The sequence below is a fragment of the Arachis hypogaea genome, chromosome 2 (assembly GCF_003086295.3).
Source record: "Arachis hypogaea cultivar Tifrunner chromosome 2, arahy.Tifrunner.gnm2.J5K5, whole genome shotgun sequence".
Lineage (NCBI taxonomy): Eukaryota > Viridiplantae > Streptophyta > Magnoliopsida > Fabales > Fabaceae > Arachis > Arachis hypogaea.
In genome coordinates this window covers 17,098,821-17,170,669 of record NC_092037.1, presented here as the reverse complement: position 1 = coordinate 17,170,669, position 71,849 = coordinate 17,098,821, and the positions used below count along the sequence as shown (strand labels likewise).

Genomic DNA, 71,849 nt, shown 5'->3' with positions numbered 1-71,849 from the left:
GTTATGCCATGGGCCGAAAGACCGTAATTGTTAATGAAATGGCTGGTTATGGATTTAACTGTGAGCCAGATGGCTGGTTATGGATTTAACCGTGAGCCGGATGGCTGGATTATTGCCGTGTTACGGCGAAGCCATGATTATGGCTAAGAATAAAGGCATATATATGCTGTTGAATGAGTTGTGAATGTTGCACTTCCATTATCGGAGATGAGAGTTTCCCTGGGAGAAAGCAGTGGCTAGCCACCATGTGCTCCAGGTTGAGACTTGAAGCTCTTTTGACCTTATGTCGTCAGGGTGGCCGGGCACTGTGAAAGCCCCGGATGAGCCCACCCCCATAAATATTCACCAGTGAGGGTGATGGATATGGATCATGATTATGATCAAGTTATATTGAGTATAACTTGAGTTGGGGAGACACGACAGAGGGACAGTCCAATGGTTAGCTACCAGGACTTGTCAGGTTGACTCTATAACCGACAGATGATATCATCAGCCACTAGGGACAGGCATTCATCATATGCATACTATATGAATTGTTTGAGATTGCCTATTTGACTGCATATTACTTGCTAATTGTCTAAATGCCTTATTTGTTCCTATTTGTATATTTCTTGTTTGATATAACTGTGTTTGCTACATTATACTCCTACTGGTGCTTGGGAGGTGTGAAGGAAATGGAAAGGGAAGTATTAGTTAGACTGAAGAATCTTTAGTCAGTTGCCACATACGGTTTAGCTTGTTTATAAGCTTTGATATTATCTGGAGGAAGTTCTAGAATTGCCTTTGGCTTTCCTCTATTATTATGTATTATATATGTGGAAGCTGTTACCATGCTGGGGACCTCTGGTTCTCACCCATGTGGATTTTGTGGTTTTCAGATGCAGGACGTGAGGTTTCCCGCTGAGGCATGCTAGAGACTTCTAGATTTGCGAAGATCCTTTGTTCTCCAGACTATGTTTTGGTTTATATGTTTTGCTTAGATACTTTTATCTCCATTAAATAATACAAACTGTGATGACTCCTCTTATAAGAGATTTTGGAGAATAGGTTTCTGTATTTGTGTCACTTTGGGTTTCCTTTGGGGTTTTCTTTATTTTATCATATGTATATATTGCTATGCTCGGACCGGTTATCTTCGCAGCCGGATTTTGAGTCTTGATATTCCTATTTTTGACACTCCTTTGTATATATATAATCTCGCGTTGGTTTATCCTTGTTCGTTACGTTATCGATCGGAGTGTTGCGCTTTTGAGTTGCAATTTTTGTTTACCCCTTTTTCTATAAAGGCTCCTAGTTATAATCAATCATTCATACTGCTATACGTACTAAATTTTTATTTTAGAGGTCGTAATACCTTGCCATTTCTGAATTATGACTTAAGCATAAGACTCTGTATGGTAGGGTGTTACATTCCTTCCGTTTGGATGCTAGGCACACCTACACAACAAGCTCAAGTGACCTTAGGTATCCAAATTTTCTTGGATCCTTTCACGTTAAACCATCTCTTATGTCCTAGTCCATTATAATCAAAAACAACTTTGCAAACTTTATCACCAATAATCCTTTCACCAAAGAAACATTGAATGGGAAAGTGGCCATTTCGGTTGCATAGTCTACAAAACCTTGGAGTTGCTATTTTGTTAAAGTAGGTTGGGTTTTGAAACCTTGTGTCATTAGAAGATGAAGCAATATTTCCAAAACAAGGTTTTTCAACAGATTTGAAAGTCTTTTGAAACCCCAAGCCAGCTTTATCAAAGAGTGGTTTTTGACTAGCCAAAATTTGATTTAAATTTTCAGAACTTTGAGTGAACTTGGCTAGGTCATTTTCAAGATTTTTTATCTTTTTCAGCAACTCTTCATTCTCTTTAAAACAGTTTACATATGCAACAACAGAATGGTTACTTTCACAGCTTTTAAGTTGAGCTTTTAACTGCTTATTTTCTTCAACAAGTTCAGTAGCAGTTTCGGCCTCCCTTAGCTATTCCTTGAGAAAATCATTTTCACCTTTAAGGATGGTGATTTGTTTTTCAAGATCTTGGTTATCAAGCAAAAAACATCTTATTTTTTCAGAAAGGTGGTTTATCATAAGATGAAGATCTTCAGTATTAGGGTTATGAAAGACTACCTGTTCAATGTTATCTGCCATGAGACATGGTTGTGACTTGGTCTCGGATTCTTCATCACTGTCTGCGTCATTTTCCAAGTCCTCCCATGATGCCATCAGCCCCTTTTTCTTTCTTCCTTTTGGCTTCTCTTCTTTCTTCAACTTAGGGCAATCTGACTTGAAATGCTCGCTTTCTTTATAGTTGTAGCATGTAACCTTGCTGAGATCCTTTCTTTGTTTCCTAAAGCTGCTTCCTTTGCCTTTCTCCGTGGACTTCATCATTTTCCTAAATTTTTTGGCAAATAACACAAACTCATTTTCAGAAGAATTATCACTGGATTCATCATCCAGGGGGTTAGTCACAGATGTAAAATCAATTCCTTTCTTTTTTGAATATTTTCTCAAATAAGTATTTTCAAAAGCAAGTAAGTTTCCTCTCAGATCATCATATGTCATGGAATCTAAACTACTGCTCTCAGAAATGATTAAGGCTTTTGTTTCCCACTCTTTAGTGAGGCATCTCAACACTCTTCTCACAAGCACAGAATCAGAATGTGTTATTCCCATAGCATCCAAGCCAACAATGATGGTGTTGAACCGTTCGAACAATTCATCAATAGATTCTCCTTCCTTTATTTCAAACATTTCATATTCTCTGTTCAACATATCTGTCCGAGTCTTCTTCACAATGGTGGTTCCTTCATGAGTGATTTGCAGTTTGTCCCAAATTTCCTTTGCCGTTGTGCATCATGATACCCGTCGGTATTCCTCGAAGTTGATAGCACAGTTGAGTAGATTTACAGCCTTGGCATTTAACTCTACTTTCTTTCTATCTTCTTCGGTCCAGGGTGCTTTAGGTTTGAGAGAAACTACTCCTTCTGCACTTGTGGTGATTGGAAATTGAGGACCTTCCAGGATAATCTTCCATAGTCTGTAGTCTACTGCTTGCACAAAGATCTCCATTCTCTCCTTCCAATAGCTGTAGTTTTTCCCATTGAAAAGAGGTGGTCTGTTGCTTGACTGTCCTTCTGTTAGGTTGTAGGACACCAAAATTGAGTCACTGCTTTCTGCCATCTGGATCTTTTCTCCAAGCTGCAAAGCTTGATCTCTTTGAGACCAAGCTCTGATACCAATTGATGGTTTTCAGTGGCTAAGAGAAGGGAGGGTTGAATCTTAGCCCCTTTTTCCTTAGTAACACTTGCTGGTCTTTGAAGCAACTTCTGGAGAATTTTTTATTTTTGTCTCATTTCTAGCCACGAGACTTTTATTTTTGTCTCGTCGCTTAGCACGAGATATTTTTCAGTTTTAGCTCTTGTGCAGTAGAAAACAGAAATGGAGTATAAGAGAGAGAAAATTACACCCAGATATATCCTGGTTCAGTTGCTAAGTGCAGTGCAGCCTACATCCAGTCTCCATCACAACAATGATAGAATTTCACTATAATCTTTTTTATTACAGATTGTAAAGTGCTAACCCAACTTACAAGGGGATTCCCACAAAATCATGATACACAACACAGATGTACAAAGGAACTCTAAGGACATCTATGGCTTTTTCTTTTAATTTTGCACTCTCTGCCTTTTTTCGCTCTATGGCTTTTTCATACAAATCTCACTGTTTGCCTTTTTCCATGAGACTCAAGACATGACAAAATTAAACAAAAAAATACAAAACATAATACATTGAAGGAGAAGAAAATTTGTTAGCTCAGGTAGCTCTGAGAACCCTATGCCTTGCACTCTAACTTCTTTCTCCTTACTTCAAGCCGTGGCTGTTCTCCCTTTTTATAGAAGGGGAAGCCTCCACAGTTGAAGCCAAAATACCAAGCCAACTTCTTCTTCTCCATGCAAACCGGTTCGGCCAAAGAGAGAAAAGAGATAACTCATGCAAAACCCAACATGCAATTACCTCTAGTCCTTCCTTGGTCATCAATCTTCATCAATCCGAGCGCTCCATCCTTGGCTTGCTCTCCAAGATGAATTTCTGGCCCTTGATGCTTCATGATGATGATAGCTTCATCTGCTCTAATCTCTGTCTCTTCCATCACGTAGCCACTCTAGCTACTTCCTGTGGTGGTTGAGTAGAATCAGAGACAAGCCATCCCTCCAAGGATCTTCACCTTACTGGCCGAATCTTCTTCAGCCATTTTTGGTATGAAAAAGCCAAGATCTTATCACCATATCTTACCATAAGTGATAAGAATCTCAGCCACTACATTTTTTATGTTTTCTTGCCATCATTGTGATGGTCTTTTTGCGTGCTTCTTCCTCTCTTCGGTGTCTAGTCATGGCTTCCATGGTTTGCTGGGTAATGACCGAAAGAGAAGAAAGAAAAAATGAGAGAGAAAAAATAATTGGAAGAGAAGCAATTAAATGAATTAAACAAATTAAAGAAGTTGCTTTTCGTTCCCTGAGTAGCGTGTAGCGTTAATGCCATCAATCATATCAATGACAATCTCTCTCATGTTTCCAATGCATGTATTAACTTTACTTTAATGAAATTTGAATTCCACTAGAAATGGATTCCGTCGGAAGCTAGAAGCAATACATTTGCTTTCTTTTAAGTTTGGTTTCGGACCAAGCATTGAATTATGTAGGAACAATTATCAATTTGGGCTTGTAGCAATAATAGTTCAATTTTGGCCCAATAACAAGAATAATAATTCAGCCATACTTCATTGGATATCTTTGAATCAATGCTGAATAAATTCACACTTGGGCTTGCATCATTTCATTTAATTTTCGGCCCAAATGATCATAAATTGCTTCAGCCACTTGATATAGGAAACATTCAACAAGGCTGAATGCTTATAAGCATATTGGGCTTGCAATAATTTTTCTTTTCTGTTCGGCCCAATATAAACCTGCATTGCAAAATTATTTCAATCAACATTTAATCCAAACTTAATTTTGCAATTAATTATATTAATAATGTTTGATCATCACTTAATTAAAAATGGAGTTTTCCAAACTCATCAATAAGAATTAAGATGAAATATAAATCAAAAGACAGGAATATATTTTTTTCTGTATCCAACATTTGAAAATTTCTTCGGATGTATTAACAAATAGATGAATTAAATTTATTGTTTTTTTCCCACCTTCTGCTGAGATTTCATGATTCAAAATATCATCGCATATATAGGAAAACTCTCTACAAAAAGGGAAGAGTAGACCAGCAAGCAAATCAGAGAAAGAGAATCAGATTCTTCATCGTTTAGTCTTGTCTCGATACAACTGCAAAGTTTTTCTCTTTTTCACTTGTGTCACTTTGTTTATCATTCTCTTTCTGCAATTCTTTTAAACAAAGAGTGATTTATCCTAGGCTAGGTAAAAAGACTTGTTCTGTTGTTCTTAGGTTGTGCTGTTTAAGAAGTTTGTGTTTCTGTGAGAAATTGTTTGTAATAAACATTGATATAATGAAACATCTCTCTTTGGTTGTGGATTGGATGTAGACTCATTGTTGGAGTTGAACCAGTATAAATTTGTTGTGCCTCTTTTTTCTAACTCTCTCTTTGCATATTTTGATCATCTTGCATTAATAGATTCTGCTGTATACTTAAGATACTTAACTATATTCATATTGCACAGTCATTTGTGATATTATTTAAAGAGACTGGCAATTATGATTTTATTGAGCAAGAAAGTTTTTTAATGGTATTTGATTCAATCCCCTTCTCAATACTATCAATTGCTTTCTATGTTGGAATATCCGTAAGCTAATGAAGTCCTTTAATGAATAAATAATAAGGAATGGATTAACAAATTTTGCATTATGGAGGACCAAATAATTTTTACACATTTAATATGTCAAAAGCTATACATTTGCATCTCTTCTATAATTTATCTTGGAGCATCTTTCAAAGAGAAATTATATTAACTGTTTGTTATTTGTGTTGAATAAATATTTTAACTTCCAACTCTTCATAAAAATAAATAGACATTATGGTATTTCTTAGAAGGTATGTGTTTGTTATCAGAAATTGTAAAGAAAGTGAAACTGCGCATAATAACTATTTAGTTGCTTAGTTGATACTCCTAACTTGTAAGAGAAAGACATAACAAGACCAGATATCCTTAGCAGATAGCAACATAAGTAATTAATAACAGAAAAAAGTAAGGAATCCGAACTCGAAATTATATAACATTGCAGAACTTTGACAAGTGAGAACACAATCAATTAAGTGGTATGGGGAAAATTTATTAACTAATAAACAAGATAATATTATACATGATAAAGTAGAAGTTATTTATTATTGACGAATAGACTAACATGAATATTCTTTTGTTAATTGTCATTATGCAAAGAAATTATGAGAACTACAAACTACAAAGCCTACAAAGTAAAAACATCTTTGTAAACGACTATCAGTGATTGATGGCTTATTTATTTCTTCCTTTTCTTGTTTCTACATGAAGATACGAAGGTGGCTACCATGCTTGTGGATTCTGGTGGATTGCCAAGCTTACCAGCACTGCTTTGAATATCATGTGATTTCTTAAACTTCACACCTATTCTCATGATTTAGAAAGCAAAAATAAAAAAACAAAACAAACACTACATAAGAAGACTAATAAAAATACAAAAATTATTACCATAGATAAGCTAGCTATCAACATGTGAAGGTGTGAAAGCCAATGTCTATTGCCAACAAATTATAACCTTATATTATTACCATAATACCATGATCCATGTGCAGCTTCATGCTCCTTAGTTTTATATAATTTCCACAAAGACTAGTGTCCGTTGATCATAGTGAAACCACACCACTAATATTTTTGCTATTTAACAATGTGTTGCTTCTTTCAAACAAGAATTAACAAATGGAGTTAGTGCAGAGCCAGATAAGCACTCCCCTGATACCGAATTTTTTATAGTTACCATGGAAACCGATACCACATGATATCATGTAGGATAACTTCTTTGAAGAAAACCCCTCTATTGAGTTGACTACACCCTGCAACCATTGTTCTCTTACCTTTCTCTGCAAATCCATTCATTTTCTGTTGTTGAGATCATAACATGGCTGGTGCACTTGTTGGTGGAGCTTTCCTCTCTGGCTTCATTAACGTTGTCTTTGACAGGCTCCTTACAACTGATGCTGTCAACTTGGTCTTGAGCAAGAAACTTGGTCCTGACTTGGTTGAAAGGCTGAAGACTGCTCTGTTGGGTGCTGAAGGACTTGTTGCTGATGCTGAGATGAAGCAGTTCAGTAATCCATCTGTGAGGAAGTGGCTCGATAGTCTCCGCGATGTTGTTTACTGTGCTGAGGACTTGCTGGATGCTGTCCTCCTCAAAGCCACCACTCAAAAAAATGCAAGTTCTTCCTGGTCCCTTAGCTTCTTCAGCAACCGAGATAGAGATGACATAGTAGACAAGATGGAATGGGTGGTTAGAAGAATTGAGAATCTTAGAAAACAAAAAGATTTCCTTGGTCTTGAAAAGATTCCCACTGGTAGCTCATCATGGAGGACTCCAACCAATTCTCTTGTGAGAGGGAATGTGTATGGCAGGGAGGATGACAAGAAGGCCTTAATCAAGATGCTGAATGACAACAATGAGCATCACCTGTCTGTGATAGCTATTGTTGGCATAGGTGGGGTTGGTAAAACAACTTTAGCCCAATGGCTGTACAACAATCAGGAGGAGTTCATGAAGGGATTTGATCTGAAAGCATGGGTTTACGTTTCAGACAAGTTTGAAGTTGTTGAGACTACAAGGAATGTCATAAAGCAGCTCCATGGAGGTACTTGTAGTATCGATGATTTCAATTCACTTCAAAATGCTTTGAAAGATGAATTGTCCAAGAAGAAGTTCTTTCTTGTTCATGATGATGTTTGGAGTGATGATGGTGACAAATGGAGTAATTTTATGACCCCTTTCCAATATGGGAAGAAAGGTAGTATTGTTCTTCTGACTACTCGCGGGAAAAATGTTGCTCTAGCAGTTCAGAACTGTCGCCCTTATTTTCTGAAAGGGTTGTCAGAAGACTATTGTTGGTCAGTGTTTGCTAACAATGCATCTTTTTCAGAATCAAATGGGAGTGTAGCACTTGAAGAAATAGGCAGAAAGATTGTCAAGAAGTGTGATGGCTTGCCATTAGCTGCAGAAACACTTGGTTGCTTGTTACGTACAAAGCATGATGTTGAGGAATATTCCCTTTTTGCCCGAAATTCCTCCTCCTTTAATCATTGAAATCTTGTTCTCAATAGTTTCATTAGTCAAATCAACCTTAAAATACTCAAATATACATGTGAGAAACATGTCATAAGGAAGATTAGCCTTTTTGGTACTTTTCACTGCTTCCCACATATGACGTATCATAACATAAGCAAATGAAATTTGGGAAGAAGTAAGAAGTGCAAATAAAATGACAGAATCAGAAACTGTTACTCTGTGATGAGAACCGCCTTGAGGAGTGAGAATGTGAGTGATGATACGGTGCAACAGAGAGTTTTCAGGGCCGAGTGCTCGATGAGTTGGAATTAGTCCATCCAAACCAGAGAGATTTGCACAAATGTGTTGTAAAACAGTTTGTTGTGCAATGCCTACTTGATCATCCCACTTATCAACCATGTAAACTTTTGGCCCTTCTTCTTCATATCCAAGAGTAGCGCCTATTGTTTGAGGATTGAGGGTCATGTAAACACGTTTGACATAAGAGTGAATTGAGCCATCAATCAAACGCATGTTTGCATAAAATTCCCGGACCAGCCCCGGGTACACAAGTTTCTGAATGTGAAGCAGTGGAGTCCACTTCAGAGCATCAAACATGGAAGAAAAGTTGATTCCTTTGGTTGCCAGTTTCTCAAGATTTACTAGGTATGACAGACAGAGAGGGCGTTTCAGCAAAACCTCTTTATGAAATTCATAGAAAGCACATGAGTAAAACTGTGAGGGATCAAAATGGGAGTGAGTTTTGTGAAATTTGTTCTTGAAGTCGAGAGACTCCAAATTTTCCGATTCCCTTGTTTCATGCAGAATAAAGCTTTTCGGCCTTTTCTGAGAGCTTTTTGTGGTTGAAGTAGGTCTTTTCGGCGGTGATGGTGGTGGAGAAGTATGTGATTCCTCTTCTTCTTCTTGAACGCTAGGCTCCTTGTTTTTTCCTCTCCCTGAAGATTTGTGAGCAATGACTTTGCGACGCATGGTTTCGGTCCTTTTGGAAGGAGGTGATGGAGTAGAAGAGGAGGTAGAATGAAGATGGATATGTGTATGAGTTTGAGGTGATGAGAACGGTGGGATTTTTGGAATGGGGGTTTGGCCACTTCTCTTTTGTGCCATTTTCTTTTTCATGTTAGGAGGAATGGAGGAGTTGAATATGAAAGGGTGGGAGTGCCGAATGAGATTGAGGAGAGAGGAGGTTAGTGGTGCAATTAATGAGGATTGGAGAGAGATGAAGGGGAAGTTAATAACCATAATGATGCGGTTATTAACCAAGGGGTTTTGAAAAGGTGGTTTCCTTGTTTTAAGGGATTAGATGGAGAGAGGAATTTGATTTGACAATAACCACTTCCAATGAGATTTGAAATGACACTCAAAAGATTTGATCATCATAAAATGAGAAACCAGTAAAAGTTCAATGAGGGGTCAGACTTGATTATGTGGGGCCCATTAGAAGCAAAGTCTGCGCAGCCTCCCCCTTAATCATAGCTCCTCCAGCATGCCTTGTTTTTGTCTCGTCCATTCCTACGAGATAAAACCGGACAGAATAAGAAATTCACAAATTTTCAACATGATTTAAATCAATCATTCCCAAACTTTTCCTTAACAAACAGAATCTATCTTCACAGAGGGGTTTTGTAAAAATATCAACAAGTTGTTCTTCAGATTTTACAAATTGAATATCAATAGTACCCTTTTGCACATGTTCTCTAATAAAATGATATTTAATTTCAATGTGCTTTGTTCTAGAGTGCAGAACAGGATTTTTGGAAATATTTATTGCACTCATGTTATCACAAAATAAGGGTATGCTATTGATTTTTAATTTGTAATCTTCCAATTGAGTTTTTAACCAAATTAATTGTGAACAACAAGCAGATGCGGATATATATTCTGCTTCAGCTGTGGATAGAGCCACTGTGGCTTGTTTCTTGCTTGACCACATGTTGAGTGAGCTTCCAAGGAAGCAACACATGCCCGAGGTGCTCCTTCTATCCACTCGATCTCCCGCATAATCTGCATCACAAAACCCTACTGCACAAAAATCATCAGATTTTGGATACCACAAGCCATAATCGCATGTTCCCTTAATATACCTAATGATGCGTTTAACAGCCGTTAAATGGGATTCTTTTGGGTGAGATTGAAATCTTGAACATACACCCACACTTTGAACAATATCCGGTCTAGAGGATGTAAGATACATTAGTGAACCAATCATTCCTCTATACCGTGTCTCATCCACATCTAGGCCATCATCATCCTTTTCAAGTTTAGTGTTAGGATGCATTGGTGTTCCCATTGGTTTGGAATTTTCTAAGCCAAATTTCTTTATCAATTCTTTTGCATACTTGCCTTGGTGAATAAAAGTACCACTAGGAGTTTGCTTAATTTGGAGGCCAAGAAAGAAAGTTAGCTCTCCCATTAAACTTATTTCAAACTCACTAGTCATGAGTTTTCCAAACTCTTCACACAAGGACTCATTGGCCGATCCAAACACAATATCATCCACATAAACTTGAACAAGAAGGATGTCATCATTAGAAACTTTAATGAACAAAGTAGTGTCGGTGGTTCCCCTTTGAAAATGATTTTCCAATAGGAAGGCACTAAGCCTTTCATACCAAGCTCTAGGAGCTTGTCTAAGGCCATAAAGAGCCTTTGAAAGTTTAAAAACATGATTAGGAAAATCTTTATGTTCAAAACCGGGGGGTTGAGCCGCATACACTTCTCTATCAATAAAGCCATTAAGGAAAGCACATTTAACATCCATTTGAAACATTTTGAAACCTTTATGGGCAGCATAGGCAAGAAGTAACCTAATTGCTTCCATTCTAGCTACCGGAGCAAAAGACTCATCAAAATCAATTCCCTCTTCTTGATCGTAACCTTGGGCCATGATGAGTGGATAATTTGTACGCTTTTTGGCATTGTTTTTAGCATGTTTTTAGTATGATCTAGTTAGTTTTTAGTATATTTTTATTAGTTTTTAGTTAAAATTCACTTTTCTGGACTTTACTATGAGTTTGTGTGTTTTTCTGTGATTTCAGGTATTTTCTGGCTGAAATTGAGGGACCTGAGCAAAAATCTGATTCAGAGACTGAAAAGGACTGCAGATGCTGTTGGATTCTGACCTCTCTTCACTCGAAGTGAATTTTCTAGAGCTACAGAAGCCCAATTGGCGCGCTCTCAACGGCATTGGAAAGTAGACATCTTGGGCTTTCCAGAAATATATGATAGTCCATACTTTGCCCAAGAATTGATGGCCCAAACTGGCGTTCAAAGTCACCTTCTGAAATTCTAGCGTTAAACGCCGGAACTGGCACAAGAATGGGAGTTAAACGCCCAAACTGGCACCAAAGCTGGCGTTTAACTCCAAGAGGAGTCTCTACATGAAAAATGCTTCATTGCTCAGCCCAAGCACACTCCAAGTGGGCCCGGAAGTGGATTTTTATGTCATTTACTCATCTCTGTAAACCTTAGGCTACTAGTTCTCTATAAGTAGGACCTTTTACTATTGTATTTTCATCTTTTGATCTTTTGATCTTTTGATCTTGGGACATCTAGTTCTTAGATCATTGGGAGGTTGGCCTCACGGCCATGCCTAGACCTTGTTCTTATGTATTTTCAACGGTGGAGTTTCTACACACCATAGATTAAGGTGTGGAGCTCTGCTGTACCTCGAGTATTAATGCAATTACTATTGTTCTTCCATTCAATTCCGCTTGTTCTTGTTCTAAGATATCACTTGTTCTTCAACTTGATGAATGTGATGATCCGTGACACTCATCATCATTCTCACCTATGAACGTGTGCCTGACAACCACCTCCGTTCTACCTTAGATTGGGTGAATATCTCTTGGATTCCTGATTGCACGATGCATGGTTGATCGCCTGACAACCGAGTGCTCGCCTGACAAACGAGCCAGCCATTCCGTGAGATCAGAGTCTTCGTGGTATAGGCCAGAACTGATGGCGGCATTCAAGAGAATCCGGAAGGTCTAACCTTGTCTGTGGTATTCTGAGTAGGATTCAATGATTGAATGACTGTGACGTGCTTCAAACTCCTGAAGGCGGGGCGTTAGTGACAGACGCAAAAGAATCACTGGATTCTATTCCGGCCTGATCGAGAACCGACAGATGGATAGCCGTGCCGTGACAGGGTGCGTTGAACATTTCCACTGAGAGGATGGGAGGTAGCCACTGACAACGGTGAAACCCTTGCTTAAGCTTGCCATGGAAAGGAGTAAGAAGGATTGGATGAAGGCAGTAGGAAAGCAGAGAGACGGAAGGGAAGGCATCTTCATACGCTTATCTGAAATTCCTACCAATGAATTACATAAGTATCTCTATCTTTATCTTCATGTTTTATGCGTTTATCACCATGCCTATTTGAGTTTGCCTGACTAAGATTTACAAGATGACCATAGCTTGCTTCATACCAACAATCTCCGCGGGATCGACCCTTACTCGCGTAAGGTTTATTACTTGGACGACCCAGTGCACTTGCTGGTTAGTTGTGCGAAGTTGTGTTAATGCCATGGTATGGAACACCAAGTTTTTGGGGTTCATTACCGGGGATTATGAGAGTTGTGAAAAGTATTGTTCACAATTTCGCGCACCAAGTTTTTGGCGCCGTTGCCGGGGATTGTTCGAGTTTTGAGCAAGCTTTTGGTCCGGTGACATCAGTGCCAAAATTCGGCAACAGCACCAAGTTTTTGGCGCTGTTGCCGGGGATTGTTTGAGTTTGGACAACTGACGGTTCATCTTGTTGCTTAGATTAGGTATTTTTTTTCGGAATTCTTGAAGATGAATTCTAGAGTTTCATGATGATTTGTTGAAGTCTGGCTGGCTGTGAAGCCATGTCTAATTTCATTGGACCGAGGTTTCAACTTATCATCACAAGAGTTTGTTGATTTCTATCAATCTTGCTTTTGGAGCAGTGATCTGCTAAGGCTTGGCTGGCCTTTGGCCATGTCTAGTGTTTTGGACCGAAGCTTTCTTTGAATGCTTGGCTGGCTATGAAGCCATGTCTAATTCCTGGACCGGAGTCTTAGACTAGCATTGCACTGATTCCTGGAATTCTCATTAAGAATTTTGATACCTTTATTTTCTTTTCCACTTAATTTTCAAAAATCCAAAAAAATTACAAAATCATAAAAACCAAAAATATTGCATGTTTCTTGTTTGAGTCTAGTGTCTCATCTTAAGTTTAGTGTCAATTGCATGCATTCATTCATGTGTCTTAAGGATCTTCAAGTAATTCTTGATGATTTCTTACTCTGATCTTTGAATTCTCTTGACTTGAGTGTTTATGTGTCTCATATGCATTCTCAGTAGTGTCAGTAGTATACAAACTGCTAAGTTTGGTGTCTTGCATGCATTGTTATTTGATTTTAGTTGCATCTTGATTATTCTTTATTATAAAAAAATCCAAAAATATTTTTAATTTGTGTCTTCTCAAGTCAATAATACAGAGAATTGAAGATTCAGAACATTCAGCAGAGGAATTGCACAGAAAAGGCTGGGCGTTCAAAACGCCCAGTGAAGAAGGATAGACTGGCGTTTAAACGCCAGCCAGGGTACCTGGTTGGGCGTTTAACGCCCAAAAGGGTATAGTTTTGGGCGTTAAACGCCAGAATGTGCACCATTCTAGGCGTTTAACGCCAGGATGGCACTAGAGGGAAGATTTTGTTTTCAAATCAGATTTTTTTTTCAGTTTTCAAAGTTTTTCAAAATCAAATCTTTTTCAAATCATATCTTTTCAATCAAATCTCTTTCAAAATCAATTTCTTTCTATTTTTAAAAATACTTGCTAATTAATTAATGATTTGATTCAACATTTCAAGTATGTTGCCTTTTCTATTGAGAAAGGTTTAATGTCTGAATCATATCTTTTCTTGATAGCCAAGTCATTAATTCTAAAATCAAATCTTTTTAAAAATGTTTTTCAAATCATATCTTCTCAATCACATTTTCTTAAAATCAATCATATCTTCTTAACCACATCTTTTTCAAAATAGTTTTCAATCAAATCCTTTTGATTTCTAATTTCAAAATCTTTTTCAAAAATCACTTGATTTCTTTTCTATTCATGGTTTTCGAAAATCAATTAGTGTTTTTTAAAATGTTTTCAAAATGTTTTACTTAATTTTCGAAAATTACTTCCCTTCTTCTCACATCCTTCTATTTATGGACTAACACTATTCCTTAATGCAAAATTCGAACTCCATCTTCTTTGATAAGTTCGAATTTTCTACCTCTGCCTTCTATTTTTCTTTTTCTCTGACACCTCAAGGAATCTCTATACTGTGACATAGAGGATTCCATATTTCCTTGTTTTCTTCTCCTTCATATGAGCAGGAGCAAAGACAAAAGCATTCTTGTTGAGGCTGATCCTGAACCTGAAAGGACCTTGAAGCGAAAGCTAAGAGAAGCCAAGGCACAATTCTCTGTAGAGGACCTAATAGAAATCTTCAAGGAAGAAGAACCCATGGCAGCCGAAAATAACAACAATGCCAACAATGCAAGGAAGGTGCTGGGTGACTTTACTGCACCTACTCCCGACTTCTATGGGAGAAGCATCTCTATCCCTGCCATTGGAGCAAACAACTTTGAGCTTAAGCCTCAATTAGTTTCTCTAATGCAACAGAATTGCAAGTTTCATGGACTTCCATTGGAAGATCCTCATCAGTTTTTAGCTGAATTCTTGCAAATCTGTGACACTGTCAAGACTAATGGGGTTGACCCTGAGGTCTACAGACTCATGCTATTCCCTTTTGCTGTAAGAGACAGAGCTAGGACATGGTTGGATTCTCAACCTAAAGAAAGCCTGGACTCTTGGGAAAAGCTAGTCAATGCCTTCTTGGCAAAGTTCTTTCCACCTCAAAAATTGAGTAAGCTTAGAGTGGAAGTCCAAACCTTCAGACAGAAGGAAGGAGAATCCCTCTATGAAGCTTGGGAAAGATACAAACAATTAATCAGAAAGTGCCCTTCTGATATGCTTTCTGAATGGAGCATCATAGGTATTTTCTATGATGGTCTCTCTGAACTATCCAAAATGTCTTTGGATAGCTCTGTTGGAGGATCTCTTCATCTGAAGAAGACGCCCACAGAAGCTCAAGAGCTGATTGAAATGGTTGCAAATAACCAATTCATGTACACTTCCGAAAGAAATCCTGTGAACAATGGGACTAGTCAGAAGAAAGGAGTTCTTGAGATTGACACTCTGAATGCCATATTGGCTCAGAACAAAATATCGACCCAACAAGTCAATATAATTTCTCAAAGTCTGTCTGGAATGCAAAATGCACCAAGCAGTACTAAGGAAGCTTCATCTGAGGAAGAAGCTTATGATCTTGAGAACCCTTCAATGGAAGAGGTGAATTACATGGGAGAACCCTATGGAAACACCTATAATCCTTCATGGAGAAATCATCCAAATCTCTCATGGAAGGATCAATAGAGACCTCAACAAGGTTTCAACAATAATAATGGTGGAAGAAACAGGTTTAGCAATGGCAAGCCTTTTCCATCATCTTCTCAACAACAGACAGAGAGTTCTAAGCAGAATACCTCTGACTTAGCAACCATGGTCTCTGATCTAATCAAAACCACTCAAAGTTTCATGACTGAAACAAGGTCCTCCATTAGAAATTTGGAGGCACAAGTGGGTTAGCTGAGCAAGAAAATTACTGAACTCCCTCCTAGTACTCTTCCAAGCAATACAGAAGAAAATCCAAAAGGAGAGTGCAAGGCCATCAACATGGCCGAATTTTGGGAGGAAGGAGAGGCAGTGAACGCCACTGAGGAAGACCTCAATGGACGTCCACTGGCCTCCAATGAGTTCCCCAATGAGGAACCATGGGAATCTGAGGCTCAAAATGAGACCATAGAGATTCCATTGGACTTACTTCTGCCATTCATGAGCTCTGATGAGTATTCTTCCTCTGAAGAGGATGAGTATGTCACTGAAGAGCAAGTTGCTAAATACCTTGGAGCAATCATGAAGCTAAATGACAAGTTATTTGGAAATGAGACTTCGGAGGATGAACCCCCTCTGCTCACCAAAGAACTGAATGACTTGTCTAGGCAGAAATTACCTCAAAAGAGACAGGATCCTGGGAAGTTCTCAATACCTTGTACCATAGGCACCATGACCTTCAAGAAGGCCTTGTGTGACTTAGGGTCAAGTGTGAACCTCATGCCTCTCTCTGTAATGGAGAAGCTAGGGATCTTTGAGGTGCAAGCTGCAAAAATCTCACTAGAGATGGCAGACAATTCAAGAAAACAAGCTTATGGACTTGTAGAGGATGTTCTGGTAAAAGTTGAAGACCATTACATCCCTACTGATTTCATAGTCCTAGAGACTGGAAAATGCATGGATGAATCCATCATCCTTGGCAGACCCTTCCTAGCCACAGCAAAGGCTGTGATTGATGTTGCTAGAGGAGAGTTGATCATTCAAGTGAATGAAGAATCCTTGGTGTTTAAGGCTCAAGGATATCCCTCTGTCATCATGGAGAGGAAGCATGAAGAGCTCCTCTCAAAACAAAGCCAAACAGAGCCCCCACAGTCAAACTCTAAGTTTGGTGTTGGGAGGCCACAACCAAACTCTAAGTTTGGTGTTGAACCCCCACATTCAAACTCTAAGTTTGGTGTTGGGAGGTTCCAACATGGCTCTGAGTATCTGTGAGGCTCCATGAGAGCCCTCTGTCAAGCTACTGACATTAAAGAAGCGCTTGTTGGGAGGCAACCCAATGTTATATTTTATCTATTTTCTTTTGTTATTTTATCTTTTTTGTAGGATGATGATCATGAGAAGTCACAAAATCAATGAAAAAAGCAAAAACAGAATGAAAAACAGGAAGAAAAATAGCACACCCTGGAGGAGAGCGTGCTGGCGTTTAAACGCCAGTGAGGCTAGCTGTTTGGCGTTTAACGCCCAGTCTGGCACCATTCTGGGCGTTTAACACCAGAAAGGGGCACCAGACTGGCGTTAAACGCCAGAAAAGGGCAAGAAGCTGGCGTTAAACGCCAGAAATGGGCACCAGCCCGGCATTTAACGCCAGAAATGGCTAAAAACGCATTTTTGCATGCCATTTGGTGCAGGGATGACTTTTCCTTGACACCTCAGGATCTGTGGACCCCACAGGATCCCCACCTACCCCACCACTCTCTCTCTTCTTCACCCATTCACCAATCACCTCAACACCTCTTCCCCAAAAACCCTTCACCTATCAAATCCCATCTTTCTCTTCACCACTCACATCCATCCTTCATAAAACCCCACCTACCTCACTATTCAAATTCAAACCATTTTCCCACCCAAACCCATCCTCACTTGACCGAACCCTACCCTTCCCCCCTCCTATATAAACCCTTTTTCGCTCCATCATTTTCACACAACCTAAACACTACTTCTTCCCCCTTTTTGGCCGATCACAAAAGCCATTCCCTTCTTCCTCATTTCTTCTTCTTCTACTCTCTTCTTTTTTCTTTTGCTCGAGGACGAGCAAACCTTTTAAGTTTGGTGTGGTAAAAGCATTGTTTTTTGTTTTTCCATAACCATTTATGGCATCCAAGGCCGGAGAAACCTCTAGAAAGAGGAAAGGGAAGGCAAAAGCTTCCACCTCCGAGTCATGGGAGATGGAAAGATTCATCTCAAGGGTGCATCAAGACCACTTCTATGAAGTTGTGGCCTTGAAGAAGGTGATCCCCGAGGTCCCTTTTTCACTCAAAAAGGGTGAATATCCGGAGATCCGACATGAGATCCGAAGAAGAGGTTGGAAAGTTCTTACCAACCCCATTCAACAAGTCGGAATCTTAATGGTTCAAGAGTTCTATGCCAATGCATGGATCACCAAGAACCATGATCAAAGTGTGAACCCGGACCCAAAGAATTGGCTTACTATGGTTCGGGGGAAATACTTGGATTTTAGTCCGGAAAGTGTAAGGTTGGCATTCAATTTGCCCATGATGCAAGGAGATGAACATCCTTACACTAGAAGGGTCAACTTTGATCAAAGGTTGGACCAAGTCCTCACAGTCATATGTGAAGAGGGTGCCCAATGGAAGAGAGATTCAAGAGGAAAGCCGGTTCAATTGAGAAGGCATGACCTCAAACCCGTGGCTAGAGGATGGTTAGAGTTTATACAACGCTCAATCATTCCCACTAGCAACCGGTCCGAAGTTACCATAGACCGGGCTATAATTATTCATAGCATCATGATTGGAGAAGAAATAGAAGTTCATGAGGTCATAGCCCAAGAACTTTATAAGGTGGCGGACAAGTCCTTTACCTTGGCAAGGTTAGCCTTTCCTCATCTCATTTGTCACCTCTGTTATTCGGTTGGAGTTGACATAGAGGGAGACATCCCCATTGATGAGGACAAGCCCATCACTAAGAAGAGGATGGAGCACACAAGAGACCCCACTCATCATGAGATCCCTGAGATTCCTCAAGGGATGCATTTTCCTCCACAAAACTATTGGGAGCAACTAAACACCTCCCTAGGAGAATTGAGTTCCAACATGGGACAACTAAGGGTGGAGCACCAAGAACACTCCATCATCCTCCATGAAATTAGAGAAGATCAAAGAATCATGAGGGAGGAGCAACAAAGACAAGGAAGAGACATTAAGGAGCTCAAACACTCCATAGGATCTTCAAGAAGAAGAACAAGCTGCCATCACTAAGGTGGACCCGTTCTTTAATTTCCTTGTTCTTCATTTTTCTGTTTTTCGAATTTTAGTGCTTATGTTTATCTATGTTTGTGTCTTGTGATCATTAGTGTCTTAGTGTCTATGCCTTAAAGTTATGAATGTCCTATGAATCCATCACCTTTCTTAAATGAAAAATGTTCTTAATTGAAAAAGAAAAGAATTGCATGAATTTTGAATTTTATAACAGTTTAATTATTTTGATGTGGTGGCAACACTTTTGTTTTCTAAATGTATGCTTAAACAGTGCATATGTCTTTTAAATTTGTGGTTCATGAATGTTGGCTCTTGAAAGAATGATGAAAAAGGAGACATGTTACTGAGGATCTGAAAAATCATAAAAATGATTCTTGAAGCAAGAAAAAGCAGTGAATATAAAAAAAAGAAAAAAAACGAAAAAAAACGGAAAAAAAGAAGGAAACGAAAAAAAGAGAAAAAAAAAAGAAAAAGAAAGAAATAGAGTTGTGATCCAAGGCAAAAAGAGTGTGCTTAAGAACCCTGGACACCTCTAGTTGGGGACTCTAGCAAAGCTGAGTCACAATCTGAAAAGGTTCACCCAATTATGTGTCTGTGGCATGTACGTATCCGGTGGTAATACTGGAAGACAGAGTGCTTTGGGCCACGGCCAAGACTCAATAAATAGCTATGTTCAAGAATCATCATACTTAACTAGGAGAATCAATAACACTATCTGGATTCTGAGTTCCTAAAGAAGCCAATCATTCTGAATTTCAAAGGATAGAGTGAGATGCCAAAACTGTTCAGAGGCAAAAAGCTAAAAGCCCCGCTCATCTGATTAATACTGATCTTCATAGATATTTTTGGAATTCACTGCATATTCTCTTCTTTTTATCTTATATGATTTTCAGTTGCTTGAGGACAAGCAACAATTTAAGTTTGGTGTTGTGATGAGCGGATAATTTGTACGCTTTTTGGCATTGTTTTTAGCATGTTTTTAGTATGATCTAGTTAGTTTTTAGTATATTTTTATTAGTTTTTAGTTAAAATTCACTTTTCTGGACTTTACTATGAGTTTGTGTGTTTTTCTGTGATTTCAGGTATTTTCTGGCTGAAATTGAGGGACCTGAGCAAAAATCTGATTCAGAGACTGAAAAGGACTGCAGATGCTGTTGGATTCTGACCTCTCTTCACTCGAAGTGAATTTTCTAGAGCTACAGAAGCCCAATTGGCGCGCTCTCAACGGCATTGGAAAGTAGACATCTTGGGCTTTCCAGAAATATATGATAGTCCATACTTTGCCCAAGAATTGATGGCCCAAACTGGCGTTCAAAGTCACCTTCTGAAATTCTAGCGTTAAACGCCGGAACTGGCACAAGAATGGGAGTTAAACGCCCAAACTGGCACCAAAGCTGGCGTTTAACTCCAAGAGGAGTCTCTACATGAAAAATGCTTCATTGCTCAGCCCAAGCACACTCCAAGTGGGCCCGGAAGTGGATTTTTATGTCATTTACTCATCTCTGTAAACCTTAGGCTACTAGTTCTCTATAAGTAGGACCTTTTACTATTGTATTTTCATCTTTTGATCTTTTGATCTTTTGATCTTGGGACATCTAGTTCTTAGATCATTGGGAGGTTGGCCTCACGGCCATGCCTAGACCTTGTTCTTATGTATTTTCAACGGTGGAGTTTCTACACACCATAGATTAAGGTGTGGAGCTCTGCTGTACCTCGAGTATTAATGCAATTACTATTGTTCTTCCATTCAATTCCGCTTGTTCTTGTTCTAAGATATCACTTGTTCTTCAACTTGATGAATGTGATGATCCGTGACACTCATCATCATTCTCACCTATGAACGTGTGCCTGACAACCACCTCCGTTCTACCTTAGATTGGGTGAATATCTCTTGGATTCCTGATTGCACGATGCATGGTTGATCGCCTGACAACCGAGTGCTCGCCTGACAAACGAGCCAGCCATTCCGTGAGATCAGAGTCTTCGTGGTATAGGCCAGAACTGATGGCGGCATTCAAGAGAATCCGGAAGGTCTAACCTTGTCTGTGGTATTCTGAGTAGGATTCAATGATTGAATGACTGTGACGTGCTTCAAACTCCTGAAGGCGGGGCGTTAGTGACAGACGCAAAAGAATCACTGGATTCTATTCCGGCCTGATCGAGAACCGACAGATGGATAGCCGTGCCGTGACAGGGTGCGTTGAACATTTCCACTGAGAGGATGGGAGGTAGCCACTGACAACGGTGAAACCCTTGCTTAAGCTTGCCATGGAAAGGAGTAAGAAGGATTGGATGAAGGCAGTAGGAAAGCAGAGAGACGGAAGGGAAAGCATCTTCATACGCTTATCTGAAATTCCTACCAATGAATTATATAAGTATCTCTATCTTTATCTTCATGTTTTATGCGTTTATCACCATGCCTATTTGAGTTTGCCTGACTAAGATTTACAAGATGACCATAGCTTGCTTCATACCAACAATCTCCGTGGGATCGACCCTTACTCGCGTAAGGTTTATTACTTGGACGACCCAGTGCACTTGCTGGTTAGTTGTACGAAGTTATGTTAATGCCATGGTATGGAACACCAAGTTTTTGGGGTTCATTACCGGAGATTATGAGAGTTGTGAAAAGTATTGTTCACAATTTCGCGCACCAGGCCACTAATCTAGCCTTGTTACGAACAACTTGTCCGTCCTCACCAAGTTTATTTTTAAATACCCATTTAGTACCCGTTACCTTCTTGTCAAACTGAGCAAGCTCCTCTTGCATGGCCTTGACCCACGATGGATCTTCAAGAGCTTGTTTGACATTGTTTGGCTCCATTTGTGACAAAAGAGCAAAGTTGCTAGGTTCGGTTTGCCTTTTGGTGGAGGATCTTATGGTTATACCTTGAGAGGGATCACCAATGATGAAGTCATGAGGATAACCCCTCATAGACTTCCATTCTCTAGGCTTTCGGACAGGTGTAGAGCTTTGATGAGCTTCCGGTGGTCTCACTGTTTCAGTTGCTCGTTCTTGCTCAGGAGACAAAATGGAAATGTCTCCTCCAATCTGACCAGATAAAACCGGGCTGACAGATTCTTCATTTTGCACAGTTTTGGGATTTTCTTTACTCGTTCCATCCTCTTCATAATCTGAGTCATTATCCTTTACAATACTGGGAATTGAGTTAGAATCACAAAAGGTAACATGTATGGATTCCTCTATGGTTCTATGTTCTTTGAGATAAACTCTATAGGCCTTGCTTGTGGTGGAATATCCAACAAACATTCCTTCATAGGATTTTGGATCAAATTTTCCAAGGTTTTCCTTATTGTTAAGTACAAAGCATTTGCATCCAAAAACATGAAAGTACTTAAGGTTTGGAGGGGTTCCCTTCCAAAGCTCATAAGGAGTTTTCTTTAACCCTTTTCTAATGATTGTTCTATTCAAAATATAACATGCTGTGTTCACAGCTTCAGCCCATAAGAATTTGGGAATTTCATTCTCACATAGCATGGCCCTAGTCATTTCTTGAAGGCTTCGATTCCTTCTTTCAACCACCCCATTTTGTTGGGGGGTTCTAGGGCATGAAAAATTATGAGAAATCCCTAAGTCATCACAGAATTTTTCAAAGTCTTGATTTTCAAATTCTCTTCCGTGATCACTTCTCAAATGGGCAATTTTCAAATCCTTTTCATTTTGAATTTTCTTACAAAGGGTGGAGAAGGCACAAAATGCATCATTCTTATGAGCAAGGAAAAGTACCCAACCAAACCTAGAGTAATCATCTACCACCACAAGACCATAGTGTTTACCTCCTAAACTTTGACTTCTAGTAGGACCAAAAAGATCAATATGTAACATTTCCAATGGCCTTTTGGTTGAGATTCCATCTTTTGATTTAAAAGAGGATTTTACTTGTTTTCCCAATTGGCAAGCATCACAAGTAAGATCCTTATCAAACTTGATGTTTGGAATTCCTCTAACCAAATTCTTTTTGACTAGCTTAGAAATTTGGTACATGCTAGCATGGCCCAACTTTCTATGCCAAAGCCATTTTTCAGATTCAAGAGAGGCGAAGCATGTTACATTTTGTTCCTTTAAATCCTCAAGAGTTAATCCATACACATTATTACATCTTTTAGCTTCAAATAGAACATCCCCAGTTTTCTCACAAACTACTAAGCAAACAAGCTTCTTAAAAATAACTTCAAAGCCCAAATCACACAATTGACTAACACTAAGCAAGTTATGTTTCAAGCCATGTACAAGAAGGACATCATTTATACAAGATGAGAGATTTTTACCCACTTTCCCAACAGCCACTATTTTTCCTTTTGCATCATCACCGAATGTGACAAATCCTCCATCATATTCATCAAGCTTTATGAAGAAGGTTGTCTTTCCGGTCATATGCCTAGAGCATCCGCTATCCATGTACCACATATTTTCTTTCTTCTTGGATGCTAGGCATACCTACAAAATGAACTCAAGTGACCTTAGGTATCCAAATTTTCTTGGATCCTTTCACGTTAAACCATCTCTTATGTCCCAAATCATTGTAATCAAAAACAACTTTGTAAACTTTGTCACCAATCATTCTTTCACCAAAGAAACATTAAACTGGAAAATGACCACTTCGGTTACATAGTCTACAAAATCTTGGAGTTGCTGTTTTGTTAAAGTGAGTTGGGTCTTGATATTTTACATCATTTGAAGATGAAGCAATGTTTTCAAAATGTGATTTTTCAGATTTATAAAATCCCAACCCAGCTTTATCATAAAGAGGTTTTTGACTAGCCAAGATTTGGTTCAAATTTTCAGAACTTTGGGTGAACTTAGCTAAGTCTTCTTTAAGTCTTTTAACCTCTTTGAGCAACTTTTCATTTTGCTTAAAACAGTTCACATATGCAAGAACAGAATGGTCACTTTCACAGCTTCTAACTTGGGCTTTTAACTGCTTATTTTCTTCCACAAGATCACAAGCAGTTTCGACCTCTCTTAGTTTTTCTTTGAGGAAATCATGTTCAGCTTTAAGAATGAAATTTTGTTGTTCAAGATCTTGATTCTCAGTTAGAAAACATCTTATTTTTTCAGAAAGGTGATCTATCATAAGATGAAGGTCTTCAGTGTTAGAGTTTTGAAAGGATACCTGCTCTACCTCATTTGCCATGAGACAAGGTTGTGACTTAGTCTCAGATTCTTCATCATCATCATCTGAGTCATTTTCCAAGTCTTCCCATGAAGCCATCAATCCCTTTTTCTTTTCCCTTTTTGGCTTTTCTTCCCTTTTTAACTTGGGACAATCAGATTTGAAATGCCCATTTTCCTTGCAATTGTAACAGATTACTTTGCTAAGGTCCTTTTTCATCTTCCTTGAGCTGCTGCCTTTGCCTCTGAGTTTCACCATTTTCCTGAATTTTTTTGCAAACAACACAAACTCATTTTCAGAAGAATTATCACTGGATTCATCATCCAGAGGGTTAGTCACAGAAGAAAAAGCAATTCCTTTCTTTTTTGAGTTTTTTTTCAAATAACTGTTTTCAAAAGCTAGAAGATTTCCTCTCAAATCATCAAGTGTCATGGAATCAAGATTACTGCTCTCAGAAATAATTAAAGCTTTTGTTTCCCACTCTTTAGTGAGACATCTCAGCACTCTTCTCACAAGCACAGAATCAGAATGTGTAATTCCCAGAACATCTAAGCCAACAATGATAGTGTTGAACCGTTCGAACAGCTCATCAATGGATTCTCCTTCCTTCATTGTAAACATTTCATATTCTCTATTCAACATATCTGTCCGAGTCTTCTTTACAATAGTGGTTCCTTCATGAGTGATTTGTAGCTTGTCCCAGATTTCCTTTGCCGTTATGCATCGTGATACCCATCGGTACTCCTCAAAGCTGATAGCACAGTTGAGCAGGTTTACTGCCTTGGCATTTAATTCTACCTTCTTTCTATCTTCCTCGGTCCATCTTGCTTCTGGTTTGAGAGAGACTACCCCTTCAGCACTTGTGGTAGTTGGAAATTGAGGCCCTTCAAGAATAATCTTCCAAAGTCTGTAATCTACAGCTTGTACAAATATCTTCATCCTCTCCTTCCAATAGGTATAATTTTTCCCATTGAAAATAGGAGGTCTGTTGCTTGATTGTCCTTCGGTCAGATTATAGGACACCACATTTGCGCCACTGTTCTCCGCCATGAGGATCTTTACTCCAAGCTGCAAAGCTTGATCTCTTTGAGACCAAGCTCTGATACCAATTGATGGTTTTAGTGGCTAAGAGAAGGGGGGTTGAATCTTAGCCCCTTTTTTTGCTTGCAACACTTGCTGGACTCAGAAAAGACTTTTCTGTTTTTATCTTGTCCCTAGCCACGAGACATTTTCATTTTGCTTGTCACTTGACACGAGACATTTTTGATTTTTCATCTGAACAGTAAAAACAGAATTGAAGTAGGAAGAGAGAGAGAAGATTACACCCAGATATATCCTGGTTCAGCTGCTAAGTGCAGTGCAGCCTACATCCAGTCTCCATCACAACAATGATGGAATTTCACTATAATCATCCAGATTACAAGTTTTAAAGTGCTAACCCAACTTACAAGGGGATTCCCACAGAATCATGAAACACAACACAGATGTACAAAGGAACTCTAAGACATCTATGGCTTTTTCTTTTAATTTTGCACTCTCTGCCTTTTTCCGCTCTATGGCTTTTTCTTACAAACCTCACTGTTTGCCTTTTTCCATGAGACTCAAGACATGACAAAATTAAACAGAAAAATACAAAACAGAAAACATTGAAGGAGAAGAAGAACTGCTAGCTTAGGTAGCTCTGAGAACTCTGTGCCTTGCACTCTCAAATCTTACTCCTTGAATCAAACCATGACTGTTCACCCCTTTTATAGAGAAGTGAAGCCTTCACGGTTGAAACACAAACCCGAGCTCAGCTTCTTTTCCTTCACAAAAAAACCGGTTCGGCCACAAATAGAGAAGAGGTAACTTATGCAAAAACCAACATGCAAATACCTCTAGTCCTTCCTTGGTCATCACTCTTCATCAATCCGAGCACTCCATCCTTGGCTTCCTCTCCAAGATGGATTTCTGGCCCTTGATGCTTCATGATGATGATGACTTCATCTGCTTCAATCTCTGCCTTCAACCATCACTTCGCCACTCTAGCTACTCCCTGTGGTGGTTGAGCAGAATCAAAGACAAGCCACGCCTCCAAGATCTTCCTTGCTGGCCGAATCTTCATCCTTCCTTTTGAGTAAGAAGGATCCGAGATTACCTCACCAAATCTTACCAGATTAGGTGATAATCTCAACCACAGCTCATTTTTATTTTAGTATGTTTTCTTGCCATCATTAGCTTGATGGTCTTGATGCATGCTTTCCTTTCCTTTTGGTAGCTCCAAGTAGCTTCCATGGATTCCTGGTTAATAACCGAAGAAGGAAGAAGAAAGAGATGAGAGAGAAGAGAGAAAATATTCAATGGATTTAAACAATAATCAATGAACAAAGAGAGAGAGTAAAAGTGAATTCAAGTTTCCCACTTCCCTTTGTTGAGTAGCGTGTAGTGTCATAATAGCCATCAAATCAATCTTCTCTCTCTTTCTTATGTTTCCAATGCATTAATTAAATTTGAAATCCTTCAAAATAATGAAGTGGAATCCGTTGGAAGCATTTAGGCATTTCATTTGCTTCATGGATTCGAATAAGGCATGGAAACATTCATCAACATTGGGCTTGGAAGCAATAGATTTCATTTTGGCCCAATATCATTTTCTTTTCGGACCATAGCATGCATAAACACATTGGACTATTGAATTTTGGTCCACTAAAAGCATTTGCTTTCCTGGTAAAAATTGGAACATGCACAAAACAAATTGAAAGCATGTAACACACTTGGGCTTAGAGCAATCAAAATCATTTGGGCCCTAGTAACATCAAATCATCCATATTCATCATATATTATCAAAACCAAAGGCTGAATGTATTTTGGGCTTGCACCAGAAAATTGTTTTCGGCCCAATATATAAAACCTGCAACAAAATTATTAATCAATATTAAATAAATATCAAATTAATAATTTTGTAATTAATTGTTTTAATAATGTTTAGTCATCACAAATATTAGTTTAGAGTTTTCCAAACTCATCAATCTCCCCCTTGATGACAAACATTATTAAAATTGAAATGAAGAAAAATTTAAAAGTTGAGTATGAGTACTCCCTTTGAAGATTTGTATTTCTCCCCCTTTCAAATTATCACATGGCTCCCCCTTGATGTATGCTTATTTTACCAAGGGAAGCACTAAACCTGTGACATAATCAAGCTTCAAAATAACAATGTTATTTAGCATATTTATACATGATGCTAAATGCTTGATTTATGAGCAGTTTTAATTGATAATCAAAACTCATTTGATATCATAAACTGATTTACTGCTCAACATATTACAAACAAAAAGTATCCAAACATTTTCCTGTTTAATATATCAGAGCAAAACAATATAAAGGAAAATATTTGTAGAACAAAATAAGGCAGTTTTTGGTACTTTATACAATTTAAAGGAACTGCCAAAAATACATTTTCAATCCAACAAGTTTATCAATGATGAATCAACAGCCAGGCATAAAAAAAATCAAGCATAATTATAAACCAGATGTCAAATGAAAATTAACTAATCATGATAAACTAAATGTAGTTTGAGCAATGCAAAATTTTATCATCAACCAACATGCATTTTTCGAACAAGGGTGATCATGAATTTTCAATTTGAAAATTTCATCCCTGTTCTTATCCCCTGTTTTTCTTTGTTTCCAATTTCAATTTTGGAAATTGATTTTTCTCCCCCTTTTGTCATCATGGGGGCACCTGCACAAAATATGATTAACAGAGCAAAATATTCATAACAGAGTAACTAGAATGTATCAAAGTATCACAAAGCAGTGAGTATCAAGTCATGCTTATACAAAAAATAGATTGAGCCTAATGAAGCCAATATCAAATAAAAGTAAACAGCAGCCATCAATCATCAGAAAGATTGAATTCTGAACCGGAATCAGCTTCAAAATCCCCTGTGCCCATTTCATCATCAAAGCTCTTTATCATGAAGCCAACTCAATCATGACATTTCTTCCAGGCCCTTTCCTGTTCATATTCCAATTTTCTGGCATTCTTGTGGGATTTGAACATTAACTTGGACATGTTGCGCATCTCATTGAGAACCTCCCGGATGGATGCAGTAACATTTGAGGGCTCTGGATGGCTCTCCAGATCACTGAGAGATGGTTCAGAGGGAACAGATTTCTTTCCCTTTTTGCCCGAAATTCCTCCTCCTTTAATCATTGAAATCTTGTTCTCAACAATTTCATTAGTCAAATCAACCTTAAAATACTCAAATATACATGTGAGAAACATGCCATAAGGAAGATTAGCCTTTTTGGTACTTTTCACTGCTTCCCACATATGACGTATCATAACATAAGCAAATGAAATTTGGGAAGAAGTAAGAAGTGCAAATAAAATGACAGAATCAGAAACTGTTACTCTGTGGTAAGAACCGCCTTGAGGAGTGAGAATGTGAGTGATGATACGGTGCAACAGAGAGTTTTCAGGGCCGAGTGCTCGATGAGTTGGAATTAGTCCATCCAAACCAGAGAGATTTGCACAAATGGGTTGTAAAACAGTTTGTTGTGCAATGCCTACTTGATCATCCCACTTATCAACCATGTAAACTTTTGGCCCTTCTTCTTCATATCCAAGAGCAGCGCCTATTGTTTGAGGATTGAGGGTCATGTAAACACGTTTGACATAAGAGTGAATTGAGCCATCAATCAAACGCATGTTTGCATAAAATTCCCGGACCAGCCCCGGGTACACAAGTTTCTGAATGTGAAGCAGTGGAGTCCACTTCAGAGCATCAAACATGGAAGAAAAGTTGATTCCTTTGGTTGCCAGTTTCTCAAGATTTACTAGGTATGACAGACAGAGAGGGCGTTTCAGCAAAACCTCTTTATGAAATTCATAGAAAGCACATGAGTAAAACCGTGAGGGATCAAAATGGGAGTGAGTTTTGTGAAATTTGTTCTTGAAGTCGAGAGACTCCAAATTTGCCGGTTCCCTTGTTTCATGCAGAACAAAGCTTTTCGGCCTTTTCTGAGAGCTTTTTGTGGTTGAAGTAGGTCTTTTCGGCGGTGATGGTGGTGGAGAAGTATGTGATTCCTCTTCTTCTTCTTGAATGCTAGGCTCCTTGTTCTTTCCTCTCCCTGAAGATTTGTGAGCAATGACTTTGCGACGCATGGTTTCGGTCCTTTTGGAAGGAGGTGATGGAGTAGAAGAGGAGGTAGAATGAAGATGGATATGTGTATAAGTTTGAGGTGATGAGAACAGTGGGCTTTTTGGAATGGGGGTTCGGCCACTTCTCTTTTGTGCCATTTTCTTTTTCATGTTAGGAGGAATGGAGGAGTTGAATATGAAAGGGTGGGAGTGCCGAATGAGATTGAGGAGAGAGGAGGTTAGTGGTGCAATTAATGAGGATTGGAGAGAGATGAAGGGGAAGTTAATAACCATAATGATGCGGTTATTAACCAAGGGGTTTTGAAAAAGTGGTTTCCTTGTTTTAAGGGATTAGATGGAGAGAGGAATTTGATTTGACAATAACCACTTCCAATGAGATTTGAAATGACACTCAAAAGATTTGATCATCATAAAATGAGAAACCAGTAAAAATTCAATGAGGGGTCAGACTTGATTATGTGGGGCCCATTAGAAGCAAAGTCTGTGCAGCCTCCCCCTTAATCATAGCTCCTCCAGCATGCCTTGTTTTTGTCTCGTCCATTCCTACGAGATAAAACCGGACAGAATAAGAAATTCACAAATTTTCAACATGATTTAAATCAATCATTCCCAAACTTTTCCTTAACAAACAGAATCTATCTTCACAGAGGGGTTTTGTAAAAATATCAGCAAGTTGTTCTTCAGATTTTACAAATTGAATATCAATAGTACCCTTTTGCACATGTTCTCTAATAAAATGATATTTAATTTCAATGTGCTTTGTTCTAGAGTGCAGAACAGGATTTTTGGAAATATTTATTGCACTCATGTTATCACAAAATAAGGGTATGCTATTGATTTTTAATTTGTAATCTTCCAATTGAGTTTTTAACCAAATTAATTGTGAACAACAAGCAGATGCGGATATATATTCTGCTTCAGCTATGGATAGAGCCACTGTGGCTTGTTTCTTGCTTGACCACATGTTGAGTGAGCTTCCAAGGAAGCAACACATGCCCGAGGTGCTCCTTCTACCCACTCGATCTCCCGCATAATCTGCATCACAAAACCCTACTGCACAAAAATCATCAGATTTTGGATACCACAAGCCATAATCGCATGTTCCCTTAATATACCTAATGATGCGTTTAACAGCCGTTAAATGGGATTCTTTTGGGTGAGATTGAAATCTTGAACATACACCCACACTTTGAACAATATCCGGTCTAGAGGATGTAAGATACATTAGTGAACCAATCATTCCTCTATACCGTGTCTCATCCACATCTAGGCCATCATCATCCTTTTCAAGTTTAGTGTTAGGATGCATTGGTTTTCCCATTGGTTTGGAATTTTCTAAGCCAAATTTCTTTATCAATTCTTTTGCATACTTGCCTTGGTGAATAAAAGTACCACTAGGAGTTTGCTTAATTTGGAGGCCAAGAAAGAAAGTTAGCTCTCCCATTAAACTTATTTCAAACTCACTAATCATGAGTTTTCCAAACTCTTCACACAAGGACTCAATGGCCGATCCAAACACAATATCATCCACATAAACTTGAACAAGAAGGATGTCATCATTAGAAACTTTAATGAACAAAGTAGTGTCAGTGGTTCCCCTTTGAAAATGATTTTCCAATAGGAAGGCACTAAGCCTTTCATACCAAGCTCTAGGAGCTTGTCTAAGGCCATAAAGAGCCTTTGAAAGTTTAAAAACATGATTAGGAAAATCTTTATGTTCAAAACCGGGGGGTTGAGCCGCATACACTTCTCTATCAATAAAGCCATTAAGGAAAGCACATTTAACATCCATTTGAAACATTTTGAAACCTTTATGGGCAGCATAGGCAAGAAGCAACCTAATTGCTTCCATTCTAGCTACCGGAGCAAAAGACTCATCAAAATCAATTCCCTCTTCTTGATCGTAACCTTGGGCCACTAATCTAGCCTTGTTACGAACAACTTGTCCGTCCTCACCAAGTTTATTTTTAAATACCCATTTAGTACCCGTTACCTTCTTACCATACGGATGATGTACTAATGTCCAAACCTTATTCTTGTCAAACTGAGCAAGCTCCTCTTGCATGGCCTTGACCCACGATGGATCTTCAAGAGCTTGTTTGACATTGTTTGGCTCCATTTGTGACAAAAGAGCAAAGTTGCTAGGTTCGGTTTGCCTTTTGGTGGAGGATCTTGTGGTTATACCTTGAGAGGGATCACCAATGATGAAGTCATGAGGATAACCCCTCATAGACTTCCATTCTCTAGGCTTTCGGACAGGTGTAGAGCTTTGATGAGCTTCTGGTGGTCTCACTGTTTCAGTTGCTCATTCTTGCTCAGGAGACAAAATGGAAATGTCTCCTCCAATCTGACCAGATAAAACCGGGCTGACAGATTCTTCATTTTGCACAGTTTTGGGATTTTCTTTACTTGTTCCATCCTCTTCATAATCTGAGTCATTATCCTTTACAATACTGGGAATTGAGTTAGAATCACAAAAGGTAACATGTATGGATTCCTCTATGGTTCTATGTTCTTTGAGATAAACTCTATAGGCCTTGCTTGTGGTGGAATATCCAACAAACATTCCTTCATAGGATTTTGGATCAAATTTTCCAAGGTTTTCCTTATTGTTAAGTACAAAGCATTTGCATCCAAAAACATGAAAGTACTTAAGGTTTGGAGGGGTTCCCTTCCATAGCTCATAAGAAGTTTTCTTTAACCCTTTTCTAATGATTGTTCTATTCAAAATATAACATGCTGTGTTCATAGCTTCAGCCCATAAGAATTTGGGAATTTCATTCTCACATAGCATGGCCCTACTCATTTCTTGAAGGCTTCGATTCCTTTTTTCAACCACCCCATTTTGTTGGGGGGTTCTAGGGCATGAAAAATTATGAGAAATCCCTAAGTCATCACAGAATTTTTCAAAGTCTTGATTTTCAAATTCTCTTCCGTGATCACTTCTCAAATGGGCAATTTTCAAATCCTTTTCATTTTGAATTTTCTTACAAAGGGTGGAGAAGGCACAAAATGCATCATTCTTATGAGCAAGGAAAAGTACCCAACCAAACCTAGAGTAATCATCTACCACCACAAGACCATAGTGTTTACCTCCTAAACTTTGACTTCTAGTAGGACCAAAAAGATCAATATGTAACATTTCCAATGGCCTTTTGGTTGAGATTCCATCTTTTGATTTAAAAGAGGATTTTACTTGTTTGCCCAATTGGCAAGCATCACAAGTAAGATCCTTATCAAACTTGATGTTTGGAATTCCTCTAACCAAATTCTTTTTGACTAGCTTAGAAATTTGGTACATGCTAGCATGGCCCAACTTTCTATGCCAAAGCCATTTTTCAGATTCAAGAGAAGCGAAGCATGTTACATTTTGTTCCTTTAAATCCTCAAGAGTTAATCCATACACATTATTACATCTTTTAGCTTCAAATAGAACATCCCCAGTTTTCTCACAAACTACTAAGCAAACAAGCTTCTTAAAAATAACTTCAAAGCCCAAATCACACAATTGACTAACACTAAGCAAGTTATGTTTCAAGCCATGTACAAGAAGGACATCATTTATACAAGATGAGAGATTTTTACCCACTTTCCCAACAGCCACTATTTTTCCTTTTGCATCATCACCGAATGTGACAAATCCTCCATCATATTCATCAAGCTTTATGAAGAAGGTTGTCTTTCCGGTCATATGCCTAGAGCATCCGCTATCCATGTACCACATATTTTCTTTCTTCTTGGATGCTAGGCATACCTACAAAATGAACTCAAGTGACCTTAGGTATCCAAATTTTCTTGGATCCTTTCACGTTAAACCATCTCTTATGTCCCAAATCATTGTAATCAAAAACAACTTTGTAAACTTTGTCACCAATCATTCTTTCACCAAAGAAACATTGAACTGGAAAATGACCACTTCAGTTACATAGTCTACAAAATCTTGGAGTTGCTGTTTTGTTAAAGTGAGTTGGGTCTTGATATTTTACATCATTTGAAGATGAAGCAATGTTTTCAAAATGTGATTTTTCAGATTTATAAAATCCCAACCCAGCTTTATCATAAAGAGGTTTTTGACTAGCCAAGATTTGGTTCAAATTTTCAGAACTTTGGGTAAACTTAGCTAAGTCTTCTTTAAGTCTTTTAACCTCTTTGAGCAACTCTTCATTTTGCTTAAAACAGTTCACATATGCAAGAACAGAATGGTCACTTTCACAGCTTCTAACTTGGGCTTTTAACTGCTTATTTTCTTCCACAAGATCACAAGCAGTTTCGGCCTCTCTTAGTTTTTCTTTGAGGAAATCATTTTCAGCTTTAAGAATGAAATTTTGTTGTTCAAGATCTTGATTCTCAGTTAGAAAACATCTTATTTTTTCAGAAAGGTGATCTATCATAAGATGAAGGTCTTCAGTGTTAGAGTTTTGAAAGGATACCTGCTCTACCTCATTTGCCATGAGACAAGGTTGTGACTTAGTCTCAGATTCTTCATCATCATCATCTGAGTCATTTTCCAAGTCTTCCCATGAAGCCATCAGTCCCTTTTTCTTTTCCCTTTTTGGCTTTTCTTCCCTTTTTAACTTGGGACAATCAGATTTGAAATGCCCCTTTTCCTTGCAATTGTAACAGATTACTTTGCTAAGGTCCTTCTTCATCTTCCTTGAGATGCTGCCTTTGCCTCTGAGTTTCACCATTTTCCTGAATTTTTTTGCAAACAACACAAACTCATTTTCAGAAGAATTATCACTGGATTCATCATCCAGAGGGTTAGTCACAGAAGAAAAAGCAATTCCTTTCTTTTTTGAGTTTTTTTTCAAATAACTGTTTTCAAAAGCTAGAAGATTTCCTCTCAAATCATCAAATGTCATGGAATCAAGATTACTGCTCTCAGAAATAATTAAAGCTTTTGTTTCCCACTCTTTAGTGAGACATCTCAACACTCTTCTCACAAGCACAGAATCAGAATGTGTAATTCCCAGAACATCTAAGCCAACAATGATAGTGTTGAACCGTTCGAACAGCTCATCAATGGATTCTCCTTCCTTCATTGTAAACATTTCATATTCTCTATTCAACATATCTGTCCGAGTCTTCTTTACAATAGTGGTTCCTTCATGAGTGATTTATAGCTTGTCCCAGATTTCCTTTGCCGTTGTGCATCGTGATACCCATCGGTACTCCTCAAAGCTGATAGCACAGTTGAGCAGGTTTACTGCCTTGGCATTTAATTCTACCTTCTTTCTATCTTCCTCGGTCCATCTTGCTTCTGGTTTGAGAGAGACTACCCCTTCAGCACTTGTGGTAGTTGGAAATTGAGGCCCTTCAAGAATAATCTTCCAAAGTCTGTAATCTACAGCTTGTACAAATATCTTCATCCTCTCCTTCCAATAGGTATAATTTTTCCCATTGAAAAGAGGAGGTCTATTGCTTGATTGTCCTTCGGTCAGATTATAGGACACCACATTTGCGCCACTGTTCTCCGCCATGAGGATCTTTACTCCAAGCTGTAAAGCTTGATCTCTTTGAGACCAAGCTCTGATACCAACTGATGGTTTCAGTGGCTAAGAGAAGGGGGGTTGAATCTTAGCCCCTTTTTTTGCTTGCAACACTTGCTGGACTCAGAAGAGACTTTTCTGTTTTTATCTTGTCCCTAGCCACGAGACATTTTCATTTTGCTTGTCACTTGACACGAGACATTTTTTATTTTTCATCTGAACAGTAAAAACAGAATTGAAGTAGGAAGAGAGAGAGAAGATTACACCCAGATATATCCTGGTTCAGCTGCTAAGTGCAGTGCAGCCTACATCCAGTCTCCATCACAACAATGATGGAATTTCACTATAATCATCCAGATTACAAGTTTTAAAGTGCTAACCCAACTTACAAGGGGATTCCCACAGAATCATGAAACACAACACAGATGTACAAAGGAACTCTAAGACATCTATGGCTTTTTCTTTTAATTTTGCACTCTCTGCCTTTTTCCGCTCTATGGCTTTTTCTTACAAACCTCACTGTTTGCCTTTTTCCATGAGACTCAAGACATGACAAAATTAAACAGAAAAATACAAAACAGAAAACATTGAAGGAGAAGAAGAACTGCTAGCTTAGGTAGCTCTGAGAACTCTGTGCCTTGCACTCTCAAATCTTACTCCTTGAATCAAACCATGACTGTTCACCCCTTTTATAGAGAAGTGAAGCCTTCACGGTTGAAACACAAACCCGAGCTCAGCTTCTTTTCCTTCACAAAAAAACCGGTTCGGCCACAAAGAGAGAAGAGGTAACTTATGCAAAAACCAACATGCAAATACCTCTAGTCCTTCCTTGGTCATCACTCTTCATCAATCCGAGCACTCCATCCTTGGCTTCCTCTCCAAGATGGATTTCTGGCCCTTGATGCTTCATGATGATGATGACTTCATCTGCTTCAATCTCTGCCTTCAACCATCACTTTGCCACTCTAGCTACTCCCTGTGGTGGTTGAGCAGAATCAAAGACAAGCCACGCCTCCAAGATCTTCCTTGCTGGCCGAATCTTCATCCTTCTTTTTGAGTAAGAAGGATCCGAGATTACCTCACCAAATCTTACCAGATTAGGTGATAATCTCAGCCACAGCTCATTTTTATTTTAGTATGTTTTCTTGCCATCATTAGCTTGATGGTCTTGATGCATGCTTTCCTTTCCTTTTGGTAGCTCCAAGTAGCTTCCATGGATTCCTGGTTAATAACCGAAGAAGGAAGAAGAAAGAGATGAGAGAGAAGAGAGAGAATATTCAATGGATTTGAACAATAATCAATGAACAAAGAGAGAGAGTAAAAGTGAATTCAAGTTTCCCACTTCCCTTTGTTGAGTAGCGTGTAGTGTCATAATAGCCATCAAATCAATCTTCTCTCTCTTTCTTATGTTTCCAATGCATTAATTAAATTTGAAATCCTTCAAAATAATGAAGTGGAATCCGTTGGAAGCATTTAGGCATTTCATTTGCTTCATGGATTCGAATAAGGCATGGAAACATTCATCAACATTGGGCTTGGTAGCAATAGATTTCATTTTGGCCCAATATCATTTTCTTTTCGGACCATAGCATGCATAAACACATTGGACTATTGAATTTTGGTCCACTAAAAGCATTTGCTTTCCTGGTAAAAATTGGAACATGCACAAAACAAATTGAAAGCATGTAACACACTTGGGCTTAGAGCAATCAAAATCATTTGGGCCCTAGTAACATCAAATCATCCATATTCATCATATATTATCAAAACCAAAGGCTGAATGTATTTTGGGCTTGCACCAGAAAATTGTTTTCGGCCCAATATATAAAACCTGCAACAAAATTATTAATCAATATTAAATAAAGATCAAATTAATAATTTTGTAATTAATTGTTTTAATAATATTTAGTCATCACAAATATTAGTTTAGAGTTTTCCAAACTCATCATTATTGTTTGGCGATTTCTCTTCTCCCAAGTTCAACATTGAAGCGGCAACATGTGAGATATTATCAAAGTGTGAATACTTGAGAGTTTTATCCTTTGATAAACTTGATGTGTTGCCTAATTCAATAGGAGAATTGATCCATCTACGCCACTTGGATCTCTCTTATACTCGTATAGAGACATTGCCTGAGTCTTTGTGCAGCTTGTGTAATTTGCAAACATTGAAGTTGAGCCATTGTTCTGAGCTAACTACGCTGCCTAGTGGTTTTCATAATCTTTTGAGTTTGCGGCATCTTGATATCTTCCAAACTTTTTTGGAAGAAACGCCCAGTAAAATGAGCAAATTGAATCAGTTGCACGTTTTAAGTTTCTTTGTCGTCGGCAAGCACGAAGACAATGGAATCCAGGAGTTAGGAGGGCTGGTAAATCTTCATGGATCCCTTGAGATTAAGAAGTTGGAGAATATTGATGATGTAAAAGAAGCAAAGAGTGCAAAGATAATGGATAAGAAGCACATTGATGAATTATGTTTGGAATGGTCTTCAGGTGATGATTTGGTTTCAAGTACACAAAAAGAAAAAGACATCCTCGATAACTTGCAACCGACGAATGGGTTGAAAGAGTTGAAAATCAGGGGATATAAGGGTACAATATTTCCAGATTGGTTGGGGAAATGTTCTTACCAAAACATGACAAGTGTATCTCTAGTGTCTTGCAAGAATTGCTGCATGCTGCCTTCACTTGGACAGCTGCCATCTCTTAAGTCCCTGTACATTAAAGGTTTGGATCAGCTGAGGAGTATTGGGGAGGAGTTTTACAAGAATGAAGGAGATCATCATTCTTCGCATATTGCACTGTTTCCCTCACTGGAGACTTTGGTATTTGATAGCATGCCATGTTGGGAGGAGTGGCACGTACCTGAGTCGGAAACATTTCCTCAACTTAGGAACCTTGAAATAACAAATTGTCCAATGTTGAAGGAAGAGATGCGTAATCAGGTATTCTTCAGAATCGTTTCTTCTTTGTCGGATGTTTCCAAAGTTCGCGAACTACATATACGTGAACACGGTAACCTTTTTGGACCGGCTGACACCATGAATCTTGATGGGGATAGTTTAACGATTAGAGGACGTGAATCTGTGAGGGAGTCTGCATTAAAGGCAATGATGAGCATGAATCATCTAAGTTGCCTGCAAAAAATGGACATCTCAGGGTGTTCCTCTCATGTATCCTTTCCGGGCAATTGTTTTCCCAAATCTTTGCAAAAGCTGAAACTCTGCAAGTGTAGTAAACTAGAATTCCCGCAGCTACAGCAGCACAAGTATGATTTGGTAGAGCTACAAATAGAAGAGAGCTGTGATTCACTGACCTCCTTGTCGTTGGATGTCTTTCCCAATCTCAAGAATCTCCAGATATATAAGTGTAGGAATCTGGAATCAGTGTCAATGTCAGAGGCACCACATGCTGCTCTTCAACGTCTCATAATCTGGGGGTGCGAGAAATTAGTGTCATTTGCAGGAGAAGGACTGACTGCACCCAACTTGACTCATCTCAGCGTCACATATTGCAAGAAGTTGGAGGCATTACCACGTGACATGAAGAGCCTACTCCCAACTTTGCACTCTCTCCAGATATATGGCTGCCTAAATATTTGCAGGTTGGCAGAGGGTGGTTTGCCGCCTAACTTGAAATCACTTGGTGTGGGAGGTTATGACTGCGACAACATAAAGTCATACCCAGAGGTGGGTTCGCTGCCTCACCATTCCTCCCTTACCACTCTCACGATATGGTGCTTCGATAATCTGGAGACATTGGAGTGCAACGAGCTTCTCCGCCTCACCTCCCTTCAACAATTGCACATTTCATTCTGCCACAAGCTGGAGAATATGGAAGGAGAAAAGCTGCCTCCCTCTCTCTTGCTACTCAAAATTGAAGGGTGTTGTTTGCTGGGAGAACACTGCAAGAACAAGCATAAACTAATCTGGCCCAAAATTTCCCACATTCGCACCATTCAAGTGGACTCCAAACAAATTGTCTGAACAGAGATTTCTGAGCATGTAATTCTCTAATCTTCATGATTCACACATGCTACCACAATTAAATTCACACATGCACAAGTCATACCAAAAAAATGATAGCTTGATTTGTGGAAAGAAAACAGTTAAAAAAATGTTTTTTTTCTTTGCCTAATCTTTATGTTTATGCTTAACCAAATTCATTGTACATATCAAATTAAATAGGGCTATTAAAATGGTTTCCGAGATTGAAAATGTACTTGTTTCTAATCCTTTTTTTTTTATCAAAGAGTTACCTATCGTGCTAGAAGATTCAAGGTAAAAGGAATCAGCATGAGGTGTATAAGCTTTCAAAATAAAAGGATCAAATTATTGCTGTATAATCTTTTCAACTGCTTGCTGGATTTATAACTCTTAAGTTGAATAGATGGAAAGTTATTTATATTATTATACACTCATCTAATGCCTTGTATAATTTCTTTTGAACACGCTATCGATAAACAGTTTTCCCAAGGTCTCGATATAGCTAATGTCATTAGAAGGTCAAGTTGCGATGAAGCCATCAGACAACAATTTCATCTCTATCAACTACACTTATTGGTGACTATCTATCCTTTTTTTTTGAAATTATTATTTTTAAATAAACTAAAATATAGGCATACCATGAATTTAGCCAATGGTCTTTATCCTGGTATATGTAGTTTGGACATATATTAAGCTACTTAAGATTCTGTTCTGAAATATCTATATATATTGAAAATCTTTTCTTTCTAACTTGTAATATTATGGCAATTAAATTATGCTTGTTGATCACTTTATTTTTCTCTCTAACTGCATTTAACTTCCTCTTTGCAATTTCACTTTTTTTAGTGGCATTTATGTTTGTTAAATATCATTTCACTGCTGATCCTAAAATCAAAACAATGATCCAACATTACTGCAGTACTATGCATTTCAGAAAAAAAGTGTAGAAAATAAAAAGAACTGAAAGACTATATAGAATGATAACTGTGTGTTTGGTTTTTCTGATGACAAACTTAGTCTTGAAATGTTATTAATTTGTGTATAAGTGTGTCAGGAGAAAGCCTCTGAGCTCTGCATGAGATACATTGAGGAATAAGCAGCAATACAGAAACATGGGAATACCCTTGCTGTCACTTGAGCAGAGAAGGTCAAATATTCTGAAACCGAAACAGTGTCAATTGCAGATATGAAGAGGCTTGATTGAGTATGATTAAGTTGTCCCTTTCAGCACATAATCTTTATATAAATTCAAACCATATTTACATTACCTTCATTCAATCAAAAGAAGTGATTTTTGTTTTAGCTTCAGGTTGGAGAATATGGCAGGAGAAAAGCTTCCTTTCTCTCTGTTACTATTTCAAATTCAACACTGTCCTTTGCCCGGCAAATGCTACAAGAAGAGTCACAGCTAAACTCTTCATGAAGGTAACATAAACATGATGGATCTAGAGGTATTGATCTTTGAAGCTGCTCTATCTCATATCATTTTTTATGGATGCCAACTCAAATAGATTTTCCAGGGGCATCAAGGGATAGATAACTGCTATGCTGGAGGATTTGCTTTCTTTCTGGTTTCAACCATTAAAATGCGCACTAGGCAGCTTCTATGGCAATTGCAACTTGGTGAGCATGTAAGTACATTTGTCAAAATTTTGCATTGCGGTTTATTATTTTGATGTCAATCTTTTCTCAAGCTGAATTTGTCCCTTTCGGTTCTGTTTTAGAAGCTAAAAAGGAATGCAACAATGTTGAACACATCATTGTGTATTTATCAAGCAGGTTCTTATCACAGTCGTTCAACTTTGAGGTGTGATTGCTATCCGTGCTCTCTAGCCAAAAAGTTCGTAAACAACGGCTGTCTATTGTATCATTGATTTCACCATTTAGTTTATGTGGTTATGTTCTTGGACAAGAGTTCTGCACTTATAATTAGTAGTGCTTGTAAGTTTTGAGACTTGCTTGTAGCTTTATTTGGAAAATAGTGAATATTTTTACCTTCCCGTGGGTTTTTTTCCCTCTCACATTGAGAGGTTTTTTTCCACATTAAAATTTGGTATTCTGTCTTCTCTTCAATTATTTGCTGGTATTGATGCTTCCATATTATGCCTTTGACAGGTTTAGTTTATTCCCACCATGAATGATCATTTTACAATGTTAAATATCTTGCCTATGAAAATTATATTGAGGTGCATTCTATATAACTAGTAGCTTAATGTTTCTCTCTCTCCTTTTTCTTATAATTGAAAGAAAAGAATTAAAGAAAACTAAAAGCAATTCAATTTGACTGTACTAAACTCAGGAATATTGAAAATAATGCACCAACTATTAATTATCTTAAAAGGTTTTCATAGGTGTATACAAGAACTACTCTCTTCCTTGAATAAATGAAAGAGAAGAATCATCCTCTTCCAAAAGGAAATTCAGTTCATTAGAAAAAACTATTTAAAAATTTTTAAACAAGAATTTGGTTGGCTGATCAAGATCTAAGAGTGACAATAAAACTTTTTCAAAAAAAAATAAATTTAATAATAATAATAATAATAACATTTATATTTATATTTATTCTTGGATGCAGGAACATCCTTATTTTACAGATGCAAGGCAATTAATGTCAATCACCATAGTGAAAAGCTGTAGAAGACTAAAGAGAGTGGTTTAGACATCAAATCATAACTAACTAACTAACAAACTAAACGTTGAATAAGGCAGCAAGAGACAAAGAAAAAGGATGTCCCAAAAAGACATTCATGATCAAGCTACCAATTAGTGCCGATTGTCTAGCTTATAAGGACAAATTGGCAAATTCTGGAGTGACAAGTTTTGCATTGATTGTGGATCCTAATTCTCTAAATGATCAAATAACGATACAGTTTCTTACTTAAATTGCTTGTTCCACCGTTTGAGCAATCATAGCCAAAATGACAAAAAAGTTACAGCTACATTTAATATTTGATTAGCCAGCCAGCCAGAGCAATTCCCACAAGCATCCAACTATGAATTAGGCAATGATGATGATGATGCAATGATATTTCTTCTATCAAGATAGCTGGATGGTAGGCCTAGCATTAATGATAATGTATAATATTCATTTTTCTTGTTCTTCATGTGTATTTATTTACCACTCTTTCTGTATAAGATGACTCACATTCGATATTCGATCCAAGTTACATAGCAATAAAATGATGAGTACATAATAAATACATAAAGAATAAATAAAGACAAAAAAAAACAAATCATACAAACTTTACTCTGGTCTAATGCTCATAACAACTACACTCACAAAATGACAAGCACTTAATTTATGATGGGGCCATAAGTTATGATGGACCAGAATGAGACAAAGGTAGTTTGATACTACAATTTGAGCAACTTGAAAATATTAATACTTTTTATTCAACACTTGAGCTACTTTTGTCTTATAAAGCAGAAAGAACATCAAAATCTTGATTTTTGGTAATAATGAATATGAGTATACAATGAATCCCAAATTGTGGTGGGAGAGGAAATTATGCAGCAAAAAATACACTCATTGCATCTTGTCCAGATTGAGGTAGAAATTAATATAGGCAAACTACTAAAACCAAAAATAATAAATACATAGCTAAATTTAACAACTATCATCTCAATCTAGTGGGATGGGCAAGATTTTACTACTATTATCATCTTCACTTTGATCAATGATCTCTCCACCTATTCGCTTTCTCTCTCTGCTAGAGTCCTTTTGCTCATGATGATGATAATTGCGATGGGATCGCGACGATTCTCCTCCGATCCTCTGCTCCTACAAGAAAGAATGATAAAGTAGTGATAAATGAGAATCAGATTATAGCAATGCTGAATCATCTTGCTTTTTCTCTCCAGTTATATATAATGCAGAGTTCAAAAAAGGGAAAGAACATACATCACGGAATAGGATCTCGTCGGCCTCAAGCATGTGGATTATGTGTCCGATTTTAGGTCTCTTTGTGGCATCAGGATCAACACATTTAAGAGCAACCAACAGAGCAAGCTTAAGAGCCTTTGAAGACGGCTTTTCAGGAAGGTTCGGATCAATGAGTTCCTCTGATTTTCTATTGCCAACCATAGTTTTCAACCACTCAATTAAATTAACCTGCAAATATACCAAATTCTAGTTAGGAAAACAGAAAAAGAGAGGAAATAATCAGCATAGAACAGTGTAAGAAGATTAAACCCAAAACTGTATACTATTATGGGTTATAGCCTCTAACCTCTCCTTGGGGTTTACTATAATCAGCGGGACTTCTTCCGGTAATTATTTCCATAATAAGTATCCCAAAGCTATAAACATCACTCTTCTCAGTCAGCATTCTAGTGCATGCATACTCCGGTGCAACATAACTACAGAACAAGAAAAGAGAGAACTTGAACTTTGAAGCCTAAAATATGAGTATAGAAAGTGAAACTAACTGATAAGAAAGGGAAACTGTTTGGTTAACTCATACTAACCCAAATGTCCCCATCACTCGGGTTGTGACATAGCTATGATCAGAACAGAGAAGCTTAGCAAGCCCAAAGTCAGAAACCTTTGGGTTCCATTGGCGATCAAGGAGTATATTGCTTGATTTCACGTCTCGGTGGACAACTTTTGGTTCGAGCCCCTCATGAAGATAAGCCAATCTGAAAAACACACATTACTGTCAACAAAACATTTCATGCAACAACATGCGAAGCACTTCAAGCAGATTAAGATCATTATCCCTACCCTTTCGCCATTCCCAAGATGATGTTCATCCGGATATCCCAAGTCAGAGGGCTTACAGAATCAACATCCCCATGCAGCCACTGGTCCAGATTCCCATTGTCAACATATTCATACATAAGCATCCTGAGAAACATATCAATACTTAAAATCTTACTAGTCTTGAACTTTTTAGCTTTAATTTTTCCAAATGAAATGTCAAGAGTTAATACCTGTACGCGCCCTCAACACAGTATCCAAGCAATCTAACAAGATTCTTGTGCCGCACACGACCAATAGCTTCTACTTCTACCCTAAATTCTCTCTCAGCTTGTCCCCTAAAATAAGTCAAACATTAGGTGCTTACTTATAAACACGAGTAAGACCAGGGAACCTTCATTACATTGAAAAGAGTAATCAATCAAGAAAAGAAATCCAGAATATGACACTGCAAAACTTTTGAGAAGCAACAACAACAAAGATACATAGTTGTGAACTTGTGATTCTTTTCTTCACATCAGTGGTAAATCATGCTACCTTGAAATCAAATTATTAACAAAATAAATCCAAAAGAAGAAAGAAAAACATTGTATTTCATGTTCCTTCCTCTTGATTCAAAATATCGAAGACTTATAATTTCTTCACCATCTGCAACCAAATTGAAAAACCCCGAAGACACTTAAGTACACAAATTTACTACGGCCAACCATGAAACATACCAAGTGTATTGATGATTACGAAACAGAATACACCAACCAAGTGAATGAACCAGGATGGAGCAACTGCCAAAATTTGTTGCAGAATAAACTTTAGAAGAAGTTGGTGCTGAGTGTTTTGATGAACTAACTTGCAGATTATTTTTCACAAAGATTAAAGGTCATGACGATTCTTTTGTGATGCACGATCTGTTGCATGACTTGGCAATATACCTTGCTGGAGGTTTCTATTGCAACTTAGAAGATCTTGAAGAGGAGGAGATAAGGATTCAGACTCGGCATTTGTGTGGAAGTTTACGTTATTGTAGCTCAAAACTTTACAATTCTCGTTCTAAAGTAGAATCTTTGAGGACATTATTATTGTTTAATAACCAAATCTGCTATCATGAATTCAAGATTGAGACGGCAATATGTGAGATATTATCAAAGTGTAAATACTTGAGAGCTTTATCCTTTGATAAACTCAATGTGTTGCCTAATTCAATTGGAGAATTGATCCATCTGCGCTACTTGAATCTCTCTGGAACAAGTATTGAGGCACTACCAGAATCGTTGTGCAACTTGTATATTCTACAAACATTAATATTGTAGCATTGTACTGAGTTGAGCATGTAAGTACATTTGTAAAATTTTGCATTGTGGTATTATTATTTTGATGTCAATCTTTTCTCTAGCTGAATTTGTCCCTTTCAGTTCTGTTTTTGAAACTAAAAAAGAATGCAACAATGCTGAACACATCATTGTGTATTTATCAAGAAGGTTCTGATAATTTTCCTTTGTGTGAGGCCCAAGCAAACACTTTTTGGAGAGTCCCTCTACATCCCCATTAGGGGTATTAACCTGATCAAATGAATGATAAGATGGTCAAATCTTTTCATGTTTGAATGAAATTCTTCACTCATAGTTCTTCAATTTGGAGATGTGGTTGTGATTTGAGGTCTCAAGTAGAACTGGGAGAAAGTCTGTAAACAAGTATCATTGACTTCATTTTGTTGTTGTGTGTTGTGTCGTTGTACAAGATTTGTGCATGTATGTTTGTTAGTGCTTGTAAGCTTTGAGACACCTTTGTAGCTTTAATTTGGATAATATTGAAGCTTTTTACCTTCCAGTGGGTTTTTTTATCTCACAATTGTTTGGGTGCTTCCATTCTTAGAGTGAAAGATAATTCTATAATGTTACTGTTCTTGTGCGATGGTCGGGGTATAGCTCGTTCTCCAGCAGTCAACTCCAAATTCCTTGTTTGGGAAGAGTTATACCTTGGCACAGAAAGAACAAGGGGGTGGTACCTGCAAAAGGCACTCCAACACTCAAGTCAATAAGTGTGTAAATAGTCTTTTCTTATATGTTTCATAAAATGTCTTACCTCCCTTGTATCAGTTATATGTGAGGTGAGATATTAACAGTTACATTCAAGAATAATTTGTATTAAAGAAGAATAATATCATGTCGAAACGTTATGATATTCGTTTTGGTGTATGCTGTAGGTAACGTGTAGAGCCGAATTATAACATTTAACTGTTATAACGTTTGACCGAGTTATAACGTATGGAGCCGATTTATAAAGTTTGACCAAGTTATAACAGCCATATCAGTTACTGTAAAATACAATTAAGTATCTTGCCTGTGAAAATTATAGAGGTGCATTCTATATAACTAGTACCTTAATGTTTCCAAATTCCAAATGTGCACACAAGAAGGGGAAAAGCTTGGTTTCTAGCCTGGTTGAATATACCATATTATATTCTTCCATTTTGTCTGATTTCTCTATCTCCTTTGAAAAAATCAAAGAGAACTACAAAAAGCAATTCAATTTGACTGTACACAACTCAAGAATATTGAAAATAATGCACCAATTATTAATTAGCTTAAAAGGTTTCCCATAGGTGTATACAGGAACTATCTCTTGGCACTTACACAATTTTCCTTGAATAAATGAAAGTGAAGAATCATCCTTTTCTAAAAGGAAATTAAGTTCATTAAAAGAAAATCCATTAAGTGCATCATATCAGTGTGTGCTTCTTCCACGGCACTGTCAGCAGTTAAGATTCTTTAAACAAGAGTTTGGTTGGATGATCAAGATCTAAGAGTGACAACAATATTTTTTAATAAAACTGTATGAAAAAAATATTGGTCTCCCCCACCCCCTAAAACATTGCTTTTTCTTGGAGAGAAGATTCAAGAAAAGTGTGAATGAGTTATGACTTATGAGTATGGCTTAGCACATATGGATACACTGATACAGGGCGGTGCCAAAGTAAGTTATGAGTGCAATCAGCTTCTCCACCTCACCTCCCTCCAACAATTACACATTTCATTATGTCCAAAGCTGGAAAATATTTCCCTAATAAGTCTCATCTCTATGATGATGGTATCATACAATTGCATTCTTTCCCTTCATTAATCAGGGAAACTCTCGGTTTATACTCTTCAGTTTAGTAGTTTCATCTCACATGAGCCATGAGGAGTGTTGTTTTTGTATAGTAACCCCCCAACTTTCCGGAATTAAAAGTTAAGAAAGAATTTACTTCATGTTCCAACAAAATAAGAAACTCGTTTTTAAGTCTTCCAGAAATGGCAAGTGGAGTTTCAAATATCGTTTAACAATCTTGCTTCTACTTTTACCATCTTTTGCAGGAAGCTGAGGCTTTTATAAACAGAACAGTTAAGGCAATGATGTTAGAAAATATCAATGCATATCGGTCAAGAAAGTTCTGATCATTTCCTATGTACAAGGCCCAAGCAAACACTTTTTGGTGTTTCTCTCAACATTCTCATTTGATCCATATAGCTGACCTCACCTAATGGGATAAGGCTTCGTTGTTGTTGTTGTAACTGCAGATTCTTGACTCATAGTTCTTCAATTTGGAGGTGAGATTGCGATACAAGCTCTCAAGTAGAACTGCCAGAAAATTCTTTAAATTCGGCCCAAAACTTCCCACATGCCCTCCATAAGCATTTCTGAATTGGAACTCTGATCAGGTACATGTAAGTGTCATGCCATGCATATCTTCTTTGCATCATGTTGTGACTTGTGATTGTTCAACTATTTAATACACGCATTCATTCACAAGAGAGTATATATATTTTCTTCACTCAAGTGATGGCTTTTTTTTCTTTTAATATTCCTTCCTTCTTCTCTATTGCTACTTCAAATTCAAGAATGTACTTTACTATCCTGTATGAATCTCTCAACTCAACAACCACCAAGTGAAAAAAAAAACTGTCAGCCATTTGTTTGAAGCATAGCTGCTTGTTGAAAGCAAATGCATTTTCAGCTTAGGAAACCAAGTTTAATAGCCCTATTAAATTTAGTTGGTTTCTGTGATGACTAACACTTAGTCTTGACATGCTTTTTAATTTGTGTATTAGTGTTTCAGGGATTGCCAATTAAACAAGAACATGAAGCAATAACAGCTGCAGAACAAGAAAATCTCCCTGAAGATCAGAAGACAACCTTTTCTGCAGGAAAGAACAGCGCCACACACACACACATATTTGTTTCTCAAGTGTTGGGCTTCTTAGTGTTTCTAATTTAAAACTAAAAAGGCTTGAGAAAATTATGATTTTGTTTTCTTTAAAGAACCTAATGAGTTTTGAGTGAAACATTATTGTGCTTCCTTATTGGTGTTGTTCTTTGAGGTGAAATTTGTTCTGATAGCTGAGACTGAACTAAAAAGGCTTACTTATCTATTCCTAAGAAGAGCTGAAATAAAAAATACTTTTGGTTTGAGATGAACTTTGGAGAAAGCTGTCACTTACTTTTAAATATAAACTCTATATTCTTAGTACACGTTACCTGTAATATCAAGAAATTGTGTGTTCATCAATTTGTATTAGTAGATGTGTGTGTAAAATGAATATTGTATATATTAGAAAACTGTTCATCCGATGTTAATTAAGTTGTCAGTGAAATGCAATTAACCTGTTAGAAATAGCATCAAATTGAACTTTAGCATCCTCGAATTCAAGGCATTTCTGAATTGAAGCAGTAATAACTGTAAGGGAATGGCTCAAACCTATTAAAACAGAGAATAGCTCATGATCCTATGGTCATTGTATATTCTCTTCAAAATTTTACAATATGGAGGACTATATAGCTTCCAAAACTCTTATTGAAAAAATTAAAGTATAGTTTATCTCTCAAAGAAGAAAGAAATAAGAAGTTAAAAAAAAAAGAAATTATTGAGTAAGATCTTTATGTTATTGTAGCTCAAAACTTCATAATTTGATTTCTGAAGTAAAATCTTTGAGAACATTATTATTATTTGGCAATTGCTCATCTTCCAAGTGCAACATTGAAGCAGCAACATGGGACATATTATCAAAGTTTAAATACTTGAGAGCTTTATCCTTCTGTAAACGTGGTGTGGCATCATGGTACACGAGAGATTCATCCTTCAGTATAGTTGTGGTGCCTGATTCAATTAAAGAATTAGTCCATCTGCGCTACTTGGATCTGTCTTGGACGTTTATTAAGACATTGCCAGAGTCTTTGTGCAACTTGTCTAATTTGCAAACCTTGAAGTTGTATCATTGTTGTAATTTAACTACGCTGCCTAGTGGTTTGCATAATCTTGTGAAGTTGCGACATCTCGATATTAGAGGAACTGCTTTGGAAGAAATGCCCAGAAAAATAAGCGAATTGAAAGAGTTGCACGTTTTATGTTACTTTGTTGTCGGCAAGTATGAAGACAATTGAATCCAGGAGTTAGGGGGGCTGGAAAAACTTCATGGACCCCTTGAGATTAAGAAGTTGGAGAATATTGTTGATGTGGAACAAGCAGAGAGTGCAAAGATAATGGATAAGAAGCACATTGATGAATTATGGTTGGAATGGTCTTCAGGCGAAGATACGGTTTCAAGCTCACGAAGAGAAACAGACATGCTCAATAAGTTGGAACCGCCGAATTGGTTGAAAGAGTTGAGAATATGGGGATACAAGGGTACAATATTTCCAGATTGGTTGGGGCGCTGTTCCTACAACAACATGACTCATGTATCTCTGCTGTCTTGCAAGAATTGCTGCATGCTGCCTTCACTTGGACAGCTGCCATCTCTCAAGTCCCTGCTCATTCGAGGTTTGGATCAGGTGAGGAGTATTGGCGAGGAGTTTTACAAGAATGAAGGAGATATCATTCTTCGGATAGTGCACCGTTTCCCTCACAAGAGACATTGCAATTTCGTTCTATGGCATATTGGGAGGTGTGGCACGTATCTGAGTCGGAAACTTTTCCTCAACTTAGGAAGCTTCAAATAAGAGATTGCCCAATGTTGAAGGAAGAGATGCTTAATCAGGTATTCTTCAGAATCGTTTCTTCTTTGTCGGATGTTTCCAAAGTTCGCAAACTACGTATAGGCGACGAAATTTATCCACAGATGAAGACTATGAATCTTGATGGGGATAGTTTATCAGTTAGGGGATGTGAATCTGTGAGGGAGTCTGCATTAAAGGCAATGATGAGCATGAACCATCTAAGTTGCCTGCAAGAAATGGATATCTCACGGTGTTCCTCTCATGTATCCTTTCTGGGCAATTGTTTTCCCAAATCTTTGCAAAAGCTGGAAAACCGGAGGTGTAGAAAAGTAGAATTCCCGCAGCGCAATGCATCAATCTCTTGGGGGCCAAAGAAGAAGGAAGCTTGGGAGGGTTTGAAGGAGACAGTTTTGTTGTCATCAAGTGATAGTTGTTTGTATTCATGGTGGATGAATGTGACTCTTGGTGGGTCTCTGGCACAAAGAAGCTCCCTATACCAAACTGGGAGAATTGAAGGGTTTGATGCACCTTGGGCAATTTCTGCTATGGCCTTTATGAATTGACCAATTCCACATCCATCACACAGTGTGTGGTTAACACGTATAGCAAAGATGAAACCACCGCATTTGAGACGTGTTACCTGAATAAGCAGCAGAGGAGAGTTAATAATTCCGTCATCAGAAGAAGAGGAACTTGGCAGCTATTACAACTTGGTTGAATTGGAACTTTGGAAGGGTAGGAATGCATTTATTTTTGAAGGGAAATGGACCTCCCCCCCTCCTAGTTGCGGAAGAAGCTCATCGGGTCTTCCATGAACTTCAAAATTAAAGATGTTCTTTCACTCTCTTGAGGCCTTTACTCTTCTTGTAAACTGATTTGGTTTTTTGTGGATCATTTTCAATACTATCCTTCATTTGTTGTCCAAATATGGACCTTAAATTTATTTATAGTGAAATAAAACGACTTTACCTTTGACAAAAAAAAAAGTTAAATAAATTATTTTATAATAAAAATTTATTAATATTAACTATATAAAAATTTAGTCACAAAATGTTAAAAATTAATTTTCTATATTTCTTATATAGATCATTTTTATACAAACCCTTAAAACCCTAGAAAGATACACTATTCAACGTAACATTTGTATCTGATGCAAGAAAACAAGAAACCTTACCTTAATGGATGAAAGGGAATATTAATATAATCACGAACATGCTTTATATATTGTACTTTTTTCCATTGCATGTCGTTGTAAATTGATTAGATATGCGACATTTTCTTACGGTGATTAAATGATGGATTATTGTCCATAGTATGAACAGTTTTAAATTTTATTCTTACATAGTAAGTTTGAATTTCAATTAAAGATGGGGCATCCGAAAAATTGAGATAATAGGTCAATATGCAAAATGTGATCTTGTAAGGTTTTCCCGACATATTCTTTTGTCTCAGCAAACTTCAGTACCATTAGCGGTCGCAACGGAACAATTAAATTGTTGAAACAAACCAAGTATCAGTATGCTAAATCAAAATTTTACAACTTCAAATATCAAACCTACAGGTAATGATGCATCTATCCTAAACAAAAGAAAATCCCATACTCATCCTATTCCCAACCAGTGGGAGCAACAGCTCCGGGTGCCGGAACGGAAGGCTGAGGAGCTGGAACCGGTTCCCAATCACCTGCAGCTGCAGCTATAAAAAGAACTTAGGTCAAACAAATTGTGATCTTATATTTTTTAACAAGACTATGTTAAAGCTGCAAGAGTTTCTACCATTTCGAGGGAGAACCTTTGAAACACAAGAACACATTAAAAGCTTGATGCAGCAACTATTGCGCATCCAATTTATTAGGAAAAAGGAGGGAGAACAAATACGGGCGTAAAGAGAATGACAATACAACCAATCAAACTGAAATTAAATCACACAAATGACTAGCATATAACCACAGATCCAAAGTTGAATAAATTATTCTTACAAGTATCTGGGGCCCAATCAGCAGGCGCAGCTGCAATAGGTGGTTGTGGAACTTCCTCGGGCCAGGGTTGTACTGTGACAGCCGTCCATTCACCATCAGCTGTGGGGAAACCGGCAATGCCAGCAGCACCGAAGTCTTGAATGGCATATTCTGGGGCAGCTGGTGCTTCCTCCTCCTCTTGTTGCTTGGCCTCTTCAGGTTCTCTATAGAAGAATAGATCCACCTACACATGAAAAGTTGACATAAATTATCTAATATTGGAAGGATACCAAAGAATAATATTACTATCTTACAAGAAAATATGAATTTCTAGACGCTTGCACGTACTGAAAGAAAACTTGTTCTGAATCAAGTGCAAAGTAACAATAGTTACATTCATAAGAGCAGAAATAAGTTTTTACCATCACATCCCATTTAAGCCCTGGACGAATAATACCCCTCATCTGCAAAACCATCCTTGCTAATAGCCAAAAAAGACAACCAATACTGTGCTTCCCCTTATTATTGGCAGGAATGCCAACATCAACATACCGCATTGGAGAATCAGTATCGCAAAAGGCAATTGTTGGAATATTTCCAAGAGCACCTTCCTTAATGGGCTGCACAAAAATGGAAAAACAAAAATGAGATCAACTGATAGCAGAATTTCAAAGCCCCATGAAAACATTGGTTGTTAAAAGTGAAAACATATTACATATACAACATTACATCCTCAACACAACCAAAAAACTCTTTGAACATCTAATGCGGTACCTGATGATCAGTCCTTGGATCAGTCAGAATAAGAAGGCGAGGCTCGTTATAGGATGTCTGCATCTGATTAGTGAATGTTCCAGGAGTGTGCCTTCCAGCAATTGCATTTGCACCGGTGTATTGGGCAAATTTCAAGACTGCCCTCTGACCATATGGCCTAGCAGACTGAACAATGATGTCCTGCGGATTCTCGATGGCGACAATAATCCTAGCAGCAAGTTGGAGCTTCTCCCATGTCTTGCCAAGGTTAATTATGTAAATACCTGGTAACAGGAAATACTAAAAATCAACAAAAAGATAAAATGCGTTCTTTGTTCAGTACAATGTACAAACGAAAGAGTAAATTGACAAAAGTACACATAAAAGAGTTTGGGATGGACAAAAATACCTACTAAAGATTCGTGAAAACAAAAGTATTCTTCAGATATTGTTTTCGATAGACAAAAGTGTCATACTGTTGGTAAGGTTTGATATTTACAATCTTTAATGTGTACTTTTGTCCATGGAAAACAATCTTTGGTGTACTTTTATATTTATAAATCATAGCCTGTATTTTTATCCACCCCAAACTCTTTCACGTGTACTTTTGTATATATATTACTGAATTAGAATGATTATAGGCATCTTAAGGTTTGATCAATTTTGGAACAGAAGTTACCCGTTTATAACAAGCTAATAAAAAGCACATAACAAAAAACAGAACCCTATAGACACAAAAAGATAAATAAATAAACCGAAAAGAAAATTCACAAATGAGCAAGGAATATATAGACACAATAAATAAATAAATTTCTACACAGATCTCTGTGTATTTAATATGAGCAAACGAATATCAGAATAAACCCAAGATATAACGTTACAAAATCAAAATGCCCTTCAAATTCACCACAATCGACACACGCTTCAATCATATTCATATTCACAACCAAAATGTAACCGAGAAAATAAGAAAAAATTATCAAAAGAAGAGTGTTTTACCATCATTGCGGCGTTTGAAGACATAGCGTTCCATCTGGAAGTCGCAGTTTTTGGTTCCCAAATGCACCTCAGCCGCAAGCATCATCTGGATGTCTTGCTCCTTCTGAGAGAGCTGGCGCGGCGCAGCGGCGGAAGTGGCCATAGTTGCGGTGGAGATTTGGTCTCTCGAGAAGATTTGGAAACGCTTGAAGGTCCAAGTAGTAGTAGTGGCAGCGGCGAGAGGAAGAAGGTTTGACGAGTTAGGGTTTTGAGGAGGCACTTCTTCTGTTTCTCTCACACTCAATCAGTCGACAATAATTTACATATATATATATAAAACTATTTAAACCCTTACTAAATTTAGTCACAAAAAAACCTTTACTAAATTTTACAAACTAAACTCTTGTGGAAAAAGTATATTATTGAAGAGCTTAAAAGACCAATTTAAAATATTTTATTTTTATAGCTATAATTCATTCTTGATTTAATTTTTATTGTTTGTTTTAATGATCATAGAAAAGTTAAATTAAAATTATGTTCCAAATTTTTTTTTGGTCTTTTTGAACTGAAGCAGAACACAAACAGAGAACTTTTTATTTTTAATATGATGAAAGGAAGGATATATATCTGAGTTATGGAGGTGTATGGTGATTCACTCGCGTATGATGGCTGTCCAAGAAAAATCGGACCGTCTGATTGAAGGTACTGAAAATCCTGGGTCCGATTTGTGTACTGACAGAAAACCTTGGAGGTCATGAATATTATAAATTTATCCCTATAATTTTTTATAATTTTAAACTATACCTAGAATTTGGAGGTCATGAATATACTTTTTTCACCAAAAAAACCTCCTTCAATTGAACTATAAAATGTAAATTGAAATTTATATCTTATCCGTATGAAAATAAAATATTAGTTCAAAATATTAGTTGTAAGACCCAAAACTTTTGAAAAGTCTTATTATGATCAAGTCTCAAATCATATGGTTATTTATAGCCTTAATTTCAGAAATTATTTTATTAACGGTAATTAAGGCAAGTTTTGATTTATTGGATTTGAGATGAGTTATGATTATTATCCAATTTTATAATTATTGGATTATTTTCTATATTTAAAGTATAAAGTTGATAGTTATGAAATAATAAGGATTTTTTATGATTTGGATTAGATAAGCAATATTTTAAATATTAATACTGCTATTTTAGAAAAAAATGAAGAAATTAAGTATATTATTTCTAATTTTTGAATTTGAACGTTTTATTAAAAAATAAAGTGTGAAATTGATGAGGAGACAGTATTTTTGTACGTTATTATTGTTGGATTAGAATTTATTTCTAATTACTACATTATACTTATTTTTGTGTGAAATTACAAAAATACCCCCAAACCTAATTTTACCTAAACCCTAATTCTTCCAAACTCCAAACCCTATCAGATGCGGCCGTCACCCCCTTTCATCCCCTTCAGTGTAATATTCAGAAACAAAATTATAGAGAAGGAAGCTTGAGAAAGGAGAGTGGGAAGAGAGGGAGGGGCTGCGTTGTGCAGAGCCACCGCCAACCTGCCACGCGCGACCGTCGCCGTCTCCCTGCGAAACAGCCGCCGCGCCTACCCGTTCACAGCGCCGCCGTCGCCCTTACCGCGTCGCGCCGCTGCGGCAATCCACACGTCCTTGTCACCGCCAGGGGAAAGCCAGTGCCGCCACCATGTCACGCCTTGCCGCCGTGCCTCGCGCCTCACCACCGTCATCCTTGCAGGCGTGGAGGAAGCTTTTTTCTGCCACTGCTGCCCGTGAAGCTGACGCGGTCGCGAATCAGAACTCAGGCGAGAGAGAGGAGGTCGTGAAGGAGAGGGGAGCCGCGCCGTTCTGCCTCGCCGTCGCCATTAAAGACGCACCCAGTCCCTAGTCGCCGCCGCACCAAACGAGGGAGTGGCCGCCGTCGCTGCAGAGGAGCAGCACGGCCACCGTCGCATCCTCGCGCACAGAGAGAGGGGGATGCACGAAAGGGGACCTTTTTCCGTCGCTGTCGTGCCGTGAGCGCCGATTCGGTGGTTGCCGTCGCCGCTGCCTGGGTTCCATTGGTCCAAGCCGCCATTGATGGAGCTCGCATCACCGTCAGCCATGGCCGCTGTGCCTCGGGTCACCGAGAAACGCCACCGCTGCTGCCGCCGGAAACCGCCACTGAAGCCGGTGTCATTTGGTAAGCTTTAACCCGTCTTCAGTTTCCTTATCTATTAAAGTTCACCTTTACCATGAGAGTTGTGATGCGGCTGTTGTGCTAGGAGTTGTCGCAAGTTGCTGCTGCCGGAATCACTGCCGAGACTGCCGCTTCATGGTTCAGTCACTTCTTGTTTGCGGTAAGCGTTTACGTTCCGGTTACCCCTTTAATCGCTGTCCTGGTAAACGTTGAGGTGTTGTAGCATTCGTTGTTATGAGAGTTAATCTCGGTTATTATATATTGCGATTAGTGTTACTATGGTCATTGCGAAAGTGGCTGAAAGCTGAGGTTTCGGTTGCCGGTGATTTCGAGTTGAGGCGGAAAGGACTCTGTGAGACGTTTGGGTTATGGATTTGCGTTTTGAGGTAGGGGCGCTTTCCAAAAACTATGTTTTATGTATTGGAATTATTACATATGGATACTGATGTGAGATATTGTGTATTTGGTGATTGTATCTGCCTTATGTATTATTTGATTGACTCGAATGATTATGGATGTTGGTTTGGCTGAATTGTTGTGCGGCTTTGTGAAATGTAATGTTTTGAAGTTGATTCTTTTAAAGCTTTAAAATCGGGTTTAATCCATTGTGAATTGATTTGAGTTGAGTTGATTTTCTGGATAAGAAAGTCGAATGCACTTTTGAATTCAGCCTGGTTTACTTTAATTAATTTGGTTTTGGACAAATGGATTGTTACTGAACCGTTTTTTTTAAAGCTTTGGAAATGAGTTAAATTGGTTGATATTGAGTTAATTTTGAAATGGTATCCTTGAGATACGCCACTGAGGCGATTGTTGGATTTATCTTGCTTTGAATTGATTTCTGGTTTTGTGTTGTTGAAAAGGAAGGAGGAACGGTTTAGTTGGGACCCGAACTGGGTGGCAAAAGTCCAAGTTTTAGGGGAGATGCTGCCGAAATTTTTATAAAATCTTAGTCTTGTTTGAAAGGTTATTTAAAAAGGGTTGGATTTGAAAAATTGTATTATTTGATTTATTAAAAGGATATTTATGTTTTCAAGTTTAATTTATTTGATGAACCTTATACGTTGAGTTCGGCTTATTTAGAACTGAACTATTTTTACCGTTTGAACCACTGAAGGAAAGAATGATGCTTTAATATTGATTTCAATATAAAAAGGAGTTTTTAGTGATTTTTAAAGGAACCTAGACTTTTGATTGAGTAATCAAGTTTGAGGCATTTTGGAAGAGTTGGAAAAATAGGTTCCAAAAAGAAATCTGAAAGCGGTTTGATTCAAATGAACCGGTTCCGTTTCAAATGAGTTGATTTTTGGACCGGGTTGGAACTTGTGATTTTGTATGGTTCGGTTTCAGAATAAATTCAGTTTTATTTACTTGAACTGAGAATTTATGATTTCAAGAGTTTCAATGAATTTTTAAGGAATTGATGTAAGATGACCTTCCCTAAAGACTTGGGACTCTGCCGAGAAACTTTTGTTATAAAATCCTATCGTTGGATGGATGATTTTGAATACTTTGAAATAAATCCTTAACTTGCCACGGTTTTGGAAGTTTTGGAAAGAGAATGCCGAGAGTGGCTCTGTTTTAAAAAGGGAACTCACTTTGAGTAAATTTGGCTTATGAGCCTGAGATGATTTGAGAAATGAGATTTCTAAAAGCCAAGGCTAAAAAGAGTCGAAACTTGATTTCAAAGTGAAACGATTTGAGAAAAAGTGATTTATGGCTTAAATGCCGATTTTACGAATTGATGATGTTGAATGTGGAAGTGCTGTTTTGTTGTGAGCCAGAATGGCTGTGTATGCTATGATATTGGCTGGTTCTGGATTGAACCGTGATCCGGAATGGCTGTGTATGCTATGAATGTTGGCTGGTTCTGGATTGAACCGTGAGCCGGAATGGCTGTGTATGCTATGAATATTGGCTGGTTCTGGACTGAACCGTGAGCCGGATGGCTGAGATGGATGTTGATCCACATATGAGAATAGATGCATGTATATGCTGAATTATTGATAATTGTGATTTGCACTTCCACTGTCTGAGATACGAGTTTCCCTGGTTAGTAGCAGTGGCTAGCCACCACGTGCTCCAGGTTGAGACTTGATACTCTGTTGACCATATGTCGTAAGTGTGGCCGGGCACTGTGAAAGTCCCGGATGAGCTTGCCCCCGTAAATATTCACCAGTAAAGGTGATGGATATGGATCATGTTTATGATCAAGTTTATGATGAGTATAACTCGAGTTGGGGATGCGCGACAGAGGGACAGTCCAATGGTTAGCTACCAGGACTTGTCGGGTTGGCTCTATAACCAACAGATGATATCATCAGCCACTAGGGACAGGCATGCATCATATGCATCTATGTGACATTGTTTGGGTGTGCATATTGTACTTGGTTTGCCTATGTGATTAATTGCTAATTGTTCTACTTGCAATAACTGTTTGTTTGTGCTTGCATCTTCCTATCTGTGTTTGCAACTGGGACTCTGTTGGATTGTGGTGATTTGGTTGAAGGTTGGATGGTTTGGGCCTAGGGCCATGATTGGATTGTTTGGGCCTAGGGCCGTGGTTGGAATGAGATGAACTGATGGTTGATTTCGGTTTTGTGTTTCTGGTTTGGAATAAAATATGAAAGGCTATTTTGGTTCCGCATAGATAAACCGTTTTGAAAGGCTTTTGAGTTTTTGAGAATTGAATGGTTCCTCTTTCAGAAAGATTTATGACTTTACTTTTATTGTAAACTGTCGTTTTTGAAAAGAGGCATAAGATGGTTATTAATCACTGGTACGATTTATCTTAAAGTATCCTATTACAGTAATTCCCAAAAACCCTCTACTGAGAACCCTTTCGAGGATGATGTTCTCACCCCTTACATTTTTTCCCTTTCAGGATATGGGCGCAGAAGTTACGAAGAATTTATTTAGTTATTGTTGTGATGCTTTGTATTGCTTTAGATTATTATTTATTGTACCCTCGCCTTTATCTTGATATAATCTGTAAGAGGGATAGGAATTTTATTGGATTATGTTTGTAATATTACTTATATATATATATGTATGTATATATATGGATGTACTCTTTATGAGTTTTTGTAAGTTGTATGGTATGTATGGATGTACGTTGTATAGCAAAAGTATTTTTGGGAGCGGTATTGCGGTTTTAAAGATTTAAACAGGCTCATATTTTAGTATTAAATAGTAAAAGTGTCGTCGTAATGTCCGAGCTATCAGAGTAGCGCAGCCGGAAGCGTGAGCTTTGGTAGTTAGGGTGTTACAATTATGGTATCAGAGCAGTCCTTCCTGTAGAGCCTGAGGAATGGACCGACTATGCTTTAGTTGCATACTCTGAGTGTTTGTCATGTATTAGGTCTCGTCGAATGACGAGAATTAGAGCTTTATGCACATGACTGTCTATTGATTAACGCTGTTAGTCTTGCATTGCATAATTCTTGGTATTAAGTTTGGCCGGCTTAATACTAGTGAATTATGTATATGAAAGCACTAATGGGTTATCATAGATGATATACGAGTTTTGAGTAAAGCGAATTGCGGGTTTTGGGAACGTTAGAAACTATTTCTCGAGGCTATTTAGTTGTGTGTCTTGAATTTTGCTCGAGTTGACCGTTCTTTCATGTCCTAACTTGAAGTTCTCATTTGCTACTCCTCTTGAAGAGTAGTTTGAGGTTCCACTCTATTCCTCTATTCATATGCATTTTTGTTTGATCTTAAGTGCATATGCTTATTTGAGATCCTTGTTGCACCTACCTTCCTCTGTTTGAGTTCTTCTTGATTCATATAGTCTTTGATATAGCTTTGAACTTGTTCTATTGCGTTGTGCATTTTAACTCCGGATTATGAGTCCATTCTTAGGAAACTTGTTGATTCAGTTTTTCTCTTATTTGACAGTGATCACAGCCAATTTTGAGATTTTATGAAAATTTGTTGTTGATTGGATATATACTTATCTACATATGTGGAGCTTGAAGAATTCTTATACAGTTTAACAACTATTTATTTCTAATATCTCGCCTGTACTTTTACTGGTTTACGGAACAGCATTTACTTTAAATTATAATTTGACTTTCTAGTAATGTTACTACGGTTCCAATGCACATCTTCATTTGATTAGGTATTTGGATATTTTTCAAAATTTTGGAAAGGAAAGCTTTTTCACTTTTATCCCAGTTGAGTTTCATTTGATAAGCTTTACTTAACTTATTTTGAATTGAGTTTGATTTAGCATGCTATATAGTTTATGCCATTGTTGTTCTTTTAAAAGTGCTGGACTCATAGCTTTCTTCCTATGAACGGAATAAATTCTCTATTAAACCTTCCATCTCTATGAAGGTCATACTTGACTTTATTTTTAACTAATCTTTTTACAATGTGAACATTACCATTGATCTTGGTTTTCCTTCTCTTGTGAATTTCATTCTTATATGAGTCAGTTTGATTCGTTTCAAAATAGTGCATCGTTTATTCTCTCATTATCTCTACAAGAGTTTTTAGTCAAAGATTTATCCTTGAGAAATTACTAATGATTGGGTTGTCTTTTCCTACGACTTTTTCTTTGGATCAATTGGAAGCTTGTTGGATGTCTCACGACTAGTGAATCTTGTTTAAACTACTTTGATTTAAGATCTTTTCTTGTATGGCTTGACTCCTTTTCAAGTACATTCTAATTTTCTTGAATATCCTTCTGAGATGGTGATTTCATGAACACTTTGGAGTCTTGTTTTGAACTCTTAGAAAAAAAAAGTTTTGAATTCTCTTTGAAGAAATTCTAAACGGAATTTATTTTCTGTTGCTTGATTGGGATTGAAACCATTGTTCAATTTTTGACAAAATTGTTGTAAAATTGACATGCGCTATTTTAAATGAGGTTTTGGAAAGTTTCCTTGTTTAATGGAAACCTGTTCGTTTGTAACGCACCGCTTGTTTTCTTACCAGATTGTAAGCAAAATTTTACCTCGGAATTTTTTTTCTAAATAGAGCTTAACTTTCTCTTTTGACCTTGCTAAGATTTTTATACACGCTTGTTTGAATGTGGACTTTGAAGATTTTTGAACCAGCATTTGATTACTTCCGGGTTTTTATGAATTGCTTTTGGTTAAGTTGTGCATCTAATTATCTTTCTAAAATATTTGGAGAAATATTTTAGCTCTTAGCCAAACTTGTGTGCATTTTGTTTTTAAAATTCTGCATGATCTGCTTCAACATAAAATTGTATTAGAGCAGAGCCATGCTTGTGCTTTTGTTACTCTCTTGAAGGATGTTTGTTGCTTAACTTCTCTTTCAGAATGCGAAGTGATTTTTGCAAGTTTTCGATTCTTTTAAAGATGATGTATTCAAGAAGTATTTCTAATCGTGCTCTTGAGTTCTGTGAGCTTTGTCTTGGGTCTGAGATATTCTTTTCTGTAGACCTCACACTTCTTCGGTTCAGCTTGGATTTGCTTTAAAATATTGTGCTGAATTTTCTTTTTATTGGTCCTGTTGGATTTCTTTTATACAAGGGTTATCTTTGAAGTTGTCAATCGATTAATTTCTAGCAAACTTCATTGGTTGAGTGTCTTTGTTAACTGGATTGGATGCATTTTTCCAAATCTATGAGTATCATTCTTGACATGTGTCTTTCCTTTCTGGATCTAGTACCCTTCTGAGTAGACTCGAGAATTATTTTGATATCACGTGCGACTTATAGTCGTAGTAACACGATGCGTTAGTTCTTTAAGACGTGATGTGTGTATATGGAAGGTGAAGCGGTAGCTGTGTAACGTTGTGAGTTGTGGGTGTTTTGTTCCTTGCGAACAGGTTTGCGGTTGTTAGGCTTATGATTGGTCATGAGGTTGTAAAATGATTGATGGAGTTGGGGAAATTGAAGTTCTGAAGTGGGAATGAGATTTGCCAGCGAACATTATGCCGCTATTTAAATACCAACATGCCTTGCAGCCTTTTACCACACTAATTACCACTTTGCTTTGTGGACGCCCATCTTGATTTGCACCCTATTTTGGCACCTCAAGTGTTTGTAAAGCCTTGAGATCATATGACCTTGTGCATTGAGCCTATCTTGTAACACTTGCCTGGCAATCACACTCCTACCTTTGTATCTTTATGCATACGACCATCCAAGTATTTGAAAACCGTATATATGTTTATATGTTAAGATATTTTTGCTTTTTCCTTAAATGTATTTAAGGGTGAACTGTTATGAAATTCTTTTCGCTTTGTATCAATTTTCGAGGGCGAAAATTTTTATAAGGTGGGTAGAATGTAAGACCCAAAACTTTTGAAAAGTCTTATTATGATCAAGTCTCAAATCATATGGTTATTTATAGCCTTAATTTCAGAAATTATTTTATTAACGGTAATTAAGGCAAGTTTTGATTTATTAAAAGGATATTTATGTTTTCAAGCTTAATTTATTTGATGAACCTTATACGTTGAGTTCGGCTTATTTAGAACTGAACTATTTTTACCGTTTGAACCACTGAAGGAAAGAATGATGCTTTAATATTGATTTCAATATAAAAAGGAGTTTTTAGTGATTTTTAAAGGAACCTAGACTTTTGATTGAGTAATCAAGTTTGAGGCATTTTGGAAGAGTTGGAAAAATAGGTTCCAAAAAGAAATCTGAAAGCGGTTTGATTCAAATGAACCGGTTCCGTTTCAAATGAGTTGATTTTTGGACCGGGTTGGAACTTGTGATTTTGTATGGTTCGGTTTCAGAATAAATTCAGTTTTATTTACTTGAACTGAGAATTTATGATTTCAAGAGTTTCAATGAATTTTTAAGGAATTGATGTAAGATGACCTTCCCTAAAGACTTGGGACTTTGCCGAGAAACTTTTGTTATAAAATCCTATCGTTGGATGGATGATTTTGAATACTTTGAAATAAATCCTTAACTTGCCATGGTTTTGGAAGTTTTGGAAAGAGAATGCCGAGAGTGGCTCTGTTTTAAAAAGGGAACTCACTTTGAGTAAATTTGGCTTATGAGCCTGAGATGATTTGAGAAATGAGATTTCTAAAAGCCAAGGCTAAAAAGAGTCGAAACTTGATTTCAAAGTGAAATGATTTGAGAAAAAGTGATTTATGGCTTAAATGCCGATTTTACGAATTGATGATGTTGAATGTGGAAGTGCTGTTTTGTTGTGAGCTGGAATGGCTGTGTATGCTATGATATTGGCTGGTTCTGGATTGAACTGTGAGCCGGAATGGCTGTGTATGCTATGAATATTGGCTGGTTCTGGATTGAATCGTGAGCCGGAATGGCTGTGTATGCTATGAATATTGGCTGGTTTTGGACTGAACCGTGAGCCAGATGGCTGAGATGGATGTTGATCCACAGATGAGAATGAATGCATGTATATGCTGAATTATTGATAATTGTGATTTGCACTTCCACTATCTGAGATACGAGTTTCCCTGGGTAGTAGCAGTGGCTAGCCACCACGTGCTCCAGGTTGAGACTTGATACTCTGTTGACCCTATGTCGTAAGTGTGGCCGGGCACTGTGAAAGTCCCGGATGAACTCGCCCCCGTAAATATTCACCAGTAAGGGTGATGGATATGGATCATGTTTATGATCAAGTTTATGATGAGTATAACTCGAGTTGGGGATGCGCGACAGAGGGACAGTCCAATGGTTAGCTACCAGGACTTGTCGGGTTGGCTCTATAACCGACAGATGATATCATCAGCCACTAGGGACAGGCATGCATCATATGCATCTATGTGACATTGTTTGGGTGTGCATATTGTACTTGGTTTGCCTATGTGATTAATTGCTAATTGTTCTACTTGCAATAACTGTTTGTTTGTACTTGCATCTTCCTATCTGTGTTTGCAACTGGGACTCTGTTGGATTGTGATGATTTGGTTGAAGGTTGGATGGTTTGGGCCTAGGGCCATGATTGGATTGTTTGGGCCTAGGGCCGTGGTTGGAATGAGATGAACTGATGGTTAATTTCGGTTTTGTGTTTCTAGTTTGGAATAAAATATGAAAGGCTATTTTGGTTCCGCATAGATAAACCGTTTTGAAAGGCTTTTGAGTTTTTGAGAATTGAATGGTTCCTCTTTCAGAAAGATTTCTGACTTTACTTTTATTGTAAACTGTCGTTTTTGAAAAGAGGCATAAGATGGTTATTAATCACTGGTACGGTTTATCTTAAAGTATCCTATTACAGTAATTCCCAAAAACCCTCTACTGAGAACCCTTTCGAGGATGATGTTCTCACCCCTTACATTTTTCCCCTTTCAGGATATGGGCGCAGAAGTTACGAAGAATTTATTTAGTTATTGTTGTGATGTTTTGTATTGCTTTAGATTATTATTTATTGTACCCTCGCCTTTATCTTGATATAATCTGTAAGAGGGATAGGAATTTTATTGGATTATGTTTGTAATATTACTTATATATATATGTATGTATATATATGGATGTACTCTTTATGAGTTTTTGTAAGTTGTATGGTATGTATGGATGTACGTTGTATAGCAAAAGTATTTTTGGGAGTGGTATTGCGGTTTTAAAGATTTAAACAGGCTCATATTTTAGTATTAAATAGTAAAAGTGTCGTCGTAATGTCTGAGCTATCAGAGTAGCGCAGTCGGAAGCGTGAGCTTTGGTAGTTAGGGTGTTACATTAGTCAATATTAGAAAAATATTAAACCTAATCCTTTCTGGGCAATTGTTTTCCCAAATCTTACAAATACAAGAGAGTTGTGATTCACTGAGCTCCTTGTCGTTGGATGTCTTTCCCAATCTCAAGAATCTCCAGATAAGAGAGTGTAGGAATCTGGAATCAGTGTCAATGTCAGATGCACCACACACTGCTCTTCAACGTCTCAAAATAATTGAGTGCTCCAAATTAGTGTCATTTGCAGGAGAAGGACTGGCTGCACCCAACTTGACTCATCTTGAAGTTGGAGGGTGCTGGAAGTTGGGGGAATTACCATGTGACATGAAGAGTCTACTCCCAAGTTTACAGTCTCTTGAGATATATGGTTGCCCAAACATTTGCAGGTTGCCAGAGGGTGGTTTGCCGCCTAATTTGAAATCACTTGAAGTGGGATTAAGGGATCTTTCATGGATGTCCAACTTGGACGCCCTCACTCATCTTACCATTCATGGTTATGACTGCGACAACATAAAGTCATACCCAGAGGTAGGTTCGCTGCCTCACCTTCCCTCCCTTACCACTCTCAAGATATGCTGATTCAATAATCTGGAGACATTGGAGTGCAACGAGCTTCTTCGCCTCACCTCCCTTCTACAACTAAACATTTATTGGTGTCGAAAGCTGGAGAATATGGAAGGAGAAAAGCTGCCTCCCTCTCTTTTGCTACTTCAAATTGATCATTGTGGTTTACTGGGAAAACACTGCAAGAACAAGCATCAACTAATCTGGCCCAAAATTTCCCACATCCCTGACATTAATGTCTTCTAAACAGGGATTTCTGAACAGGTAATTCTCTAATCATCATGATTCACACATGCACAAGTCATACCAAAAAATGATAGCTTGATTTGTGGAAAGAAAAGAGTTTAAAAAATGGTGTTTTTTTCTTTGCCTAATCTTTATATTTATGCTTAACCAAATTCATTGTACATATCAAATTAAATACGGCTACTAAAATGGTTTTCGAGATTGAAAATGCACTTGTTTCTAATCCTTTTTTTTTAATCAAAGAGTTACCTATCGTGCTAGAAGATTCAAAGTAAAAGGAATAAGCATGAGGTGTATAAGCTTTCAAAATAAAAGGATCAAATTATTGCTGTATAATCTTTTCAACTGCTTGCTGGATTTGTAACTCTTAAGTTGAATAGATGGAGAGTTATTCATATTATTATACACTCATCTAATGCCTTGTATAATTTCTTTTGAACACGCTATCGATAAACAGTTTTCCCAAGGTCTCGATATAACTAATGTCATTAGAAGGTCAAGTTGCAATGAAGCCATCAGACAACAATTTCATCTCTATCAACTTCACTTATTGGTGAGTATCTATCCTTTTTTTTGAAATTATTATTTTTAAATAAACTAAAACATAGGCTTACCATGAATTTAGCCAATGGTTTTTATCCTGGTATGTGCAGTTTGGACATATATTAAGCTACTTAAGATTCTGTTCTGAAATGTCTATAATGAAAATCTTTTCTTTCTAACTTGTAATATTATGGCAATTAAATTATGCTTGTTGATCACTTTATTTTTCTGTCTAACTGCATTTAACTTCCTCTCTGCAATTTCACATTTTGGTGGCATTTATGTTTGTTAATTATCATTTCACTGATGATCCTAAAATCAAAACAATGATCCAACATTACTGCAGTACTATGCATTTCAGAAAAAAAGTGTAGAAAATCAAAAGAACTAAAAGACTATAGAATGATAATTGTGTTTGGTTTTTCTGATGAAAAAATTAGTCTTGAAATGTTATTAATTTGTGTATTAGTGTGTCAGAAGAAAGCCTCTGAACTCTGCATGAGATACATTGAGGAATAAGCAGCAATACAGAAACATGGGAATACCGTTGCTGTCACTTGAGTAGAGAAGGTCAAATATTCTGAAACTGAAACAGTGTCAATTGCAGAAAAGGAAAGGGAAACTTGAAAGCTAAAATGTTGTGGATAGTTAGCTACCTGCAATGGTCAATACAATGCATATATAAAAAGGCTTGATTGAGTATGATTAAGTTGTCCCTTTCGGCACATAATCTCTATATAAATTCAAACCATATTTACTTCAGGTTGGTATAGTTACTCTATTCCTCTCTGCAATTTACTTCAGGTTGGAGAATATGGCAGCAGAAAAGCTTCCTTTCTCTCTGTTACTATTTCAAATTCAACACTATCCTTTGCCCGGCAAACGCTACAAGAAAAAGAGTCGCAGCTAAACTCTTCATGGAAGTAACATAAACTTGATGGATCTAGAGGTATCTTTGAAGCTGCTCTATCTCATATCATTTCTTACGAATACCAACTCAAATAGATTTTCCAGAGGCATCAAGGGATAGATAACTGCTATGCTGGAGGATTTGCTTTCTTTGTGGTTTCAACCATTAAAATGTGCATTAGGCAGCTTCTGTGGCAATTGCAACTTGGTGAGCATATAAGTACATTTGTCAAAATTTTGCATTGCGGTATTATTATTTTGATGTCAATCTTTTCTCAAGCTGAATTTGTCCCTTTTGGTTCTGTTTTTGAAGCTAAAAAGGAATGCAACAATGTTGAATACATCATTGTGTATTTATCAAGCAGGTTCTTATCATAGTCCTTCAACTTTGAGGTGTGATCGCTATCCGTGCTCTCTAGCCTAATAGTTCGTAAACAACTCCATCTATTGTATCATTGATTTCACCATTTAGTTTATGTGGTTATGTTCTTGGACAAGAGTTCTGCACTTATAATTAGTAGTGCTTGTAAGTTTTGAGACTTGCTTGTAGCTTTATTTGGAAAATAGTGAATATTTTTACCTTCCCGTGGGTTTTTTCCCTCTCACATTGAGAGGTTTTTCCCACGTTAAAATTTGGTGTTCTGTTGGTCTGTCCTCTTCAATTATTTGCTGGTATTGATGCTTCCATATTATGCCTTTGACAGGTTTAGTTTATTCCCACCATGAATGATCATTTTACAATGTTAAATATCTTGCCTATGAAAATTATATTGAGGTGCATTCTATATAACTAGTAGCTTAATGTTTCTCTCTCCTTTTTTTTAAGAGAACGAAAAGAATTAAAGAAAACTAAAAGCAATTCAATTTGACTGTACTAAACTCAGGAATATTGAAAATAATGCACCAACTATTAATTATCTTAAAAGGTTTTCATAGGTGTATACAAGAACTACTTTCTTCCTTGAATAAATGGAAGAGAAGAATCATCCTCTTCCAAAAATAAATTCAGTTCATTAGAAAAAAAATTTTCAAAAAATTTTTTCAAAAAAAAATGTATGAAAAAAAAATATTGGTTCCCCCTTTCCCCCTAAATCATGGTAGCGAGGAACAACAATATTAGAAAATTGTTAAAAATATACAAGTTGTATGATAGAATTACTCTACTTAGTATGTTAAAAAGTTATTATTATAAGTTGATAAAAATAATTGAAAACAATCAATATCACTTGATAATTCTCAAATGAGATATATTTTTAGACGTAATAATAATAAATATGAGAAAAATATTTATTCTTGGATGCAGGAACAACCTTATTTTAGAGATGCAAGGCAATTAATGTCAATCACCAGAGTGAAAAGCTATATAAGACTAAAGAGAGTGGTTTAGACTTTAGACATTAAATCATAACTAACTAACTAAAGTTGAATAAGGCAGCAAGAGACAAAGAAAAAGGATGTGCCAAAAAGACATTCATGATCAAGCTACCAATTAGTGCCGATTGTCTAGCTTATAAGGACAAATTGGCAAATTCTGGAGTGGCAAGTTTTGCATTGATTGTGGATCCTAATTCTCTAAATGATCAAATAACGATACAGTTTCTTACTTAAATTGCTTGTTCCACCGTTTGAGCAATCATAGCCAAAATGACAAAAAAGTTACAGCTACATTTAATATTTGATTAGCCAGCCATCCAGAGCAATTCCCACAAGCATCCAACTATGAATTAGGCAATGATGGTGATGATGCAATGATATTTCTTCTATCAAGATAGCTGGATGGTAGGCCTAGTATTAATGATAGTGTATAATATTCATTTTTCTTGTTCTTCATGTGTATTTATTTACCACTCTTTCTGTATAAAATGACTCACATTCGATATTCGATCCAAGTTACATAGCAATAGAATGATGAGTACATAATAAATACAAAAAGAATAAATAAAGACAAAAAAACAAATCATACAAACTTTACTCTGGGTCTAATGCTCATAACAACTACACTCACAAAATGACAAGCACTTAATTTATGATGGGGCCATAAGTTACGATGGACCAGAATGAGACAAAGGTAGTTTGATACTACAGTTTGAGCAACTTGAAAATATTAATACTTTTTATTCAACACTTGAGCTACTTTTGTCTTATAAAGCAGAAAGAACATCAAAATCTTGATTTTTAGTAATAATGAATATGAGTATACAATGAATCCCAAATTGTGGTGGGAGAGGAAATTATGCAGCAAAAAATACACTCATTGCATCTTGTCCAGATTGAGGTAGAAATTAATATAGGCAAACTACTAAAACCAAAAATAATAAATACATAGATACATTTACCATTTAACAACTATCATCTCAATCTAGTGGGATGGGCAAGATTTTACTACTATTATCATCTTCACTTTGATCAATGATCTCTCCACCTATTCGCTTTCTCTCTCTGCTAGAGTCCTTTTGCTCATGATGATGATAATTGCGATGGGATTGCGACGATTCTCCTCCGGTCCTCTGCTCCTACAAGAAAGAATGATAAAGTAGTGATAAATGAGAATCAGATTATAGCAATGCTGAATCATCTTGCTTTTGCTCTCCAGTTATGTATAATGCAGAGTTCAAGAAAGGGAAAGAACATACATCACGGAATAGGATCTCGTCGGCCTCAAGCATGTGGATTATGTGTCCGATTTTAGGTCTCTTTGTGGCATCAGGATCAACACATTTAAGAGCAACCAACAGAGCAAGCTTAAGAGCCTTTGAAGACGGCTTTTCAAGAAGGTTTAGATCGATGAGTTCTTCTGATTTTCTATTGCCAACCATAGCTTTCAACCATTCAATTAAATTAACCTACAAATATACCGAATTCTAGTTAGGAAAACAGAAAAAGAGAGAATAATCAGCATAAAAAAGTGTAAGAAGATTAAAACCAAAACTGTATGCTATTATTGGTTATAGCCTCTAACCTCTCCTTGGGGTTTACTATAATCAACGGGACTTCTTCTGGTAATTATTTCCATAATAAATATCCTCTTTTTTATCAAAGAGTTACCTATCGTGCTAGAAGATTCAAGGTAAAAGGAATCAGCATAAGGTGTATAAGCTTTCAAAATAAAAGGATCAAATTATTGTTGTATAATCTTTTCTAACAGTAGTTATTTCTTCCTTGTCTTGTTTGTATACAGAGATACAATGTTCAACATGCTATCTGAATTTTGGTAACATATTGTACCATATCTATCCTTATCATCAGCAAGAACTAGAGTAAGTTGGGAATTATGCCTTCAACTGCTTGATGGATTTGTAACTCTTAAGTTGAATAGATGGAGAGTTATTCATATTATTATACACTCATCTAATGCCTTGTATAATTTCTTTTGAACACGCTAGCGATAAATAGTTTTCCCAAGGTGAACTCGATATAGCTGATGTCATTAAAAGGTCAGGTTGCGATGAAGCCATCAGACAACAATTTCATCTCTATCAACTTCACTTATTGGTGAGTATCTATGTTTTTTTTTTGGAAATTATTATTTTTAAATAAACTAAAATATAGGCATACCATGAATTTAGCCAATGGTCTTTATCCTGGTATGTGCAGTTTGGACATATATTAAGCTACTTAAGATTCTGTTCTGAAATGTCTATATTGAAAATCTTTTCTTTCTAACTTGTAACATTATGGCAATTAAATTATGCTGGTTGATCACTTTATTTTTCTCTCTAACTGCATTTAACTTCCTCTTTGAAATTTCACTTTTTGGTGGCATTGATGTTTGTTAAATATCATTTCACTGCTGATCCTAAAATCAAAACAATGATCCAACATTACTGTAGTACTACGCATTTCAAAAAAACGTGTAGAAAATTAAAAAAATTGAAAGACTATAGAATGATAACTGTGTTTGGTTTTTCTGATGACAAACTCTTAGTCTTGAAATGTTATTAATTTGTGTAATACTGAATGCCTCTGAGCTCTGCATGAGATACATTAAGGAATAACTAGCAATACAGAAACATGAGAATACCCTTGCTGTCACTTAAGCAGAGAAGGTCAAATATTCTGAAACCGAAACAGTGTCAATTGCAGAAAAGGAGAGGGAAACTTTCAAGCTAAAATGTTGTGGATAGTTGGCTATAATGGTCAATACAATGCATAATGAAGACGCTTGATTGAGTATGATTAAGTTGTCCCTTTCAGCACATAATCTTTATATAAATTCAAACTATATTTACATTACCTTCATTCAATCAAAAGAAGTGATTTCTGTTTTAGATTCAGGTAGGTATAGTTACTCTATTTCTCTCTGCAATTAACTTCAGGTTCGAGAATATGGCAGGAGAAAGGCTTCCTTTCACTCTGTTACTATTTCAAATTCAACACCGTCCTTTGCCCCGCAAACGCTACAAGAAGAAGAGTTGCAGCTAAACTCTCCATGAAGGTAACATAAACTTGATGGATCTAGAGGTATTGATCTTTGAAGCTGCTCTATCTCATATCATTTCTTATGGATACCAACTCAAATAGATTTTCCAGGGCATCAAGGGATAGATAACTGTTATGCTGGAGGATTTGCTTTCTTTCTGGTTTCAACCATTAAATGTGCATTAGGCAGCTTCTGTGGCAATTGCAACTTGGTGAGCATGTAAGTACATTTGTCAAAATTTTGTATTGCGGTATTATTATTTTGATGTCAATCTTTTCTCAAGCTGAATTTGTCCCTTTCGGTTCTGTTTTTGAAGCTAAAAAGGAATGCAACAATGTTGAACACATCATTATGTATTTATCAAGTAGGTTCTTATCATGCTGCTATTAATTATTGCCATAGTGCGCCCATGTAATTCCTTGGAGCGAAAAAAATGATTGTACAATGTTAACCTAAATTAACATTTTTGTTGATTCAACAGAAGTGAATAATCACACACGCTATTGCCATGCATTATTAAGCTTTTAAGAAAAAGTTTTAACTGTGAAACATAATTTTCACAAAGATAACAATTCCATTGGTCACACATCTTCAAGTTGCAGGGTGCTGGAAGTTAGAGCTTAGAGGCATTACCACATGACATGAATAGTCTACTCCCAAGTCTACAGTCTCTCGAGATATATGGTTGCTCCAATTTGTGCAAGTTGACAGAGGTGATTTGCCACCTAACTTAAATCACTTGATGTGGGATTTTGCGAGGAACAAATGAGGGGTCTATCATGGATGCCGAACTTCCACGCCCTCACTCATCTTACAATTTCAAGTTATGACTACGACAACATAAAGTCATGCCCAGGGTAGGTTCGCTGCCTCACCTTCCCCCCTTACCACTCTGCATCTATACACCTTTAAGAATTTGGAGACATTAGAGAGCAACGAGCTTCTCCGCTTCACCTCCCTTCAACAATTGCACATCTCATGCTGCCAAAAAGCTCAAGAATATGGAAGGAGAAAAGCTGCCTCCTCTCTCTTGCTACTGAAAATGACAAACTATGGTTTACAGAACATTGCAAGAACAAGCATCAACTAATCTGGTCCAAAATTTACCACATTCCCACCATTCAAGTCTAAAACTTTTCTGATATGGACCATTAACAAAAACATGTTATTTTAAATTTTTTTAATAATTACTAAATAGTTCTTATTTAATTTTAATTATAACTTAATTTTTTATATATTATCTAATTATTAAATT

The 71,849-nt window shown here is 37.3% G+C and overlaps 4 protein-coding genes, 1 long non-coding RNA gene and 1 other non-coding gene across 7 annotated transcripts; 3 read left to right on the top strand and 3 right to left on the bottom strand.

Annotated features, from left to right (window-relative positions):
- The first annotated feature begins 7,126 nt into the window (after window positions 1-7,126).
- Window positions 7,127-8,299, top strand: LOC112722466 (putative disease resistance RPP13-like protein 1). The gene has a single exon (XM_025773503.1). The coding sequence runs from the start codon at window positions 7,127-7,129 to the stop codon at window positions 8,297-8,299; it is 1,173 nt and encodes a 390-aa protein (XP_025629288.1).
- A 6,865-nt stretch (window positions 8,300-15,164) lies between these two features.
- On the bottom strand, window positions 15,165-15,272 carry LOC112766005 (small nucleolar RNA R71). The gene has a single exon (XR_003184038.1). It is a non-coding gene; the product is annotated as a small nucleolar RNA R71 (small nucleolar RNA).
- Window positions 15,273-37,018: 21,746 nt separating this feature from the next.
- LOC112722464 (putative disease resistance protein At3g14460) lies at window positions 37,019-38,722 on the top strand. Its single transcript, XM_025773493.1, has one exon. The coding sequence runs from the start codon at window positions 37,019-37,021 to the stop codon at window positions 38,720-38,722; it is 1,704 nt and encodes a 567-aa protein (XP_025629278.1).
- Window positions 38,723-39,197: 475 nt separating this feature from the next.
- LOC140177834 (uncharacterized) lies at window positions 39,198-40,124 on the top strand. The gene is made up of 3 exons (XR_011869321.1): window positions 39,198-39,298; window positions 39,769-39,926; window positions 40,032-40,124. It is a non-coding gene; the product is annotated as an uncharacterized lncRNA (long non-coding RNA).
- A 2,220-nt stretch (window positions 40,125-42,344) lies between these two features.
- LOC112722455 (probable serine/threonine-protein kinase At1g01540) lies at window positions 42,345-45,887 on the bottom strand. The gene is made up of 9 exons (XM_025773480.1): window positions 45,798-45,887; window positions 44,862-44,977; window positions 44,648-44,707; window positions 43,655-43,759; window positions 43,446-43,568; window positions 43,190-43,360; window positions 42,952-43,081; window positions 42,624-42,833; window positions 42,345-42,503 (listed from the first exon to the last, which is right to left on the bottom strand). The coding sequence occupies exons 1-9, from the start codon at window positions 45,885-45,887 to the stop codon at window positions 42,345-42,347; spliced, it is 1,164 nt and encodes a 387-aa protein (XP_025629265.1).
- A 4,945-nt stretch (window positions 45,888-50,832) lies between these two features.
- LOC112740018 (small ribosomal subunit protein uS2) lies at window positions 50,833-53,459 on the bottom strand. Of its 2 annotated transcripts, none has more exons than XM_025788994.2 (5): window positions 53,101-53,459; window positions 52,123-52,385; window positions 51,771-51,968; window positions 51,370-51,592; window positions 50,833-51,086 (listed from the first exon to the last, which is right to left on the bottom strand). In XM_025788994.2, exons 1-5 carry the CDS (start codon window positions 53,240-53,242, stop codon window positions 50,998-51,000), a joined length of 915 nt encoding a protein of 304 aa, XP_025644779.1. In that variant the 5' UTR covers window positions 53,243-53,459; the 3' UTR covers window positions 50,833-50,997. The 2 variants fall into 2 exon arrangements, with proteins under 2 accessions (XP_025644779.1, XP_025644780.1); XM_025788995.2 differs by having other exon boundaries at window positions 50,833-51,080; window positions 53,101-53,435.
- Between the last annotated feature and the right edge of the window lie 18,390 nt (window positions 53,460-71,849).

What these genes read in the sequence shown, in the direction of transcription:
- LOC112722466 (XM_025773503.1), top strand. Translation starts at nt 7,127, where the DNA reads ATGGCTGGTGCACTTGTTGGTGGAGCTTTCCTCTCTGGCTTCATTAAC.
- LOC112722455 (XM_025773480.1), bottom strand. Translation starts at nt 45,887, where the DNA reads ATGGAAGAATATAATATGGTATATTCAACCAGGCTAGAAACCAAGCTT. An exon ending in TGTGTTGAGGGCGCGTACAG is followed by an intron (nt 43,569 to 43,654) that starts GTATTAACTCTT and finishes TATGTTTCTCAG; the next exon opens with GATGCTTATGTATGAATATG. An exon ending in ATAGTAAACCCCAAGGAGAG is followed by an intron (nt 42,834 to 42,951) that starts GTTAGAGGCTAT and finishes GTATATTTGCAG; the next exon opens with GTTAATTTAATTGAGTGGTT.
- LOC112722464 (XM_025773493.1), top strand. Translation starts at nt 37,019, where the DNA reads ATGAGCAAATTGAATCAGTTGCACGTTTTAAGTTTCTTTGTCGTCGGC.
- LOC112740018 (XM_025788994.2), bottom strand. Translation starts at nt 53,242, where the DNA reads ATGGCCACTTCCGCCGCTGCGCCGCGCCAGCTCTCTCAGAAGGAGCAA. An exon ending in ATCCAAGGACTGATCATCAG is followed by an intron (nt 51,969 to 52,122) that starts GTACCGCATTAG and finishes ATTTTTGTGCAG; the next exon opens with CCCATTAAGGAAGGTGCTCT. An exon ending in GGCTTAAATGGGATGTGATG is followed by an intron (nt 51,593 to 51,770) that starts GTAAAAACTTAT and finishes TTTCATGTGTAG; the next exon opens with GTGGATCTATTCTTCTATAG.